The 72,089-nt window shown below is 43.2% G+C and overlaps 1 protein-coding gene across 3 annotated transcripts; it reads left to right on the top strand.

Moving 5' to 3' along the window:
* The first annotated feature begins 37,234 nt into the window (after window positions 1-37,234).
* Window positions 37,235-52,805, top strand: CUNH8orf58 (chromosome unknown C8orf58 homolog). 3 transcript variants are annotated; one of them, XM_073588910.1, is made up of 7 exons: window positions 37,235-37,364; window positions 48,014-48,675; window positions 48,948-49,094; window positions 49,335-49,503; window positions 50,202-50,299; window positions 50,975-51,078; window positions 51,171-52,805. In XM_073588910.1, the coding sequence occupies exons 1-7, from the start codon at window positions 37,316-37,318 to the stop codon at window positions 51,268-51,270; spliced, it is 1,329 nt and encodes a 442-aa protein (XP_073445011.1). In that variant the 5' UTR covers window positions 37,235-37,315; the 3' UTR covers window positions 51,271-52,805. The 3 variants fall into 3 exon arrangements, with proteins under 3 accessions (XP_073445011.1, XP_073445009.1, XP_073445012.1); XM_073588908.1 differs by having other exon boundaries at window positions 48,014-48,684; XM_073588911.1 differs by lacking the exon at window positions 37,235-37,364 and adding an exon at window positions 45,985-46,171 and having other exon boundaries at window positions 48,014-48,684.
* Window positions 52,806-72,089: the final 19,284 nt, after the last annotated feature.

Raw genomic sequence — 72,089 nt, 5'->3', positions numbered from 1 at the left:
AAGTTACGCAAGGGATGGATATTTCAGCAAGACAATGATCTAAAACATCGCTCCAAATCTACTCAGGCATTCATGCAGAGGAACAATTACAATGTTCTGGAATGGCCATCCCAGTCCCCAGACCTGAATATCATTGAACATCTGTGGGATGATTTGAAGCGGGCTGTCCATGCTCGGCGACCATCAAACTTAACTGAACTGGAATTGTTTTGTAAACAGGAATGGTCACAAATACCTTCATCCAGGATCCAGGAACTCATTAATAGCTACAAAAAGTGACTAGAGGCTGTTATTTTTGCAAAAGGAGGATCTACGAAATATTAATGTCACTTTTATGCTGAGGTGCCCATACTTTTGCACCGGTCAAATTTTGTTTAAATGCAGATTGCACATTTTCTGTTAGTACAATAAACCTCATTTGAATCCAGAAATATAACTGAGTCCATCAGTTATTAGATATATGAAACTGAAATAGCTGTTGCAAAAACCAAAATTGTTATAAAGAAAAAAGGTTAACATTAATAGGGGTTCCCAAACTTTAACATATGACTGTAGGAAATGGCTTTTATATAGAACAGGAATGAGAGATTTGAATAAAGAAATGGAAATGTAATTGGTGAACCAGGTATCACAGGTGTCACTTAGAAGAAAGTAGAAAATGTGTACTAGAGAAGGAAAGATGACTAGTACTGAAGTGATAGAGTCACAGTAGCCATTCAAATACAGTTGTGTCAACTTCTGTGAATGTTATAGTCAAAAAAAGAAAAACCTGGCCTAAAAAGAGGCACTTCCTATTAATCAAAAATCCTACAAACCATAGAAGCCAACGCCTAATTTTTAATGCAATAATCCATCTTTATTCAAACAAAGTTTTCATTTAAAAAATTGACAATGGAGATACATGTGCAAAATCAAACTGTTTAACACAGGTCATAAAAATACAGCATATCTCTATTCATGGTGTTTGTAAAACTCTTGCAGGGATGAAGACTGTTCACAGGTCAGGTACAGCTCTTCTGGTGCTACTTTTCCACTAGAATCTCCATTATTTTTCAAGTTGCTGGGCATGTTTTGCATTTTGCACATACAAATGCTATTCTTTGCACATTGATGAATAGTTCATTATATTTTTTTCTCTATATTTAGGCTAAGTGCACACGTACCGGAACTCTCGCGGAAATTACCGCGAGAATTCCGGAATTCCATTCCGCGGGAAAATCGCATTTTAAATTCCCGCGATTTTCCCGTGGAAAAACTTGCATTTTGCAAGCGTATTTAGCTTGCAAAATGCTAGCGTTTTCCAAGCGATCTGTACCATTGCTTGGAGAACTGATTGACAGGTTGGTCACACTCGTCAAACATAGTGTTTGACAAGTGTGACCAACTTTTTACTACTGAGGCCGCCTATGCGGCATCAGTAGTAAAAGATAGAATGTAAAAAAAAAAAAATGGTGTTATTCTTACCTTCCGACGTCCCGCGCAGCCGTTCCCAGTAGTCCTTTGCGAAAATGCCTGCGATGACGTCCGTTCTCGCGGGATCGCAAAGTCTCGCGGTCATTCGCGATGACGTCGCGCGAATGACCGCGAGACTTCGCGATCCCGCAAGAACGGACGCCATCGCGGGCATTTTCGCAAAGGACTACTGGGAACGGGAGCGTGGAGAGAGGCAGGAAGACTGCGCTGGACATCGGAGGGTGAGAATAACAATATTTTTTATTTTAAATTCTATTTTTTACAGGGATATGGCACCCAAAGCCCGGAGGACAGTCTCCTCTCCTCCGGACCGTGGGTACCATCCGCAAATGTTCTGCTTACTTTCCGCATGGTGTGCACAGCCACATGCGGGAAGTAAGAGGAACAATGCATTCCTATGGGTGCGGGATCGCCGCGATTCTGCAAAATTAATGAGCATGCTGCGGTTTTTACCGCCAAGCGATTCCGCCGCGGTAAAAACCGCAGCATTAGCACAGCATTGCGGAATCCCATAGGAATGCATGGGATGCTTATTTTTCGCGTTTTCGCGGCAAAATTGCGCGGAAAATACCGCCGCGGAAACGCGAAAAAAACGCCACGTGGGAACTCAGCCTTAGTCTTACACTATTGCTCTTTAATAGATTAATGAGAAAATTATTGCCATTGAAATTTATATTGAAATAAGTGCACTTTATAAAATAATTTAGCATATGGCAATTGGAAAAAACCTTCTCAGCTGCTAGGCATATTTTGCACCTTGTAAATCCATTTTTTATAGTGTGTTATCTTTTAGCAAATTATTGCTGTATTAATAGCGAAATAATTTTTGAGTGGACACCTGTGTGTTTGTGTTCAATAGGGATTAGTCCATATTTGTTGTAGGAATGTGATTTTTTTGTTCCACATTAAAATAGTGTTTCATCCCTGCGAGAGTTTTACAAACACCATGAATAGAGATATGCTGTATTTTTATGACCTTTGTTAAACAGTTTCTTTTTGCACATGTATCTCCATTGTCAATTTTTTAAATGAAAACTTTGTTTGAATAAAGATGGATTATTGTATTAAAAATTAGGCGTTGGCTTTTATGGTTTGTAGGATTTCTGTGAATGTTATCAGGTCAAAATCACCTTTTGATCAGGGTCATTTGGATGTTTTGAGTTGTCATTTTGATTTAAAAAGAGAAAACATAGTAGTTTGATAATAAATGGCTTCACCCAACCAATAACCATGAGTCGGGAAAAAGTTTTGATGCTATCATTCATATTCTCTGAAAAAAAAAGGCCAAGAAAGCAAAAATTCTGCCGGGGTGTGTAAACTTTTGAGCACAACTGTAAGTAACCGCTCCCTTTTTCCCCAGTTACTGTTTGTCAGCCATCTTTCTAGGTTCATCTCTGATTCAGAATTACCTTTTTACCTACTGCAGCTGTTACTATTGTGTATAATACAAGAATTCAGCCTGATAATAAACCTTTTCTGTAATCTTTACACGTCTCTGCAGTCGAGCCAAGCTATCTGTCAAAATTCCTGGTTTGAGTACTGGTACAATACAGACATACAGAAACGCTGTCTCAAGAACCGCAAACTTGCAGCAACTTTATGGGGTCAGAATATGGCCAACCCCTTTAACATTTCCCTGTTGATTTACAGCTAACATCAGCCTAACAAAAGCTGTGAAAAACATAATAAAAAAAACTTTTGGATACCATAATAATAAAAGGTATAATACTACTACTAATAATAATAATAGTAGTATAATAAAAAGTTCAGCAACCTCTTCTGGGACACAGCTGATGATAAAGCCAAATTCAGACGTCTGTATCTAGAGTGGCCGCGGGTCTCCGGACCCAAACGCGAAGCCGTCATAGGTAGAGTTGAGCGAAACGGGTCGAAAAAATTCAAAAGTCGCCGACTTTTGGCAAAGTCGGGTTTCATGAAACGAAACCCGACCCTAGGATGAGGTCGGCCACGAGGTCAGCGACTTACGCGCCAAAGTCGCGTTTCAAAAGTTTGTTTTGCGCTCTTTTTCAGCCAATCAGGATCCACGGACACTGTGGGCAACATGATGACCTAGGCACGGGTCACCACCATCTTTCAGAAGGGCATGCAAGTGATTGGCTTGCTTTGGTGGGCGTCACAGGGGGTATAAAAGGGCGTGCACGCCGACCGCCATCTTACTTCTGCCGATCTTAGTATAGGGAGAGGTTGCTGCTGATTCTGTAGGGAGAGCGTTAGGCAGGGAAGAAGACAAAAAAACTGCTTCTGCTGCTAGCGATTTGGCCTGCACAACACACAAGTCACTGTGTGTGCAGTGCAAGGGGAGGCTATATAGTGGTGTATCAGTGGTGTTGGTTGTTGGGCTGCCTTCTAAGGCTTCCTGACACGCTGGCATTGCTGTTTACCCACTGCTCCGCAAACTGCTTTTTTAAAAGCAATCCAATCTCCCTTATCCTCTAGTCACTTTTGTCACAGCTGTGCCATCGAGCCTGTCACATAGCGCTCAGATATCAGTGGGCCTCACACAATCCACAAGTGTCCAGTGTCCAAAAGTGTGCGCAGAGATTCAAAATCTCCATTATCCTCTCGTCACTTTTGTCACAGGCAGCTGTGCCATCGAGCCTGTCACATAGCGCTCAGATATCAGTGGGCCTCACACAATCCACAAGTGTCCAGTGTCCAAAAGTGTGCGCAGAGATTCAAAATCTCCAATATCCTCTCGTCACTTTTGTCACAGGCAGCTGTGCCATCGAGCCTGTCACATAGCGCTCAGATATCAGTGGGCCTCACACAATCCACAAGTGTCCAGTGTCCAAAAGTGTGCGCAGAGATTCAAAATCTCCATTATCCTCTCGTCACTTTTGTCACAGGCAGCTGTGCCATCGAGCCTGTCACATAGCGCTCAGATATCAGTGGGCCTCACACAATCCACAAGTGTCCAGTGTCCAAAAGTGTGCGCAGAGATTCAAAATCTCCCTTATCCTCTCGTCACTTTGGTCACAGCTGTGCCATCGAGCCTGTCACATAGCGCTCAGATATCAGTGGGCCTCACACAATCCAAAAGTGTCCACTGTCCACAAGTGTGTGCAGAAATTCTAAATCTCCCCTGTCCTATAGACACCTTGTACCTTGTTTTACATTACTATATAGTTTGTTGGATTTTGTCTACATTTCTACCAAAAATGAGGAAGGCTGGTGGAAGAGGCCGTGGAATTGGGCAGGGGTTGGCAGCTGGTAATGATGGTGTTGGTGGTGGATCTGATGGTAGTGGCAAGAGCAAAATAGGACCGAATGCAGGAGGTGCTGACCCTGCGTCATCGTCTGGCTACATAAGGCCTCGAACGCTTAGTTTTCTAGGAGTTGGCAAACCGCTTTTAAAGCCAGAGCATCAGGAAAAAGTTTTGTCTTACATTGCTGACTCATCCTCCAGCTCTATCGCCTCCTCTTCTTCAGTTGTAAAAAGTAAAAGCACTGAGTCGTCATTGGAGGCTCATGTTCATGAACCACACCTTTCCTTGTGTCCTTCACCCCAACCAAGATTGAAGGATGACGCAGGCCATACTACTGATTACTCCATGGAGCTGTTTTCACATACCATGCCTGGATTATCAAGTGAAATGGTGAATTACCCAGGCCAAGATGAATCTGACATGGAGTGCACTGATGCACAGCCGCTGATGGATGATTCTGCTGGTACATTCACTCAGAGCACTACATTGTCCTCGCAGTGTACAGAGCCAGATTCTGACCCTGATGAGACTCAGGTGCCCCTTCCCGCACACTATACCACCATACACAGTGACACAGAGGAAGGTGCACATGACATTGAAGAGGAGGTGATGGATGACCCAGTTGTTGACCCAGATTGGCATCCATTGGGGGAAGAGTGTGCTGCTTCCAATAGCTCAGATGAGGAGCATCCACAGCAGACATCGACATCGCAACAGCTGTTATCTGGCAGGCCCGGAGCACTCCAAAGACAGGTTCCAAACATCAAAAGAGTTGCTGGACAGCTTGTCCAGAGGGTCAAAAGATCACAGCGTGCTAGGCCGCAAAATGTCTGCCAAAGTAGGAAGAGTGCAGAGTGGCACTTTTTTGAACAAAATCCTCATGATCAGGCCAAGGTTATCTGTAAGAAGTGCGCAAAGACCTTTAGCCGAGGGAAAAATCTGAAAAATTTGAATACCAGTTGCATGCTTAGACATTTAACCAGCATGCACTTGCAAGCGTGGACACAACACCAAACCTCAAGTGCCACATGTGCAACTTATCACAACGAAGGTAGTCAGCAACGCTACATTGTTCCCCCCCACTGTAAGCCCACCGGTTAGCACAGCAGCAAATGTTGAGGTGTCGTTGCAAGACCACAGCAGTCAGGGAATCCCACTGTTATATCAACGAAAGACTGATTCTAGGCCATCAGAAAGAACACCAACTCCATCACCATCATCAACCCTCTCTCAGTCCGCCCTGTCCACCGCTACTTCCACCATATGCAGCTCTCAAGTCCAGCTCACCCTCCCAGACACTATGAGTAGGTCAAGAAAGTACTCAGTCTCTCATCCGCGTACACTGGGTTTGAACGCCCACATTGCCAAACTAATCTCGTTTGAGATGATGCCCTTTCGGTTGGTGGAAAGCACAGCTTTCCGCGAACTCATGGCCTATGCAGTACCACGCTATGACCTACCCAGTCGCCACTTCTTCTCTCGCAAAGCCATCCCAGCCCTCCACCATCATGTGAAAGACCGCATTGTCCATGCACTCAAGCAGTCAGTGAGCGGAAAGGTGCACCTCACAACTGATGCATGGTCCAGTCGGCATGGCCAGGGCCGTTACGTGTCCATCACTGCGCACTGGGTTAATGTGGTGGATGCAGGGTCCACAGGGGACAGCGGTGGTGGGACAGTGCTGCCTAGCCCACGGTATAGGAAACAGTTGGCTGTAGGCGTTCGACCCTCCTCCTCCTCCTCCAGAAGCGAAAGCTCGTCCACAGAGCGCAGTCGTACGAGCACTCCATCTGCAGCTGCCACTGTTGCACACGATGTGTCCCCCTATCGAGCAGCTAGTGGAAAGCGTCAGCAGGCTGTGTTGCAGATGATGTGTTTGGGCGACAGACACACCGCCGAGGTGCTGGCCGAGTACTTGAAGCGACAAACTGAGTCATGGCTGGGCAGTGTACATCTTGAGGCAGGCAAGGTAGTTAGTGATAACGGCCGTAATTTTGTGGCAGCCATAGCCCTTTCAAAACTCAGCCACATACCTTGCTTGGCTCACACCTTGAACCTGGTGGTGCAGTGCTTCCTCAAAAATTATCCGGAGTTAACAGCCCTGCTCCAGAAGGTGCGAAGACTGTGCGCGCACATCCGCCGGTCGCCTGTACACTCCGTTCGTATGCAGAAGCTGCAGCGATTGCTCCACCTTCCCAACCACCGCCTCATTATCAACATTGCAACAAGGTGGAACTCCACCCTGCACATGGTGGAGCGGCTGTGCGAGCAGAGGCAGGCCATAATGCATTTGTGGGAGGATACACGGCCAGGCACTTTGAGAGCAGACATGGAGTTGACAGGCGTGCAGTGGTCGAAGCTGAAAGACCTTTGTAAAGTCCTTCAGTGTTTTGAGGAATGCACACGGCAGGTAAGCGCAGACGACGCCATCCTAAGCATGAGCATCCCACTTATGCGTCTGCTCATGCAAACTTTGACGCACCTTAAGGAGCAGGCGTCTGCAGCCAATGTTGATGAGGAGGAAGAGGAGGAGGGAATCCTTGATGACATTCAGCCATTGTCTGCTCAGGGACCTCTCCTGGACGAGGTGGAGGAAGAAGAGGAGGAGGAGGAGGATGATTACTTAGGGGAGGAGGATGCATCTCGTGGGGCAAGTGAAAATGTTGGCGTGGCAAGGTCTGGTACAGGGTTTGTGCGTGACTGGAGGGATGTGGATTTGCCAGAAAGTGCTCCTCCACCCAGCACTCGCAGTGCATCATTGACACCGGGAACATTGGCCCACATGTCAGATTATGCCTTGCGGATCCTAAAAAGGGACCCCCGCATTGCCAAAATGATGAACGATGACGACTACTGGTTGGCCAGCATCCTGGATCCACGCTATAAAGGCAAATTACAAAACATCATGCCACAGGAGAACCTTGACCTAATATTGGCTAATAAACAAGCAACTCTGGTAAATCGGTTGCTTGAGGCATTCCCAGCACACAGCAGCGGTGATGGTTCTCACACGAGCCGTACGGGCCGGGGCAGCTTGGCAGAGGTGTTCGTGGTGCACACAGCAGAAGTGGCGTTGGAGACATGGGTTTCATGACAATGTTGTGGACTGATTTTTCAAATACCGCTCACACAACTGGTAATACTGCATCGATGGAAAGTGACAGGAGACAGCAGTTGTCAACTATGGTTACAAACTACTTTTCCTCCCATATCGATGTTCTCCCACACAGGTCATTCCCCTTTGACTATTGGGCCGCTAAACTGGACACCTGGCCTGAATTGGCCCAATATGCCTTACAGGAGCTCGCTTGCCCAGCTGCAAGTGTGCTATCGGAAAGAGTCTTCAGTGCAGCTGGATCAATCCTGACAGAAAAAAGGACCCGTCTGTCAACCCAAAATGTGGATGATCTAACCTTCATTAAAATGAACCACGCATGGGTTTCCAAGGATTTTGTCCCACCTTCCCCTGATGACACATAGGGTGACAGAAAAATGGCTTGCTTTGGTCCACCTCTTCCTGGTACTTCACTTATTTCGCCTTTTGCATCAGCTGAATGTCCAACATCAACATATGCCACTTTCTAAAACTCCCTAACTGTGCTGCCTCCCCCCCCATGGCCGGGGTCAACACCTAGCGCACGACACCGTGCGAGTGCCGTTGCCCTGGACAGGTGGGTAGGCCGACTCTTGGGCGCGGGCACTGGCACAGGGTCCCTCATAGTGCAATCAAGTGTCTCTGACGGTGGTGGTGCACACCCGCCGTCAGACACACCGCTGTACTATGAGGGGCCCAGTGCCAGTACCGATGCCCACGAGTGGGCCCCCCTTGCTTGGGCAGGGCCCCAGCATTTGCAATCTTTACCTCTCCCTGCTCCTCCGCTGTGTAATCTGGGCCGTCAAATCCATACTGGGCCTAACACCGTCTGAGCCTGCCTCCTGAGACATATATTTTGAATGTGTACGCTATCCATACATGTTATCCAGGGATACGGTACCCTTTCTAACCTTTGTGCAATCACGTGCAATCCATACTGGGCCTAACACCGTCTGAGCCTGCCTCCTGAGACATATATTTTGAATGTGTACGCTATCCATACATGTTATCCAGGGATACGGTACCCTTTCTAACCTTTGTGCAATCACGTGCAATCCATACTGGGCCTAACACCGTCTGAGCCTGCCTCATGCTGTATAGACATATATTTTGAATGTGTACGCTATCCATACATGTTATCCAGGGATACGGTACCCTTTCTAACCTTTGTGCAATCACGTGCAATCCATACTGGGCGTGAGAACGGCTGGCGAGCTGTTAAGCAAGCTACAGCACCTGTCCAGACAAGTACAGGGATTCCCTAGCGAGGAGACTTATTTGATTGTTTTCAATGTTGGGACAGCAATTTTTGGGGAGCACTATACTCTGGAGAATGATAGATGGGGCCCACCATACACTGGAACATTCCAAAGGTGGACATCAGACACTGGAGCAGCATTTACAGGGCCCATTATACACTAGAGCATTAGAAATGGGGCCCATTATGTTTGGAGCATTATTTGGGCCCATAAGACAGTGGAGCTTCATCCATGGGGACCAACATATACTGTAGCATTATGTGGAGCTCATCATATACTGTTTCAAACATTATATGGGACCAATGATTCTGTATGGAGAAATAGATGGGCCTCGTCATGATGAGATGTAAAAAGTGAGGTATTTTTCATTGTACTATACCGCTATTTCTCTGCCGTATCGGAGCATGATGAGTTGTGGTATGTGTTAAAGGGGCGCTCTTTCGCCCAGGGCACATGAAAACCTGCAGCCAGCCCTCCCCCCCCCCCACAACTTTAGCCAAATAACCCCCATTTTTAAGTGCGTAACTTGTATTATGAAGTTAATTAAGGTTGACAAGCTTAAGTAAGAAGAATTGATGCTTTTGGCATTCAAATGGGCACTGTAGGTGTTTCCTGTCCTCCTCTCACTGCCGACTTTTATTCCCCATTGACTTACATTGGGTTTCGTGTTTCGGGACGACCCCGACTTTTCCCTATAATCGGACGATCTTGCTCGACCCGACTTTTGGAAAAGTCGGGTTTCACGAAACGAAACGCGACCCTAAAAAACCAAAAGTCGCTCAACTCTAGTCATAGGCATATATGTGGTTGTCGAGTTCAGATGCCTAAATTTGGCCCGAGTCAGGGAACATCGCGTGACCTAGACCAATTTTCCGCCTCTAGATCCAAGCCAGAATATAAGGTGCAAGCAGAGATTGTGAAAGTAAGGAATATAGAAATTATATTAGAAAATTCCCGAAAAAATTCATTATATCATGAATTTAGGAAAGGCTTTGTACAAAAATAAATGGCGTAGAAAGCTGACCCACTCTTGTGACTGAGGCGCACTGCGGTAAATTGCTTGGTTTCCCTGCCATGCGCCTTGTGTGGTCCTTTGTCACTGTTTCATTGACATCTGTGAACTGATCCACTTTCTATACTATCCATTCTACTCTAGAAATAATTGCCTATTCTGGCTTTTTCCCAAATTCTCACCCCTATTCATTCCCCGTCGGCCCTGTAAGGGCGCCAGCCACACTGTTAGTAAACGTGCATTCATGCCAGCCATTGTTACATGAGGGCACACACATAGCCCCCTGTGAACCCTTGGGCTTGTACGTGCCGTGACACCTCTCACATATCCTGCTGGTCCTTCCCAGAATATCCAGATTATCTGGTTGCTGCAGACAACAAATACTGAACTTTCATCGGAGCATTAAGTCATACAAAATCCACAAAGATGTCCAACACAACTATGCCATGTATGTCAGGCATGTCTCGAAGACAACGGAAAGGCTTAAGGGCGCCAGCGGACCTGGAAGTCAACGTGTCACCTACAACTTAACAGATAAGATGTCGCTTGGTTTACAGCTGGCCATACACATTAGATAGATGGCTGCGGAACGCTCTTTTGGCAGATAGTAATTCCTCCCGACAGCCCCATCCGCATAGTCACTTGGCTTGCCTGAGCTTATATGTGTTTTCAATCGGAAAAGAAGAATATTTAGAATTGAGAGTCCTCAGTGGTTGATACCTTTTAATGGCTAACTGAAAAGATGGTTCTTTTCAGTTAGCCATTAAAAGGTATCAACCACTGAGGACTCTCAATTCTAAATATTCTTCTATCTACTGGCTAACACGGTACAAAGATATACATCTTTCCTGTATCAATCGGAAAAGGGGATTAAAGAGGTTGTCCACTACTTTATCAATGATGACCCATCCTCAAGAAAGGTCATCAATGTCTCATTGGTCAGGGTCCAACACCCAGGAACCCCGCCATTCAGGTATTTTTGGTGTTGGCGGCAGCAGCTGTCGACAGGAGATGCTTAATTGCAGAACTGCTCCGACTTATGATATTGGTCGCTGCCGGGTACTGTACATTCGCTTCCTATCCAAATCAATAGGAGATGGATGTGCAGTACCCAGGCACGGCCATTATCAGAAGATGGAGAATCTCCACAATTGGGCACCAAGAGCAGCTGATGGGCAGGGGTACCGGAACCCAACCGATCAGACAATGATGATCTAGCCTAAAGAAAGGTCATCAATGATAAAATAGTAGAAGACCTCTTTAGACACCTTTGGTGGCTTGCCTTCATTGTAAACAAAGTAGTGGACATGTTAAAATCCAACCTGCCCAATCCTCCCCTTGCCTGACCTCTGCCTTCAGATGAAGTCAGGACACAGTTAAAAAGCCAGCAGGTGCTGGTGAAATTGAATGATGTAAATCTATTGTCTATAGTGAGATTTTAAGCAGATAAGTAGATGTCAAAGACAATAGAACATATCCTGTGTACAAGTTGAGTATTTGCCACAGATTTTTCTGCAGCAAAAACCAATGTGTTGACAGGAAAAAAGCTGTGTAAAATATGTGTGGTTTTTTTTACTACTTTTTTTGTGTACATTTTTGATGCATTTTACATGCATTTTTTTTTTACAATTTATTTGAATGGGTGAAAAATGCTGCGAACGGGCTGAAAGAATTGACATCGACCCACTTTGCTGGTTCTGTAAAATGCCGGGTTTTTTTTCAGTGGCAAAAATTCATGTAAAAAGCACTCCATGTGAACAAGCTCTATTGGAGATTAATTGATGGTTACTTTTTTTTTTTATTAAAGTCAGTCATTTATAATCAGTGTAAGGGCTCCTTCACATATTCAGGTTTTCATGGATACCTATCATAGTCTATGGGCTAGTTCACATGTCTGTGATTTCTTCCTCTGACGGAGTGATCCGCATAAAATCAGAGACCTGTCCAATATTGATCTTTGCGTCAGATCAAAGTCGCTAATGCAAGTTTATAGATCTGTGAAAAAAAATCAGACAGCACTCGGATGCCATCCATCTGCTATCCATTTTTCATTGACTGACTGATGAAAAGCATTAAATGAAGGTTTTTCAAGATTCTTCTATCAAAGGAAAACTGACCAAACTCTGATGGTGAAAACTGATACACTGACCAGGCTCTGATGACTAACACACTGATTAAACTCACATCAATCATTGACAAATAATGAAGCCCTAAGGAGTTGTCCTCAATCCGTAAAATAAAATTTATTCAATTGAAAAACAGTGTCATCCTTGTCTACAGATTGATTGCGGTACTGCAACTATGCCCTAATTTTTTCAATGACGTTGAGGTCCAATATCTGACACAACACATGGGCAGGAGAACTGCAGTTTTGAAAAAAAAAAAAGGACTGTATTTTATCGAGTTTTAGAAAACCGTCGGCTGAAAGATGTTTAGATAAATTAACCAGGATTAGACAATTTTCTAATTAGTCTTACTTAAACTAACATTTTGTACCATTTTGCTACTGTAGAGCCTGTGTAACTGCTCCACATAGCTGGCTGTGTTGTTGAAGCTAATAAAATAAATCAGACTCTCACTTCTCCAGGCTGCTGTACTTACTCTGCTCTTGCCTTTGTTTCCAACAAATATGTTAGAGGAAGGAAAGCATCCAAGTCTTCATGGAGGGCAAATCATTAATTCTCACTGTTTGGAACTATTTTGGAATTTCCTCCAGATTCCAAAAACAGTGGTAAGTCAACTGGTGATGGATCTTAGTAAGTCTTTAGATATATTATATAATAATAACCAAGTAATGAGTAGCCAAGGAAGAGGGACTTATCGGTGCTTCATTTGGCATTCATTTCATAAAAACTCTCTCTTAACTATACCCATGGTAAATTTCGGAAAAAGCTTCACACAGCCTCATTTTCACGCAATTAGTGAATGAGGCCCAAACCATTGCCAGTCATGGAGTTCTTATTTATAAGAAAGCTGCCTGTACATGGCCGATGTTCTACCACCCAGACAGTTAGGATCTGCACTCCTGAACGTACGGTAAACACTTCTTGCACCACCGGCAACAAGAGATCCGCCCATCAAGTAGACTAGTTCACGCAAGTCCCAATTATGGTCCCAATTCTCAAATCGTATAATGTACGGCCCCCCAACCCCACCATTCATCAGACTTCTCATAAAAGTACAAAGTTCTAAGAGAAGAGCTAATTGTTTGTTCTCACTAAACAATAGTAAAAATCGTTGGCGCGTGAAAAAAATTCTGAGCCATGGGGTACTTATTGTAAAAATGTCGAAAAGATCAGATGTTGAGGAATGCATCAAGAGAATACAAGTCATACGTATCTAACCTAAAAAAGCTTTGCGGTTTGTTCTTAAAGGGGTTGAATGAAGATTCTGTGAAGTTTTGGGACGCTGCGTCACCGTGCACTTAGAATAATGTAGTGACAGGCAATGTCATAGGAATGTAATGGGTGTTAGGGCAATGTCACAAGGAAATAGGTTGAATGAATGGCTTTTTCAACAAATACTTTAGGTGAACGACCTAATGCCCCTTTCCCAGGCCAAAATATTTTTTTTACTCCTGTGGTTATTACTTTATCATGCACACAACAGATTTTCTCGGACAAGTGCTATCCGTGGTTTTCATGGAAGGCACAGACACGAGTACCCACGATATTCTATGGAGCTAGGGACATGTTTGATTTTTTTCTCAGACCGAGAGGTCCATGGAACAAATTTGCAAACATTACTGATTTTGATCCAATTGTCTATGGGTCCTTGGAAAAAAAAAATCGGACTGCCCTTGGATGACATCTGAGTGAGGTCCGATTTTCACGGACAGACAGAATGGAGAAACTTTTTTTTCTTCTCAAGGTTCGAAAAAAACTGATACCACTCTGATCAACCTCTGATCACAGTCTGCAGAGAATAATTGGACCATTTTTCTCAGATGTGGAGTGACCCTGCCTCGAGGCACTATAAAGATTATTCCAATTTATCCAGTAAGTGTATACACCCCTTTAGGGATGAAACATTTCTATTAGCAAATTATCCAGAGGGTAAATAAGCCTTTAATAAAAGATGCATTAAAACTTGACTTTTATCGTTTATTTTTTTTTAAAGTGGTGAATCAAATGAAAATTACACCAGTGTGCCACTGTCCTTTCTATAACAATTATAATCTCTTTGGACCTATATGATTCGCTGATCAGTCTGATTTACATTGCTAAAGCTATGCTGTCTCCACCATGGCTGCAATTCATGGATTGGAAACGGCTTAATCAGAGGCCACCCCAAGTTTCGCCATGACTGGCTTCCTCAGGGGGCTTAGGCTATAATACAAGTTTGTATGTTATCTGTGTGTTTGAGTGGGTTTCCTCCAGGTTCTCCACTTTCCTCCCACACTCAAAAAACATACTGATAGGGAATTTAGATTGTGAGCCCCAATGGGGACAGTGATGATAATGTATGTAAAACAGTGCAGAGTAAGATTGCACTATATAAACAAAGCATAATAGATAATTATTATTATAGCCCCAGTCCCCTGAGGAAGAAAGTTATGGCAAAACTTGTTGGGGTGGCTATATGATTATTTTAGTCAGGGCTAGTGGAAGCTGTGTATATCCTGGTGAATAGATTGATACCCACCATTATAACAAATGTACGTTTACCAATCGTTTAATGCAAAGCTGATTATGACCATCCTCCCCCTAAAAATGGTAAGACCTGCAGTACTGATTGTAAAGCTCAGAAATAGCTTTACACTTGGTATACACTGGAGGGTTGTGTGCAAGGAAGCCTTCAATAAAGAGGTACAAAAGGTGTATATATGTGCAGTGAACCTTGTAATGGGGGCACGGGAAAGACCCTGCTCCGGAAACAGCAAAGTGAGCAGGACTATAGCTTCCATTATAACCTGGCAAATCCACACACAGCCTAAAAATTAGCTTGGCTGAATAGTAGTGTAGAGGCAGTGTTATTTGTATGCTCATCTTTTACACCACGCTTGTAGATAAACTGCATAAAATAAAGGTGAATTCATTACTGTACATATCTAGTTTTGGGATTTCATCCCTATATTACACTTTTATCCGGCACGGATTTACTATTTTATAGACTTCTTACAGAGCGCACATCTCCCATCACCTCCTGCTGGTTAAGTGGATGCACAGTTTACTTTGGCATTATTCAATGTATAGAACTTAGTCTTTGTTCACACAATGATAAGTCTGCATTCCCAAACAGGAGCTAAAAAAAAACAACACAACAAAATTGGAGTGGCGGGTCCTTCACTTTGACGGACTCTTACATATGCCCAACGGATCCCACTGTCTCATCCTGGAGTCCGTAGGGTTTCTTTGTGGTGTCAATCATTTTGATAGGGAGAATAATTAAAAATTAAAAACTTCTGAGGCATTCTTCCCATCACACATGATGGAATCTGTGGCAGGAGCTCCTAACAAATGTGACCAGAATTCATCCCAACAACATTTTAGAGACTTCTGTTGAGTGGGAGATTGATAGTCAACACTTATACTAGGGTCTTCAGATGTTTGAAGGGTCTTTAGACCTCCTCAAGATGCTGCCTACTCTGCACCGATACAACGCCTCTGTCCCGTAGCTAAGATAGGGCTTCTTTTTCTCCTGTAGTGATGTCTTTCAAAGCAGAAGAAATTTGGCTCTCAAGTACCACCTATTTTGTAATACTCTAGAAGTCTATGTCTGACCCCTTGCCAGTTGCAGAGGACTATTCGGCCAAAACCTCCACTGTGTTGAGACGAAACCATAAATGATAACTTTAGTTGATTTGCATCAAGGAGAGGAACTGTTGAAATGTTTCTATGTAGTCATTCCCTCTCTAGAAGCCCCTTCCACGCCCATTCTTTGCCCCCGAGGAGCCCAGGCTTAGGCTATTTGTCCAAAACCCCCATTGTGTTGAGAGGAAACCATAAAAGATAACTTTAGTTGATTTTGCATCAAGGAGCAGAACTTTTGAAACTTTTGTATGTAGCCATACCCTCTCTAGAAGCCTCTTCCACACCCATTCTTTGCCCTCGAGGAGCCCAGGCACAAGTAGCGTTCTAGAATTGATGATTTCCTGGAGGTTTCAGGGATTTGGTGATTCTGCTGAGAGAGCTTCTTTTTTAGATGTTCAGGGAAGGTATGACTTAACGTAACTCAGACACACAAGTACAGACATAGTGAAGCCAGACCTAGTTGCTTTGTAAACATTGTGTTCTTACTGCTCAATATGTGGTGCGTTTTCGAACAGACATGATTCTTTATCAAGCATTATAAAGAAACACGTCGGCCCGAAATGCGTCGATATTGAGCGTTAAGAACTCGACTGCCTGTATTTATTTTTTAATGGATTTGTTTTTAGCAATAAAGCACATGGAATTTTAATGTCGCTGTACTCGTACTTAGAGGGGTTGTCCCAAACTTGTCACTAGGATAGGTCATCAATATCAGATCGGTGGACATCCGACATCCGGCAACCCCACCGTTCAGCTGTTCTAGATGTTACCAGTTGCGGAGCAGAAAAGCAAATCTCTGTCCACTGTATAGTGCTTGCGGCGGCGGGGTACTGCTCATTGTTTTGGGTAGGGATGGATGTGCAGTTCAATAATAGTGTAAAATGCAGCTACAATGAAGAACAGAATGTGCAAAAACCACAGAGTAGTAAGTGAACACATGGTCCTGGAGCTCACGAGTCAGATAGAAATCTATGTGTGATGAGCCTTGATGTTAAAATGAAAATCCCCGGAAAGAACAATAAAGACTTGTCTCATGTATAATGGAAGACATTATCCTTCCCGCACCTTCAGGCATTGGAAAATTAAAATACAAGTCATTTTATTTATAGCTGGAAGACGAGTGAGAAGGAACCGGCTGATCCAGGTACAGTTCACGTGCGAATAAACCACGAGAGGAAAGTCCCTACATTTTCAGAAACGTGGCAGAAATGAAAACATAAAGTGTTACACCGTGCGTGGGAAACAGATTGCGGAAATATGCGAATGTACGGCTAGATGCCGCAGCAGTAGGGGTGCACAACATGTTCTGTCCGTGGGTCACCGAAGAGACATAATCATTCCGAGGAACCCTAGGAGTCGCATTAAAGCGTAAAAGAATTAGAAAATTACATATTGTTTAAAGCAGATTTTAATTTTAAATGTTTGTCTTTTTTTTTTTTTTTAATGTTGTTAACGTTTCTTCAATCTTCCATTTCAGTATCTACCGTATATCTAAGCAAATTACGAAATCTTGAAATTTTCACATTGGCCACCAGCGCTAATACTGCCCGCTCTGTACTGGTCTTTTCAGCAGTCTCACTATTATCACATGCAGATTACAGGGACTGATAACACCCCTATATACACAGGATCCATCATTCACAATAGGTGAGGTCACAGCTCCCCTCCTCCCCCTCCTGAACAATGACTATTAACACCTCTATATACAGTATACACCACAGGATCCTCCATTCACAATAGGTGATGTCACAGCTCACCTCCTCCTCCTCTACAATGACTAACACCTCTATACTCAGTATATAAAGTAGGATCCACCATTCCCAATAGGTGAAGTCACAGTTCACCTCCTCTGCCTCTTGTAAAATGACTGATAACACCTCTATATACTGAAGATAACACAGGATCCACCATTCAGAATAGGTGATGTTACAGCTCACCTCCTCTTTATTCTGTTCAATGACTGATAACACCTCTAAATACAGTAGATAATGTAGAAGCCACCATTTCCAATAGGTGATGTCAAATCTCACCTCCTCCTCCTATACAATGATTGATAACACCTCTATATACAGTAGATAGCACAGGATCCACCATTCACAATAGGTGATGTCACAGCTCACCTTCATTTCATCCTGTACAATGATTGATAACACCTCTATGTGCAGTAGATAACATAAGAGCCACCATTTCCAATAGGTGATGTCAAATCTCACCTCATTCTCCTCCTGTACATTGACTGATAACACCTTTATATACAGTAGATAACAAGATCCACCATTCATAATAAGTGATGTCACAACTCACGTCCTCCACCTCCTGCACAATGACTGATAACACCTCTGTATATAGTAGATAACACAGGATCCACCATTCACAATAGGTGATGTCACAGCTCACCTTCTTTTTCTGTTGAATGACTGAGTGATGACACCTTTATATACAGTAAATAGCACAGGATCCATCATTCAAAATAGGAGATGTCACAGCTCACCTCCTCTTCCTCCTGTACAATGATTGATAACATCTCTATATACAGTAGATAACATAGGATCCACCATTCTCAAAAGGTGAGGTCACAGCTCACCTCCTCTTCCTCCTGTGCAATGATTGATAACATCTCTGTATACAGTAGATAACGTAGGATCCACCATTCTCAATAGGTGATGTCACAGCTCATCTCACCCCTACTGTGCGGTGACTTATAACACCTTTGTATAGAGTAGGTAAAACAGGATCCACCATTCACAGTAGGTGATGTCACAGCTCACCTCCTCCCCCTGTAAAATCACTAATAATACCTAATAATACAGCAGATAACACAGGATCCAACATCAGACTCCCATGTTCATCTCATTGCATGACATAAGTGTTTTTGTTTTCTATGCAATAAAAAAATGGAATACTGACGTATATTTGGCTGATTTTGTCCTCCGTTGGGCCTGTATGGATACGGCCAATGAGGCTTCAGCATTCCACTATTTGGCAGGTTAGCCCCTCCCACCAGGCGACAAGTCTGATCATACTCTGTGGATGGACATAGTAGGGTGAAGCTACAAGGAGCTCCCCGCCTTCACTTCTGCCATTAGTTGAGAGAGACAGAAATTAATGCAATGAATCATATATAAAACTAGGCCTCCTGCAGGTTACAGTAACCTGTACACTGTGAGGACCGTAACATGACGCCTCAGTGCAGTTATATGTGACAGTGCTCTGGTAATACTGATATGGGGGACCCACTATTAATACTGATACCAGGGGGCCCACTAGTAATACTGATACCGGGGGACCCACTATTAATACTGATACCAGGGGGCCCACTAGTAATACTGGAACTGAGGGCGCACTAGAAATACTGATACCGGGGACCCACTATTAATACTGATACGGGGGGGGGCCCACTGGTAATACTGATACCAGGGGACCCACTATTAATACTGATACCGGGGGGCGCACTAGAAATACTGATACCGGGGACCCACTATTAATACTGATACCGGGGGGGGCCCACTGGTAATACTGATACCAGGGGACCCACTATTAATACTGATACCGGGGGACCCACTATTAATACTGATACCAGGGGGCCCACTAGTAATACTGGAACTGAGGGCGCACTAGAAATACTGATACCGGGGACCCACTATTAATACTGATACCGGGGGGGGCCCACTGGTAATACTGATACCGGGGGGCCCACTAGTAATACTGGAACTGAGGGCGCACTAGAAATACTGATACCGGGGACCCACTATTAATACTGATACCGGGGGGGGCCCACTGGTAATACTGATACCGGGGGGCCCACTAGTAATACTGGAACTGAGGGCGCACTAGAAATACTGATACCGGGGACCCACTATTAATACTGATACCGGGGGGCGCACTAGAAATACTGATACCGGGGACCCACTATTAATACTGATACCGGGGGGGGCCCACTGGTAATACTGATACCAGGGGACCCACTATTAATACTGATACCGGGGGGCCCACTAGTAATACTGGAACTGAGGGCGCACTAGAAATACTGATACCGGGGCCCACTATTAATACTGATACCGGGGGACCCACTATTAATACTGATACCGGGGGGCCCACTGGTAATACTGATACCGGGGGGCCCACTAGTAATACTGGAACTGAGGGCGCACTAGAAATACTGATACCGGGGACCCACTATTAATACTGATACCGGGGGGCCCACTGGTAATACTGATACCGGGGGACCCACTATTAATACTGATACCGGGGGGCCCACTAGTAATACTGGAACTGAGGGCGCACTAGAAATACTGATACCGGGGGCCCACTGGTAATACTGATACCGGGGGATCCACTATTAATACTGATACCTGGGGGCCCACTACTAATACTGGAACTGAGGGCGCACTAGAAATACTGATACCAGGGGCCCACTGGTAATACTGATACCGGGGGGTCCACTATTAATACTGATACCGGGGGCCCACTGGTAATACTGATACCGGGGGGTCCACTATTAATACTGATACCTGGGGGCCCACTAATAATACTGGAACTGAGGGTGCACTAGAAATACTGATACCGGGGGCCCACTGGTAATACTGATACCGGGGGGTCCACTATTAATACTGATACCGGGGGCCCACTGGTAATACTGATACCGGGGGGTCCACTATTAATACTGATACCTGGGGGCCCACTAATAATACTGGAACTGAGGGCGCACTAGAAATACTGATACCGGGGGCCCACTGGTAATACTGATACCGGGGGGTCCACTATTAATACTGATACCTGGGGGCCCACTACTAATACTGGAACTGAGGGCGCACTAGAAATACTGATACCGGGGCCCACTGGTAATACTGATACTGGGGGGCCCACTAGTAATACTGGAACTGAGGGCACACTAGAAATACTGATTCTGGGGGCCCACTGGTAATACTGATACCGGGGGGCCCACTAGTAATACTGATACCGGGGGGCCCACTAGTAATACTGGAACTGAGGGCGCACTAGAAATACTGATACCGGGGGCCCACTGGTAATACTGATACCGGGGGGCCCACTAGTAATACTGGAACTGAGGGCGCACTAGAAATACTGATACCGGGGGCCCACTGGTAATACTGATACCGGGGGGCCCACTGGTAATACTGATACCGGGGGGCCCACTAGTAATACTGGAACTGAGGGCACACTAGAAATACTGATTCTGGGGGCCCACTGGTAATACTGATACCGGGGGGCCCACTGGTAATACTGATACCGGGGGGCCCACTAGTAATACTGATACCGGGGGCCCCACTAGTAATACTGGATCTGAGGGCGCACTAGAAATACTGATACCGAGGGCTCACTAGTAATACTGATACCAGGGGACCCACTAGTAATACTGATACCGGGGGTCGCACTAGTAATATTGGATCTGAGGGAGCACTAGAAATACTGATTCTGGGGGCCCACTGGTAATACTGATACTGGGGGACCACAAGTAATACTGTAACTGGGGCCCACTAGTAATACTGAGACTGGGGGCCAAGTAGTAATACTGATACTGGGGTTCCACTAGTAACACTGGTACTGGGGGTCCACTAGTAACACCAATACTGTGGGCTGACTAGTAACACTGGTACTGGGGGTCCACTAGTAACACCAATACTGTGGGCTGACTAGTAACACTGGTACTGGGGGTCCACTAGTAACACCAATACTGTGGGCTGACTAGTAACACTGGTATTGGGGGTCCACTAGTAACACCAATACTGTGGGCTGACTAGTAACACTGGTACTGGGGGTCTACTAGTAACACCAATACTGTGGGCTGACTAGTAACACTGGTACTGGGGGTCTACTAGTAACACCAATACTGTGGGCTGACTAGTAACACTGGTACTGGGGGTCTACTAGTAACACCGATGCTGTGGGCTGACTAGTAACACTGTTATTGGGGGCCCACTAGTAACCAATAATACCCTTTAGTTGGACAGGACTGATCCATGTTGATACTGGATAATGAGGCTATTCTTATTGGGATACTTTTAGGAAACCCTCCAGGATTTTACCCAGAGCTGAGGTTACACTTACCGGCCTATAATTTCCAGGCTCACATTTTGTCTCCTTCTTGAATACTGGCACCACATTTGCCATGTGCCAGTCCTGTAGCGCAGACCTTGTTATCATGGAGTCCTTATATATTAGAAATAATGTTCTGTCTATCACAGTACCTAATTCCTGCAGTACTCGGGGGTGAGTGCCACCCGGACCCGGTGATTGGCCTACTTTAGTAATTTTGAGGCAGTACTGTACTTCCTACTGGGAGACATTTAATGGATAATTTCTAGTATCCCTGATCATGTCGTCTGTGATCTGTCATGGGATTTTCTTCCATAAATCCTGCAGAGAAAAAGGAGTTTAGCAGATTGGCCTTTCCCCCATGCTCTTCCACCATTTCACCCAAACTATTTTTTGAGGGAGACTAATTTTTGTCCGGCTAAAAATATTGTGCAGACGATGTTTTCTGATTCAGCTGAAAAACGGATAGCAGAAAGCAAGGAGGCAAACGGAAGATATGTAGTGACCCTTCCGTTCCCATTGACATAAATTAATCCGGCGCGCCAACATTTTATTTCCCAAAATTAAGAGCTATAACGCAGTGTGACTGATGGCTGATTGCAGGATGAAACCATCTTCCGCCTGCCCTCTGTCCGTACTCCTGCCACACCTGGAGAGAGGGGAGAAATCCCAAAGAGGTGCCAAATCTATCATGTGTAGCCTAAACTTTCCAGGAAACCATCGTTTCCTGTGTCTAAGGGCTCCTTCAGAGATGTCCATTTTTCGCTTACGAGTTCCATCCGTATTTCTCATGGATACAACTCATACTTAGTAGAGTCTACGTAGCTTGTTCACACGGCCAATTTATTTTTTTGCAGACCGAGCGGTGAGCGCACCTTCATGGAGACTTATCCGTTATTTGAGAGTCGGGTCAAAATCGGCAACAAGAGTGTGAAAAAAAACGATAAAACGCGGGAATGCCATCCGAGGGCTGGAAAGGGTAGAGAAACTTTTATTTTTCTCATCAGAGAAAAACTGATAAAACGCAATCGCTGATGAAATCGGACCGATTTTCCAAAAGTGAAAAAGACGACCACTTGTACGAGTCCTTACTCTAGGATGCTTTGTCATTTGTTAGAGACCTGGTGTTTAATCATCATACCTCCGGATGGGGAGGGCAGCAGAAAAAACTTTAGTCATTGAACTTCACGTGTCACACTCGTGCTCCTCTTCAAAAAAAAAAATTGGCTTTGAAAATTGGAAAGTATGCCTCTCTCTGTGGGCATGCATGGATATTAAAGGTGGTGTCCACTAAGGCTGTGTGCACACGCTGCGGATTTTGCTGCGGTTCCGCAGCGGTTTTGGCCGCTGCGGACCCGCAGCAGTTTCTGCTGCGGTGTACAGTACAATGATTCCCTATGGGAATCAAAAACCGCAGTGCAGACGGTGCGGAATTTTCCGCGCGGATTATCTGCGGTTTTCAATCCGCAGAAAGAATTGACATGTCAATTCTTTCTGCGGATTCTCCTGCGGTTTGCCATCTCCTCCATTGAGGAGATGAAAAACCGCAGGGCAAAACCGCAGAGCAATCCGCAGGTAAAACCGCAGGTCTTTTGACCTGCGGTTTCACCTGCGGATTGTACAAAATCCGCGCGGATGAATCCGCACCTTTTCCGCAGCGTGTGCACACAGCCTAATCTTTCACCGATGACAACCTTTCCTTAGGATACAACTCCTGGCACTTTTACCGATCAGCTGTAATCGGTATCGAAGGAGAGGACATATCTCGATTTTTGGGTCGACCATCGCTTGAATGTTCAACATTTTGAACATTTCCTTTGCAGCAACCTTCAGGAAAAAAAACACAATTTTAGCTGGAGGTTCTTACAACTAGTCAAGAGATGATTGACCCATCATGGGGCACAGAAGGTATATTAACGACACAACTAGCGATGAGGGAACATGCTCGGGTGCTAACCAAGTGTCTTCGGTGTGCTCGAAAAATATGGTGGAGTCTCCACACCGGCATGTCTCGCGGCTGTTCGACACCTTATCTGAGCACTTTCACCCATCACTGGACAACCCTTTTTGAGGTCTCAGCCCCATATTCTACCTATGTGCATTGGTTTTGATGTAAATGTACTCATCCATCCAGATTGTCCCACCATCAGCTGCTCAATAGAAATGTCTGTGGACATTAGGGCTTAGAGTGGGATTAGGATAATGCTATATGGGGGGTATAGGGATCTGGAGAACATGACTAGCTGCACATCCTCAAGTTTGGAGAGCATCAGGAGGAGGAGCGGTTGGCTCTTGGCCATTGTACTGGCCCTATCTCATGATAATGGCTCTCTTCCTAAGACCTCCCTCTAAATTGATATTTCATTGTATAAGAGGAAGGGATCTCAAGCGCCCTGGGATAAGGGAAGAATAAGATCAGCTTTCACTGGGTGTCTTATACCCTCCACATTGTGGCCCGTACACATCGAACAATATAGGGGCACGCTGAATAATAAAGCTGAGCGTAGGCTTGTGTACAGAGCTGGCTGGAGGACAATACAATGCCTTGAAAAAGTATTCATACCCCTATGAAATTTTCCACATTTTTTTCAATTTACACCCACAAACTTATATATATATATATATATATATATATATATATATATATATATATATATATATATATATAATATATATTTTAATGGGATTTTGTGTACTATACCAACACTAAGTAGCCAGTATTTATGAAGCGATACCTTGGGTTTTCTATTTATTTTAAAGGTATTATATGAAAATTGTGATGTGCATTTGTATTCAGCCCCCTGTAGTCTGATACCCCTAAATAAAAACCTGAGTAACCAATTGTCTCCAGACGTCACAATTAAAAATTGATTGATTCCACCTATGTGTAGTTTATTCTCAGTATAACTTCAGCTGTTCTGTGCCAATTTTGCAGAACCAGATGTCCATCTTTGTGACCATGGGTTATTTCCTTTGCGTAGCCCCCTTTTGAGAACATGTGCGCCTCCATTCTGCATCTTTAGTATTGGACCATATTTCTTTACAAATTGCTATGTAATCGGAACCCCCATCAATCAATAATGGAAGCAAAGTATTTACATTTCCCGCAGCGCCCCCACAGGGGAAATGGAGCATTACATAATTCTCATTTATTGGGTCCTCCAAAGAGAGACAGACACTTTTTCCTGTTGTTTCAGCCTATTCATATGCCTGTCTATCCACCTATTAACTCTGACAGGTCTACAGTTGTGGCCAAAAGTATTGACACCCCTGCAATTCTGTCAGATAATACTCAGTTTCTTCCTGAAAATGATTGCAGTCACAAATTCTTTGGTATTATTATCTTCATTTAATTTGTCTTAAATGAAAAAACACAAAAGAGAATGAAGCAAAAAGCAAAACATTGATCATTTCACACAAAACTCCAAAAATGGGCCAGACAAAAGTATTGGCACCCTCAGCCTAATACTTGGTTGCACAACCTTTAGCCAAAATAATTGCAACCAACCGCTTCCGGTAACCATCAATGAGTTTCTGACAATGCTCTGCTGGAATTTTAGACCATTCTTCTTTGGCAAACTGCTCCAGGCCACTATTTGAAGGGTGCCTTCTCCAAACTGCCATTTTTAGATCTCTCCACAGGTGTTCTATGGGATTCAGGTCTGGACTCATTGCAGGCCACCTTAGAAGTCTCCAGTGCTTTCTCTCAAACCATTTTCTAGTGCTTTTTGAAGTGTGTTTTGGGTCATTGTCCTGCTGGAAGACCCATGACCTCTGAGGGAGACCCAGCTTTCTCACACTGGGCCCTACATTATGCTGCAAAATTTGTTGGTAGTCTTCTGACTTCATAATGCCATGCACACGGTCAAGCAGTCCAGTGCCAGAGGCAGCAAAGCAACCCCAAAACATCAGGGAACCTCTGCCATGTTTGACTGTAGGGACTGTGTTCTTTTCTTTGAATGCCTCTTTTTTTCTCCTGTAAACTCTATGTTGATGCCTTTGCCCAAAAAGCTCTACTTTTGTCTCATCTGACCAGAGAACATTCTTCCAAAACGTTTTATGCTTTTTCAGGTAAGTTTTAGCAAACTCCAGTCTGGCTTTTTTATGTCTTGGGGTAAGAAGTGGGGTCTTCCTGGGTCTCCTACCATACAGTCCCTTTTCATTCAGACGCCGACGGATAGTACGGGTTGACACTGTTGTACCCTCGGACTGCAGGGCAGCTTGAACTTGTTTGGATGTTAGTCAAGGTTCTTTATCCAACATCCGCACAATCTTACGTTGAAATCTCTTGTCAATTTTTCTTTTCCGTCCACATCTAGGGAGGTTAGCCACAGTGCCATGGGCTTTAAACTTCTTGATGACACTGCGCACGGTAGACACAGGAACATTCAGGTCTTTGGAGATGGACTTGTAGCCTTGAGATTGCTCATGCTTCCTCACAATTTGGTTTCTCAAGTCCTCAGACAGTTCTTTGGTCTTCTTTCTTTTCTCCATGCTCAATGTGGTACACACAAGGACACAGGACAGAGGTTGAGTCAACTTTAATCCATGTCAACTGGCTGCAAGTGTGATTTAGTTATTGCCAACACCTGTTAGGGGCCACAGGTAAGTTACAGGTGCTGTTAATTACACAAATTAGAGAAGCATCACATGATTTTTCGAACAGTGCCAATACTTTTGTCCACCCTCTTTTTTATGTTTGGTGTGGAATTATATCCAATTTGGCTTTAGGACAATTCTTTTTGTGTTTTTTCATTTAAGACAAATTAAATGAAGATAATAATACCAAAGAATTTGTGTTTGCAATCATTTTCAGGAAGAAATTGAGTATTATCTGACAGAATTGCAGGGGTGTCAATACTTTTGGCCACAACTGTAATTGGATTTTCTACAATTAATTTTGCAATCCAATCTTTATGTCGTTCTTGCTTCACAGTGACAACTTGGCCGACACGTTATCTATATAATTTCTTAGAATGAGTTGTGTCCTGATTAAAACAAGTGTCAAGAAAAACAAGTCACTTACAGTTACAGATACAAGCCATGCAGGGGCGCCAAGACACTGTTCCGAAAAGTACCCCCTGTGGCCTGCGGACAATCACCTGGTTAAGGGACACTAAGATCATTAGGAGGTGACATGCACCCTGATGAGAGGCACACATTGGAATTGACAAAGGGTAAAGCTAATAATAGTCAGACATAGTGAGCGAGAAATGGAGGAAAGGTAAATGGATCTAGATTACAGGCATCAAGATCTCAAGAGTATAGGCCCCGTCACACTAAGCGAGATCGCTAGCGATATTGCTGTGTCTGATACTTACCTCCGACCGGCTCCCCCGCTGGTTATCGCTGATCGCGCGAGAACATCCTGGGCCGTTTCTCGTCGGCCGCTTCCTGCTGGCGCCGACGAGCCAGTACATGGGGTACATAGGAAGTTTTGACGGCTTTTATATTGCATTTTTTTAGGACGGTCTGTAAAAAGAATGTCAATTTTGGCATTTTGATTTTTTTTCCTTCTGCCATTTACTGCATTGCTTAAATAACGTTATACTTTCATAGATCAGACTTTTACAGGAGTGATGGTCTCAATTTAAATTTCTTTACTTTTGGATATGGAAAAAGGATTTGAACTTTTAGATTTTGTTATTTAGCTTTTAAAACATTTTTTTTTAGTACATTTAATTTATTTTTTTTTATTTAGGGAACTTGAACTTGGGATTATTTGATTGCTTGTAGTACATGCTAGAGGGGGCTTTATAGCCAAAATGGTGACAATGTGGGTCTTGGCCCCTGGCTGCCATGGTAAGACATAGGCAGCTCGCGAAGCTGCGCAGCCAATTAGCAGCCATATATATGCCACCATCGGTGTTTGCCAGTGGCATCTAAATTGTTAATCGGAGGTAATCCCACCATGGACAACATCTGCTAGGAGTTTGTATGTTCTCCCCGTGTTTGCCTGAGTTTCCTCTGGGGTCTCCAGTTTCCTCCCACACTCCTAAGACATACTGATAGGGAATGTAGATTGTGAGCCTCAATGGGGACAGGGAGGATGTATCTAAAGCACTGTGGGATATGATGGTGCTATGTAAGCAGAGCATAATAAATAATAATGATGCCCGAACGCCACACCATTCATTCTCTGTGAGGCTGTCACAAAAGCCAAATGCAGAGCTCGACCTTCCATGGGGAATATATAAAGCATATCTGCGCCGGTCTAATAGTTATAAAAGCTTTGCCGATCTGTGCTGGCCCCAGCGGTCAGACACCCACTGATCAACAATTATCACCTATCTTGTGGAGAAGAGAGAGAAAGTCGTCACTCATCCTAAGTGCAAGATGAGGTGAGTATGAACCCAATTGGAGTGTCGGAGAGTATATTACTGTGCTAAGGGCGTAATTATTATTGTATGGGGGCAAAGAGGACATAAACATTGTATTAGGTTGGAAAGTGAGACATAATGATAGTGTGAAGCCACCAAGGGGGACATAATTAGTGTATGGGACACAAAGGGGGATATAAATATTGTACAGGGCTAGTAAGGGGGACATAAATGTTATATGGGGCCACAAAGGTGGATATAAATATTGTATGAGGCCACTAAGGGGGACATACAGTTGTGGCCAAAAGTATTGACACCCCTGCAATTTTGTCAGATAATACTCAGTTTCTTCCTGAAAATGATTGCAAACACAAATTCTTTGGTATTATTATCTTCATTTAATTTGTCTTAAATGAAAAAACACAAAAGAGAATGAAGCAAAAAGCAAAACATTGATCATTTCACACAAAACTCCAAAAATGGGCCAGAAAAAAAGTATTGGCACCCTCAGCCTAATACTTGGTTGCACAACCTTTAGCCAAAATAACTGCGACCAACCGCTTCCGGTAACCATCAATGAGTTTCTGACAATGCTCTGCTGGAATTTTAGACCATTCTTCTTTGGCAAACTGCTCCAGGTCCCTGATATTTGAAGGGTGCCTTCTCCAAACTGCCATTTTTAGATCTCTCCACAGGTGTTCTATGGGATTCAGGTCTGGACTCATTGCTGGCCACCTTAGAAGTCTCCAGTGCTTTCTCTCAAACCATTTTCTAGTGCTTTTTGAAGTGTGTTTTGGGTCATTGTCCTGCTGGAAGACCCATGACCTCTGAGGGAGACCCAGCTTTCTCACACTGGGCCCTACATTATGCTGCAAAATTTGTTGGTAGTCTTCAGACTTCATAATGCCATGCACACGGTCAAGCAGTCCAGTGCCAGAGGCAGCAAGCAACCCCAAAACATCAGGGAACCTCCGCCATGTTTGACTGTGGGACCGTGTTTTTTTCTTTGAATGCCTCTTTTTTTCTCCTGTAAACTCTATGTTGATGCCTTTGCCCAAAAAGCTCTAATTTTGTCTCATCTGACCAGAGAACATTCTTCCAAAACATTTTAGGCTTTTTCAGGTAAGTTTTGGCAAACTCCAGCCTGGCTTTTTTATGTCTCGAGGTAAGAAGTGGTGTCTTCCTGGGTCTCCTACCATACAGTCCCTTTTCATTCAGACGCCGACGGATAGTACGGGTTGACACTGTTGTACCCTCGGACTGCAGGGCAGCTTGAACTTGTTTGGATGTTATAAATTAGTTTAAGATTAACACACTGGCGCCAATCCACTTGGACAGAGAAGGAAGGTCCACTATTCCCAGATGCAGCTGGTGAATAACAGGCTCTGTGCTGATGCCTGTTTAAAAGAGCTAAAGCTGATAAGAAAAGAAATACACCGCGCTATACTGGGAAATGAAAAAATAATAGAACTGAGTACTCACTTGCTGGTGTGTGAAAAAATCACGTGGTGGTGGATGTATAGCAGTATCCTGAGACTATTCACCTTGTCATAGATGTATATTGCCTTGCATTTGGATGCTAAAACTGCTAAGTAGATAATATAGGGTTAAATGGGGGTGAGCCCGTTAGTGTGTTTCAGAGGAAAAAAAAAAATATCAACTAATCTTGATTTACTCACTTAAGTAAATCAGAACCATATAAAATACATGCTGTAAATGTAGCCATTGCTAGGTATTAAGATTGGAATGTTGCAGCCTGTTTCTGATGTAAAAAAATATAATAGTTGAAAAATAAAATGAAACATCAAAAAAAAAAAAAAGAAGGGGATAAATAGATGTTTGGGATGATAACTGAATGCTGACCTTACTGCATGCCAGTTTCAACAGGTGAGGTCAGAATGATTAATCCTGTGCAAAACAAATGATGGCACAGTTCCTGCAAAGTGAATGAGCGTTAGTGACAGCTTGTGCCCACTAGTGGAACGGGGTGCTTGATTCTGGTGCACTTACTTGCAGGGCCAGTGCTCAGTGAGGCAGGCTTGGGTGCTCAGCGTGGGGGCTGGGGCTGCTGCTGCTAATCCGTATGGAAGTGGAGACCGCCGCTACCTTGCGCGCTCCGGCCGAGAGCAACGCTGAGGGACTCGGCGTGTGATGGGGGCAGGGCTAGCGTGACGTCACACTGGGGGTAAGACGGTGGCTCAAAGGCAGCACAATACCGACATGTTTCGAGAGATAGCTACTCTCTTCATCAGGGTTGACCCTGATGAAGAGAGTAGCTATCTCTCGAAACATGCTATACATCCACCACCATGTGATTTTTTCACACACCAGCAAGTGAGTACTCAGTTATATTATTTTTTCATTTCCCAGTATAGCGTGGTGTATTTCTTTTCTTGTTTGGATGTTAGTCGAGGTTCTTTATCCAACATCCGCACAATCTTGCGCTGAAATCTCTTGTCAATTTTTCTTTTCTGACCACATCTAGGGAGGTTAGCCACAGTGTCATGGGCTTTAAACTTCTTGATGACACTGCGCACGGTAGGCACAGGAACATTCAGGTCTTTGGAGATGGACTTGTAGCCTTGAGATTGCTCATGCTTCCTCACAATTTGGTTTCTCAAGTCCTCAGACAGTTCTTTGGTCTTCTTTCTTTTCTCCATGCTCAATGTGGTACACACAAGGACACAGGACAGAGGTTGAGTCAACTTTAATCCATGTCAACTGGCTGCAAGTGTGATTTAGTTATTGCCAACACCTGTTAGGTGCCACAGGTAAGTTACAGGTGCTGTTAATTACACAAATTAGAGAAGCATCACATGATTTTTCGAACAGTGCCAATACTTTTGTCCACCCTCTTTTTTATGTTTGGTGTGGAATTATATCCAATTTGGCTTTAGGACAATTCTTTTTGTGTTTTTTCATTTAAGACAAATTAAATGAAGATAATAATACTAAAGAATTTGTGTTTGCAATAATTTTCAGGAAGAAACTGAGTATTATCTGACAAAATTGCAGGGGTGTCAATACTTTTGGCCACAACTGTAAATATTGTATGAGACAACAAATGGAGGCATAATTATTGTATAGGGCCACGATAGGGGATATAAATATTGTATGAGGCAACTAATGGGGACATAATGCATGATGCCACAAAGGGAGACATAAATATTGTATCGGGCTGTAAGCAGAAGGACCGGGCTGGGGGTACTTTTGTGGCGCTGGGTCCGGAACTGTCGGGACTGTCTCCTCTGTTGCCCAGGGAACGCTAAAACAACCGGATCGACTTCTGCACCTAGCAGCAGGGGTCGTGGTTAGCTCGGGAAGAGCAGCGGAGCGTGTGCAGAAGTGGGCAGACTTGGCGGGAAGAGACAGCGCACGACACGGCAGGGGGATGTAAGTGATCTGTCCCCGCAGCACCAGAGCAGCGCAGGCCCTAGCTTGAGAATACCCTCGGCCAACCGCCGGGATTGTGGACAGAGACTTGGAGTGCCTCCGTGGCTCTCCCATACCAGGGTGCCCGAACACTTTGATCCTGCTTGTGCCGCGCTTGTACTGCTTCAGAGGAATGCCAGGTACGTGACCATGAACTGTGCCCTGACTGCCCAGTCCACATCTGCTGAGCCACGGTGGGTCTGAACTGTGTTGCGGCCCACACTTTACCCGCGACCACAAGCCCCGAATTCAGACCCCCACATAGGGTACCAGAGACGAACTGCTGCCGTACAGACTCCAATGGATGCTCATTTCCCTCAGCACTCCACCGACACAAGCCTTCGCTGACAGCTGTCGGCGTCACCGCTCCACATCGTTGAATCCAGCACCTGGAAGTCCACTAACTGGATACGTTTATAAGATCTTGCTTCTACCTCATCACCAGTGTTGCTCTGTGCACCCTATTTCCTTGTTGTTTCCCCCCCATTACTGCAGTAATCGTTCAAAACTTACTAACTCCCTGCGTGGATTATATCCCAGTATTAGTAAATACGTTATCCCTTGATCTGTCTCCTGTCTGTCACTGCATCCCGCAACCTGCTCACAGGGACACGAAAGGAGATATAAATATTGTATGGGTCCACTAAGGGGATATAAATATTGTATGGGTCCACTAAGGGGATATAAATATTGTATGGGTCCACTAAGGGGACATAAATATTGTATGGGTCCACTAAGGGGATTTAAATATTGTATGGGTCCACTAAGGGGACATAAATATTGTGTGGGGACACAAAGGGGACACACATATTGTATGAGACAACTAATGGGGACAAAAATATTGTATAGAGCCACGAAGGGGGACATAAATATTGTATGGGTCCACCAAGGGGATATAAATATTGTATGAGACAACTAACGGGGACATAAATATTGTGTAAGGCCACTAAGGCAGACATAAATATTGTGTGGGGACACAAAGGGGACACACATATTGTATGAAACAACTAACGGGGACATAAATATTGTATAGGGCCATGAAGGGGATATAAATATTGTATGAGACAACTAATGGGGACATAAATATTGTATGGGTCCACCAAGAGGATATAAATATTGTATGAGACAACTAATGGGGACATAAATATTGTATGGGTCCAATAAGGGGGACATAAATATTTTATGAGTCCACAAAGGGGGATATAATTATTGCGTGGAGCACAAAGGGGGACATAAATATTGTATGGGGTCATAATGGTGGACATAATTATTATATGTAGGTGCAAAAGCAAGACATATATATTATATGGGGCACAAAGTGGGACATTGGAAAGGGGACATGCCTTTTGTATGGGGGCACAAAAAAGCATCAGCACTGTGTGGCGGCATAGAGAGCACTATAACTATGGTGTTAGTTGTAGGGCGACACAAAACTGGGGACTTGCAATGGGGGATGAAATTATTACTGAGCAGTTCGCCATTTTGTTTATTAAAGGTGGTTAGAAGCGATGAGTCAAACTTTTCTGTGTGATACGTACTGCAGAAACAAGGTGCGGATAGAAGGAATTGTCATGGTGGTTTGTGACGGATGGAGAAGAGCAGGGAAAATAAATGACTTGTATCCAGTAACTCCCAGGTGATGTCCACTGCGATAGATCTGTGTATAACGTATGGTATACAGTGCGATATACAACTGCTGTCTACCACTATATGGTAACTGTATGGTGGTAATAGGTCGTAGGACAGTGGCTTTGTATGGTGGGTATTATTATGATAGTGATATGTGGTCACTGTGTGGCGGAATTATTTGTTCCACCTATAGCGGTATTTTTGGTAGTATTGGTTTTCGTATCGTAGGTTGTGTTCAGTATCAGTGTGGTGGTATCGGTGTTGCTTATATATCCGTATTTGTTTTGTATTTCTTTGAGTGGGCAAAACAGATTTCTTTAGAAGATTAACAGAGGCCCATAATTCAAAGCAAAGACCTGATGGTTTTGGGGTGGGGTATCAGGTCCAAAACTTGCCCCGGGGCACAAAGAACTCTAGCAAAGTCCCTGCTGTAGAGAATAAAGCGCATGTACATATCTACAGAAGCGATAGCTGAGCTACTGTTCTCACTGATTCAGCAGGTGAATGCGTCATTTGCACACACACAATGGCCTGCTGGCAATTCTTTTCATAGATAGGACCTGTTCTGCGGAGCGGATATTTTCATATGAAAAGGAGGATGCAGCAAAGTGTTGGCTCCCTGTCACAGTATCTGCCATGCTTCCTGCAACTTGGAGCCCAGGTCAAAGGGGGTGAAAATGTCATTAGTCAGAATGGATTTGTTTGTAGATAATCAAAACCTTTATGATGGTTTAAAATCTATCATTTGTTGAGCTGCTATTAAAAGTGATAATGAATTAAAAAAAACAATAAAAGTGATAAAAACCATGTCCAATTATTTTTACATATAAATGCATATCTATCGAACCACAAGACTCACTAATCATTGTTTTCAGAAATTTAGTTCCGCATTTAACTGAACTGATAGACTCATAAAGTACATAAAAATCACCTTAAATCCTTGGAAAGACTCTTTCAATTCATTTTATTGTACAACCACTTTGAATGTTCTGGGCATTTTTTATCTCTGTTTCAGATTTTGACAAACACCTGGTGGGAAACGTGCATTTCACTTCTTCGAAGTATCTCCAGACTTCAGGAAAGATATATACCAGGATGGGACCAGGATGGGGAACATGTATACCAGGAAGGAGGTCATATATACCAGGATGGGGGACATATATACCAGGATGGGGGACATATGTACCAGGATGAAGGACATATATACCAGGATGAAGGACATATATACCAGGATGGGGGACATATGTACCAGGATGAAGGACATATATACCAGGATGAAGGACATATATACCAGGATGGGGGACATATATACCAGGATGAAGGACATATGTACCAGGATGAAGGACATATATACCAGGATGAAGGACATATATACCAGGATGGGGGACATATATACCAGGATGGGGGACATATGTACCAGGATGAAGGACATATATACCAGGATGGGGAACATGTATACCAGGACGGAGGTCATATATACCAGGATGAAGGACATATATACCAGGATGGGGGACATATATACCAGGATGAAGGACATATATACCAGGATGGGGAACATGTATACCAGGACGGAGGTCATATATACCCGGATGGGGGACATATATACCAGGATGGGACCAGGATGGGGAACATGTATACCAGGACGGAGGTCATATATACCCGGATGGGGGACATATATACCAGGATGGGGGACATATGTACCAGGATGAAGGACATATATACCAGGATGGGGGACATATATACCAGGATGAAGGACATATATACCAGGATGGGGAACATGTATACCAGGACGGAGGTCATATATACCCGGATGGGGGACATATATACCAGGATGGGGGACATATGTACCAGGATGAAGGACATATATACCAGGATGAAGGACATATATACCAGGATGGGGGACATATATACCCGGATGGGGGACATATATACCCGGATGAAGGACAGATATACCAGGATGAAGGACATATATACCAGGATGGGGGACATATGTACCAGGATGAAGGACATATATACCAGGATGAAGGACATATATACCAGGATGGGGAACATGTATACCAGGACGGAGGTCATATATACCCGGATGGGGGACATATATACCAGGATGGGGGACATATGTACCAGGATGAAGGACATATATACCAGGATGAAGGACATATATACCAGGATGGGGGACATATATACCCGGATGAAGGACATATATACCAGGATGAAGGACATATATACCAGGATGAAGGACATATATACCAGGATGAGGGAAATATATACCAGGATGGGGGACATATATACCAGGATGGGGGACATATATACCAGGATGGGGGACATATATACCAGGATGAAGGACATATATACCAGGATGGGGGACATATATACCAGGATGAAGGACATATATATCTGGATGGGGGACATAAGTACCAGGATGAAGGACATATATACCAGGATGAAGGACATATATACCAGGATGGGGGACATATATACCCGGATGGGGGACATATGTACCAGGATGAAGGACATATATACCATGATGGGGGACATATATACCAGGATGGGGGACATATATACCAGGATGAAGGCCATATATACCCGGATGGGGGGCATATATACCAGGATGAAGGACATATATACCAGGATAAAGGACATATATATCAGGTTGGGGACAGGATGAGGGTCATATATACCAGGATGTACTCAGGATGGGGAACATATATACCAGAAAGGAGACCAGGATTGGGGACATTTCTACATAATATGAGGGGGGCAACTCGTATGTCCTTATAGAATTTAGAAGGCTACAAGGGTTCATACATTTTGGCCAACATGGGGGCAAGTGAGGGTGTGTAGTGAGGGGACCCAGGTCCAAATTTTGCATTGGGGCACATTAGACTCTAGTTATACCACTGACAACAGTCATCTGTTGGGGGAACCGATACACAATCCGCCGAACCCATCTATACGGGCGGATTTGGCCAGTTTTAGTTTAATGGGTATGAGGGCCTTAATCCCTTACATGGGCCAATAATTGGCCTAACAAGTATCCATAAGAAGACTATTTCTGACCATCGTGCAAGCAAGCCGTCGATCAGTCGACGAACAAGCAAAGCAGTTGTTTATAGGCTGATTGGCTCGTTTATGCAGACTCTAAAATAATTATTGTGGGCAGCCCATCTCCCTGTGTCATCAGACAATGTAATGCCGACAATATGTGAACTGTAATAACGATCGTTTAGTCACCCAAAGTGTTTGCCTCGGCCCATAAAAAAGCATTCATTATGGGCAGAAAATCTGTCCGTGGAAACCCCACGTAAGGCTGGTGTCACACATCTGAGTTTCATAGTCCAGGTACGGACGGCCATGTGTGGACTGGCCATGGGGGCCTCTCTACCCTCATAGAAGCTTATAAGGCTTCTGTATTTGACTCCGGAAACCTGTGGCCACTCCGGACATCATGGTCCATATCGGACAGTGAAAGTCAGATATGTGATACCGGCCTTAGCCCCCCATACACGATAACTGTGGGACAAACGATCTGCCTGACAAATCACTGTCAGATGAATGATCTGTTGGTGGAGCGTCAGGAGGCCCAAACACACAGGACCCAGTCTGCCGAGCCCACCAATATCAGAAGGATCAGCCAACGTCAGCCTAATGTGTATGGGGGTCTTTAGTCTTCTGCATCTAATCTCTGTGACTTTCTGCAGACAGATATGTTGATCTTCTGACTTAATGTTGTGTGCCTGTAGAGGGTCAGTTTTGTAGGCGGAGTGTGTGAGAACGGTAGCAGAGTATTTAATAGCTCCCATACAGTAAGTCCTGGCAGTTTTAGTCTTTTCTTGAGTGTGAAAAGAAGAACAAAAGACTTTTCTCAAAGAAAAACAGAACTCATTAACTGCTTAACACCCCCATAGCTGCCATGTTCAGCCAGCTGACAGGACAGACCCCTCCCATGGACGCACACAGAGGGGCTTTTATCTGAGTCTCCCACACTCTGTCCCACATTATTGGAATAGTCTGGAGGCACACAAGCAGTCTCCAGCTAGCTGAGCGATCCTACGCCGCAAGATGCTGGGCCGCCATAGGAAGCTGACCTTTGGGACACTATGCAATGAAGGTAAGAGCATGTGCAAGCTTCTCACACATGGGAACACATTGAATTCATATTTTTCATATATATATATATATATATATTTTTTTTTTTTTTTTTTGCTGCTTGATCGTCGTCACATCCTACTGGTCGCGGTTCAGCTGCATTGTGCTGTGATGTAATAGTGGCACAGGGCAATCTTTGGGCAAGCGTTCTGTGCCCTGCCCTTAGGATATGTTCAGTATTTTACATCAGTATCTGTAAGCCAAAATAAGGAGTGGAGCAATCAGAGGAGAAGTATAATAGAAACCCGTCACCACTTATGCATTTTTCACCATCATTATTTGCCTCTGAGAATCGGATGGCACTCCCCCATTCATGTCTATCGATTCGTAGAAAAAAATTGGGACTGCACTCGGATATCATCCAAGCGTAGTCCGGTTTCCACGGACTAATATAATAGAGACACTGGAGAAACTTTTTTTTTCTCCACCGCTGAGAAAATCAGAATACCACTCTGATCATAGTCTGATTAGAGCAATCAGATCGATTTTCTCAGGTGGAGAAAAAAAAATGGTGGCCTGGACTGCACCAGCCCTGACAATCGCTATTCAACCAATTCTTGTTTTGTATAAACACTTTTCTGTTGTCCTTTGCTCGTCATTGTTCATCATTTAAACGCTCATCTGCTGGCGTAAACGAACCTTTAGTTTTGCATAGGACTGCAGGCAAGCACAACAGATTAGCCTAACAGCTTAATGACAAATTCAGCTCTGCTGTATCTATACAGTAATAATTCTAGTTTATATGATAATGATGATCTAACAATCCGCATTATAGAATATAATAGACATACTGTAAATGGTGGATGGAGGAATGACATCTGTATATCTAATATATAAAGCTCAAGTGTGTGTGTGTGTGTGTATGTCCGGGATAGGCATCCGCACCGTCGCAGCTACAGCCACAAAATTTGGCACAGTCACACGTCTGGACCCCGAGAGCGTCCTATGTTGTGAGGTGAAATTTTAACCCCGCGCGTTCCAGTTAACCAATTTTGCCCCTATCTACATAATGGGGAAAAAGTGTGTGTATCAAGCCCCACCCCTCATTATGATGTCACAATGGTTGCCATGGCGACGCTGATGTCATCATAGGTTGCAAGCCCCGCCGCTCATTATGATGTCATAATGGTTGACTATGGGATGGAGGATGTGTGATGGGTATATGGGCACTGGACTATGGGATGGAGGATATGTATGATGGGTATATGGGCACTGGACTATGGGATGGAGGATATATATGATGGGTATATGGGCACGGGACTATGGGATGGAGGATATGTATGATGGGTATATGGGCACGGGACTATGGGATGGCGGATATGTATGATTGGTATATGGGCACTGGACTATGGGATGGAGGATATGTATGATTGGTATATGGGCACTGGACTATGGGATGGAGGATATATATGATGGGTATATGGGCACGGGACTATGGGATGGAGGATGTGTGATGGGTATATGAGCACGGGACTATGGGATGGAGGATATGTATGATGGGTATATGGGCACGGGACTATGGGATGGAGGATGTGTGATGGGTATATGGGCACGGGACTATGGGATGGAGGATATGTATGATTGGTATATGGGCACGGGACTATGGGATGGAGGATATGTATGATTGGTATATGGGCACTGGACTATGGGATGGAGGATATATATGATGGGTATATGGGCACGGGACTATGGGATGGAGGATGTGTGATGGGTATATGGGCACGGGACTATGGGATGGAGGATGTGTGATGGGTATATGGGCACGGGACTATGGGATGGAGGATGTGTGATGGGTATATGGGCACGGGACTATGGGATGGAGGATATGTATGATGGGTATATGGGCACGGGACTATGGGATGGAGGATATGTATGATTGGTATATGGGCACGGGACTATGGGATGGAGGATATGTATGATTGGTATATGGGCACTGGACTATGGGATGGAGGATATATATGATGGGTATATGGGCACGGGACTATGGGATGGAGGATGTGTGATGGGTATATGGGCACGGGACTATGGGATGGAGGATGTGTGATGGGTATATGGGCACGGGACTATGGGATGGAGGATGTGTGATGGGTATATGGGCACGGGACTATGGGATGGAGGATATGTATGATGGGTATATGGGCATGGGACTATGGGATGGAGGATGTGTGATGGGTATATGGGCACGGGACTATGGGATGGAGGATATGTATGATGGGTATATGGGCACGGGACTATGGGATGGTGGATATGTATGATGGGTATATGGGCACGGGACTATGGGATGGAGGATGTGTGATGGGTATATGGGCACGGGACTATGGGATGGTGGATATGTATGATGGGTATATGGGCACGGGCCTTTGGGATGGAGGATGTGTGATGGGTATATGGGCACGGGACTATGGGATGGTGGATATGTATGATGGGTATATGGGCACGGGACTATGGGATGGTGGATATGTATGATGGGTATATGGGCACGGGACTATGGGATGGAGGATAATTATAATTTGCTATAACTAACCACAGTTAGTTACTATGCCCGGGCAGCGCCGGGCTCTACAGCTAGTTATATATATTTATTTATGCCCAAACCCCAGAGTGTCCTTGTGACGGTGAGATTGTGGCCCTTTATACAATGGTAAGAGGATTTGAGTACAAACAGGGATTGTCCCTGACAGATAACGCGATACAGTAAAATATCATTATATGCTAAGCTGCCGGGTGGGTGGGAAAATCACAACTAAAGCCAAGTCTCATTGTGAATGTCATAGCTGCCATTGTTTAAACATCCCAAAATGAGTTTTAAAAAAAAAAAAAATTTTTCGGGGGGGACTAAAATATATATAAAATAAAAATATAATGAATTAAAAATTAAATTTATCCAAATTAAAGTAATCATTTAAATTAAATGAATTTCTAATTTGATCTTATTATTAATTATTATTATTAATCTTATTTAGATACCATCCCGCCACATTAGTGCAATCAATAGAGCCGCCATTACGACTCCCATAGGGATTTTTTTTTTTCAGACTGTCATGATACGTTTCCTGATTCGGTTTAGGATTTGATTGATGAGCGCCATTGTTAAAGGGAACCTTTCATCAGGAGAATGCAGTCCAATCTGCCAGCACCATGTTATAGAGCAGGGGGAGCGGAGCGAATTGATGTATAATTTTCTGAGAAAAGATTTAGTATAACCCGTGTTTAAATCACTTTACCTCAGCTCTTTCTGGGCCAGTGGGCGGTCCTATCAGTGACTGACAGCTTTTATTTATAAGAGTGCATAGGAAGATGGCTGTCAGTCAGTGATAGGACCGCCCACAGGACCACAAAGAGCAGAGCTTAAAATGATTAAAACACGGGTTATATTGAATCTTTTCTCACAAAACTAAATATTAATCTACTCAGCTTCCCCGGCTCTATGACATGGTGCTTGCAGATTACACCACATTTTCATGGTGACAGGTTCCCTTTAAGAAGTCTTGAAAAGCTTGGTGATTTCTTTTGGAATAACAGAGACAAATTAGCATTATTCTATGTATTATTTGTCCTCATTTGGCCCAGATTTAGATTTTTTTTTTTCAGAAACAGCACCACCCTGGCTCACAGGTTGTCTTTGGTATTACAGTTTAGCCAGACAAGAGTCACACTGTGTCTGGAGAAAATTTAGCATATCCTTCTAATCTTGGACAAGTCTTAGGTTTATGGGCAAAAAAAAAGGGTGAAGACATGTGGAAACCGCTTATTTTTTTTCACCAGCAAAAAAAAATAAAATAAAATGCGAGGTGTAAATTTATCGTTTTTCCATGATCTGATGAGACTTCACGCATTCTTGTGCTACAGGAACGGACATGTTTGGACAGTATACATACACCGATACACACAGCGATGCAGAACATTACCCCTATATAGGACATTCTCAGTTGATTTTTATCACTCGCTGCGGATGACACGATAATGATCACTTGTCAGGAAAACATTTTAAGCATGTTTTGTGTTGGTGGAGGATGCAATATATATTTAGAACTGTTTCCACTGCTAGAATATCATCAAACAAGCATAATTTCTCAGTGTAAATGCACCTTAAAGGGGTTTTATCAAGTTTATATGTTATCTCCTGATTGCTGGGGCTCTGACCGCTAGGACTCCCATCAATCCAGTGCTTTGATCCAGGCGCACTGGTTTTCCATTCATTTCTAATGGGGCTTTTGGAGAAAGCCTAGTGTTGCGCTCGGCTGGTCTTCGGCACTCCATAACAATGAATGAAACAGTGGAGAAGCAGTGTGCATGATCATCCACCGCTTCGTTCATGCGGGGGCTCAACAGTCCATCCCAATGGTCAGATTCCAGCGATCAGGAAATGATCACCTATCCCATAGATGGAGAATAACTTGTAAACTTGACAATACCGCTTTAACGTTACCAGTTACTTCTCCTTATCTACCTTGGAAACAAAGGTACTGGACATTAAAATTCATAAAGTCTACTCCTTTTTATTGATGAGGTGAAGTAGTCCTGTGCCCTTAGCAGAGAAACACCCCCAAAATATAATGTTTCCACCTCCATGCTTCACAGTGGGGATGGTGTTCTTTGGGTCATAGGCAGCATTTCTCTTTCTCCAAACACGGCGAGTTGCGTTAATGCCAAAGACCTCATTTTTTTGTCTCCTCTGACCACAGCTCCCAATCACAGACAGAATCATCCAGATGTTCATTGGTAAACTTCAGACGGGCCTGCACATGTGCCTTCTTGAGCAGGGGGACCTTGTGGACACTGCAGGATTTTAAACCTTTACGGCATAATGTGTTACCAATGGTTTTCTTGGTGACTGTGGTCCCAGCTGCCTTGAGATCACTAACAAGTTCCCCCTGTGTAGTTTTAAGGTTCCGTTACACATAGCGATATCGCTAGCAATATCGCTGTAACGTCACCTATTTTTGTGACGCAGCAGCGATGTCGCTACATGTGACACTTACGTCTGACCGGCTCCCCTGCTGGTTATCGCTGATTGCGCGAGAAGGTCCTGAACCATTTTTCGTCGGGCGCTTCCTGCTGGGCTTCCTCTGGCACTGACGAGCGACGTGTGGACGCGGGAGGGAAGACGTCAGGATCGCCGCGTCTGACAAGTAGCGACCCCCGACCGCTGCTATGTCGCTGATGAGATCTGCCTGTGTGGCAGCTCACTAGCGACCACTTAGCGATGCATCAGCGATCCATATCGTTGTCGGGATCGCTGGTGCATCGCTAAGTGTAACGGTACCCTTAGGCTGATCTCTCACCTTCCTCATGATCAAGGATACCCCACGAGGTGAGAGTTTGCATGGTGCCCCAGCTCGATGTCGACTGACAGTCATTTTGTAATTCTTCCATTTTCTTACTATTGCACCAACAGTTGTCTCCTTCTCACCCAGCGTCTTACTTATGGTTTTGTAGCCCATTCCAGCTTTGTGCAGGTCTATGATCTTGTCCCTGACATCCTTATAAAGCTCTTTGGTCTTGCCCATGTTGTAGAGGTTAGAGTCTGACTGATTAATTGAGTCTGTGGACAGGAGTCTTTTATAAAGGTGACTATGTAAGACAGCGGTCTTTAATGCAGGTAACGAGTTGATTAGGAGCGTCTAACTGGTCTGTAGGAGCCAGAACTCAATGTTTTGTAGGGGCTCAAATACTTATTTCTCACTGCAAAATGCAAATAAATTTATATAATTTATACAATGTGATTTTCTGGATTTTATTTTTGATATTCTATCTCTCAATGTTAAAATTAACCTACCCCTAAAATTATAGACTGTTCATGTCTTTGTCAGCGGGCAAACGTACAAAATCAGCAAGGGATCAAATACTTATTTCCTTCACTGTATATGGGACCCAGGAGGAATAGCTATCGAAAGTGTACAACTATATTTAGACCACCAGAAAAATTTGGAAATAACTCTCTAAATAGTTCCGATCACAAGGAATTTTGAAATGAATAGAAATTATGGAGTGAAATCCTTTTGATCTCTTTACACAATATACGACTTTCCGTTCTCTTCCCTCTGGTGGAATGAAACTCTCATGCCGACCAGATGTAAAGCCCTATCTGTAAAAAAAAAGGCGAGACTATCTTGATGGAAAATCTTTGCAAAGCTTGTAGGTACGGCCAGCCATCAGATCAAACTTGCCTTTTATGACCGGCAGCACAACCCCTTTGGTTGTCCATAACTGGAATCTCCAGACTGACCTTGAAATAAGAGGCAGACACATGTCTGTAGACTGCTGGAGAGACCACTGCGGCCTGCTAGAGACGGGTGTGCTAGAGGGACAGTCAGTGACAATAGTTGAGTAGTAGAAGACCTGAGACTGGTTAGAGATATGAGGATAACTGGCCCTGGATGGCAGACTGCCTTAATCCTACATGTCAATTAGACGAAACTGTCCTATAGATGATCAATCTCTCAATCTCAAGAGTCTCCATCCAGATACCTGTACTTATTTCAGACGTCTCACAGGGGCGTGTTGATCAAATTTGTAGGCATCTGGTACTTACCACTAATCGTGTACCTTTTTAGGTGCGCATATAGTTGTACTTATGCCACCAGAAGAGTTCTTGAATGATCGGTTCCAACCAACGCACCTGGTTCCCACAACAACCAAGAAAGGGTTCGTAAGACACTGGAGGAGTTTTTCAAGGCGAAACGCTTTAGGAAAATTCTGGCGATCATTTTCCTGAAACGTCTTGCTGGATGACTTTTGAGTCGTTTTTACGGCGGCCCCACCACCGGTATCTTTTACTCTGTACTTTCAAACCTCCCAAAGAATGAACATGTTACTTTTTTTTCACCGTTTTAGGGTTTCCGAACCCTGAAGTGCTGACATTGCTGTGTATTCTGCTCACTTTTTGCAGCACTTTTTTTTCCTCCTGGATGACGTCGCACTCTTTGTACTTGGATTGAAGCATTTACTGATCAGAACCACTTTCCATCACCTAACCATTTGTAGATATTTTGCAATGATCAGCCCAACTGGGTGCCAATAGACCCGTGTGCAACCTGTACGGGGCACTTTAGGCTTAACGGGCACTTGCTTTGTTCTCTCTTCCTAAATTGAAAATGTTTGTCCTTGTAATAGAAGCATTTGGAGAAATGTGAACAATCTCCAAGTATTAGTTAGGACAGTAAGTTTCACATTTACCTTAATTTGTTTGCCAATCTCATCTATTACTAGTAGCTCTTTTATCTAAACTGACTGCTATTTACTGGTCCTTTAAGATCAATATTTCAGCAACCCTTGTCCCCGGACGATATAGATCCATCTCTCAGATCCCAGGCGCACAATCTGAAATACTTCTGTCCCCATTTGAGCAAATATCTGTCTCACATCCGGTTAGGGGAGTCATGCTTGTGGAATGTGGCTTCCCGGAATCTGATCAATTCCATACAAGAACGTCTTGGTAGATGGAGCAGAACATTTTGTGGGTGTCTGATAAAGGGGGCAGAAAAAAAGGGCATTGTGTGACGGTTATAATATGCCATAGAGTGTTGTGTAGCGCCGTCCATTTTTTTTTTATTTCCAGGGGTAATGGAGATGGAGCGGACGGTTATGACCCCAGCTGAAATGCAAATTTTGGACATAGGGGTCTCTTATAAAATCTAGGCTTTGGATTCGTTACCGTACAAAGTCGTCTTCATACATGACCTTGGAAATTTTCTTTGGTCTGTGAAAATGGGGTAAATTTTAAAGAACAGGCAATGTATTCCCCAACAATTTATAGGACGTCAGATGTTCAGAGATGTGAACGTTTTCTGGCCTTAATAAATTATTCATACGTACGTCTATTGCGCCAAATGTCATATTTATGACTCCCCACCACTATACCAATGTCACCGTACTGAGATACGATGCCCGGGGTAAAGGAACTTAAGGGGGTCGTACAGCATTTAATTAAAAAAAAATGATGACACTCAGGTCCTGAAGTTGAGTCTGATATTACAATTCAACCTTTGAGCTGCAATACCAGACACAACCCTTGGACAAGAGTGGCGCTGTTTCGAGACCTTGGTCGAGCCCTTTATTAATACATCTGGTTTAATGTGTGATGCATAATAAATTGCAATATAATTGTAATTTCACATCTATAGTGTTAATGAGTCAATTGGTGGCAGAGCAAAAAAAAAAAAAAAAAAAAAATGGATCCCAGACACTAATTTTCATTGACCTTTTATTTTGCTAGCAATTAATTATTTTTTTTATGATTGATCTGTCAGAAGATGTAAAAGAATAAGGGGAAACTTTGATTATATATATTATAATGCGCTGACAGTTCAATGACCGGTTCAGCTCTGCTACATCTGCATACCGGTAACGCAATGCGATGTGACGACAGACGCCTATATAGTCCTGGGCATTCAGGAGAGCAGTATTCATCTACATGTTGCCCGGCATGTGCTCCATTGTCTGAATTTTGCAATTTTCTCCGGTTCCTATCAGATGAAAAATTGGAATGTAGCAGTGCCAGTTGTGCTACATTCCCACATCCCAGAGCGGCGGCTGTGGATAGTGTCAGTGTGTGTGTGCTATGGCAAGAATCTGACTGGTCATAAGCGGCCATGTAAGGTGCGGAGGAAGCGGGGAGGAGCGAGCCCAGGTGAGATAGGGCAGGTATGACACGGATTCAGCTGGGACGGCTCAGTTTCTGTTGGGCACATCCAGGGGTGTAGAGGAAGGTGTCTAATACCTGGATAGACCTGTCCTAACGCTCAGACTGCACTCGTCCACTGCCAGGTAGGTGACGGTCTCCGCAGTGTGCGCTGCAGGGGATTATATTCTAGAAGGCTACCAAATTGATCGGGTTTTTCTACCACTTTGTACTTTTTTTTATTTGCACGTCAACTATTGTACATTCCGGCTATAGGGTTTTGTTGGAAGTGACGAGAAACTTTCGGACTCTGCGGAACCCATGGATAGGACTCCAGTACCATGCACACTGGCAGTGGTGGAACGTGAAGCTTGAGGACCCCAATGTAAAATCTCCAGAACCCCCAAATATCACGGGTCTTGTCATATGGTTCAAACAGAGCTTAGGGCAACGGCAGTCGATGCCCCCAATATAGTTACGCCACCTAGCAATACGTCGACCATATTTCCAGTCCACGTACTATCCAGACCAATATTATTCAATAGGGCAGTGCAGATGAGGGTTTTTTTTTTTTTTCATTGACTGAAAAAAATTTAAAAAAAATAGCAGCATGCACGATTTTTATCCGAAAATTTGATGAAACTCGCTCATTTAAGTCTATGGATCTGAAAAAAAAAGTCACATGCAGACGGAGCCATGGTAGAACATCCGATGGATACACTCATCAAAGCCATCGGCAACACGCACGTTGGGTCCCGGATCTGGGTACTGGGTTTGCGCCCACTTGGATTTTTTTAATATACAGCATGTATTATCCCAGATAAGCTGCATATTTACTTACTCGTTTATTCACATGATAGATTGCGGAGTCTGTACACACTTGTGACTGTACTGCAGATTTGCTATTCTTTACACTTTTTATTAAAATATTGTGGCATAATGTGACTATTACAGATACTTTCCATGTATATTTACTAGTGATGAGTGAGCATACTGGGATAAGGTGTTATCTGAGCATGCTCGGGTGCTAAGTGAGTGACTTCGGCGTGCTTGAATAATATGTTCGAGTCCCCGCAGCTGCATGTCTCGTGGATGTTGGACATCCGCAACACATGTAGGGATAGCCTAGCAAACAGCCAATCCCTTCATGTGTTGCTGCGGTCGAACAGCCGCAAGACAGTCAGTTAGCACCTGAGCATGCTCAGATTACACTTTATCCCAGCACGTTCATTCATTGCTAATATTTACCTACAAGGCATAAGTCACTTTCTTGAATTATCACACATGGTTCTCATCTTGACCAATTAGTCATATTTTTTTACCTGGATTTTTTTTCTATCTAATTTACTTGTTTTATTACACATTTATGTGATCATATTGCAGATTTACAGTGTTTGTTTTGTTCTTTACCCAGGTCTGTACACCCATTTTCCTGCATATTCTACAATATCTAGATATATTTTAACCTGAATAATACTTTTTACATGCAGTCAGATGTCACTTTCGCTGTAATTATTATCCTGACCCATTCAGTCACAATCAAAAATATACTAATATTTCTAGACAGTAATTCTATGTATATTTAACAACTATGCAGCTATGGACACCCCACCGATCCTTTACATTGTGCTTTTTAACACATTTTGTAGTCTTATTTGTTCTGAACATATAACTTTACTGTTATTTTTTCTTATTGATATACACTGCACCTCTGTAACGTAGGAAACTAAATGGTCCTGTAAATAATTAACAGCTGTTGAGTAATAAAAACGGATTGCATACAGATGACAAGTGAGAAAAAAAATTGTTCCACTTTTCTGGATGTAAATCAGACAGAATTTTTTATAAAGTTGCTTGAGCTTAGCCTAATCTGTAATATATATATATATATACACACACACACACATATATATGCGGTATATTATATATATATATATATTTACAACTACCTGTACAATATATCTCATACATGTTTTGTAAACTTGCAGGTCGCACAGAGGGCTGTATACTTCTGGGACAAACTGCTGTATATCGGCGCCTCATGGATCCTACCTCACTTTGTTCCGGTCCCACAGTTTCTCCTTATGCTCAATTAACGAATAATCATGGAGGAAGTATTGGATGTACAGTTGTACATAAACGCTTTGAGAAGTCAGAGTCAGAGGACTCTGGTGTGGAGTTACCACCACCATCTCCTTTTGGATCTGAGAGTAGCTACAATCCTGATGAATCAGAAAGTCTGGAAAGCTCCACCCCTGAGTATTCTGAAAGTGTGGATGACCCCACCCCCGAGGTTCCTGAAAGTCCAAAAAGCACAAATATTGAAAGCCAAGGCAGCTTAGCAAAATCTGAGGAGATTGTCATATTGGATCATCAGTCTGTTAAGACCACAGGGAGCTTTAATATACATCCAGACAAGGATATAGACACGATGGAATGTTTTTTCACCAAGCAACGGGAACGAGACCTGTCAGGTGTGCCCCAAAAGCTGGAACAGGCCATCCTCCGAAGCAGGAGACGGAGCACTAGTAGAGAGTCCATTCAGAACAAAACATCAAGGTATCACCGTCAGTATGTGGGATCATTAAAGGAGCAACGCAGAGGGAAAACCATCAACCATCAAACTAAAAGTCCCACACGTCAAAGCCAGGTAAATAAGGTAAGTCCCATCAGGGAGCTTTAGATAACACATATGCTCCCAACTTACAGGGAAGTTTTATGAAAACTATAGAAAGGCTAAAAAAAAAAATCACAGTATCTCAGGACCAGAATAAATGCACAATCTATTATCCATAACATATGTGTGTGTTGGGGATGGTAGAGATGGAAGAAATTCATGCAAACAAGGAAGGAACCTAAGAACACAAGTGTCTTAGAATTCATGTGTAACATTGCTTATTGCTCTTCCTTTATCTTTGCTAGGACCAGGACCCCCTGCTTCTCCCAGGAGATGGTCTTCGCTACCTGGAAAGCTTATGTCAAATGTTAGAGCAAATTGCAGAGCTGCAAGAGAAGAATCAAAGACTTCAGCAAGAGAAAAAAGAAGCTGAAGGAAAGCTGCAACTACCGGTATGAGGATATACTGAAGTGAATACTGAATTTCCCCCAATTATTTACATTAACTCTAAGGACAAGGAAAAGTTTTTCACATCTACTTAAATAACCCTCCCTCCGGGGTAATGTGACTGAGTAGCTGTCATTTAGAAAAGTTAAAAATAGATAACTTCTCCAAATGTCATCTTAACCCTCCTCTTCAATACTCAAGTTGATTTATGGTGGTGCTCATTCGTGACCTGTTTTCTTTTACAGGTGCTCTTTCTGGATTCTTGTGTATGTGGCGCCTCTCGGGACTCAGATAATGACCTAACAGATAACCCTCATCCAATAAAGAAGATCTGGGAACCAAAGCACTATAGAAAGAGATCAAGCTCCCATGCTGGGGTGCTTCTCAGCGTAGCCAGACCCACCATGGCTAAAGGTACAGTCTTTTCAGGAATGGATCTCATAATTTGTAGAACTTTAAAGATGCCCTGTCACTTACTCAATAAAAAATTTTGTTACCTCTCCCGATTCTTCAGCTTTTCTTAATTTTGCGCTGCGTTGCTCCATTGCGGAGATATTCACAGTTGTTGATTTTGGAGGGCAGTTTGTGAAATCTCTGCTTGTAGTATAGCTGGGTATTTCTCCAAGCTGGTCTAGCAGTCTCAGACATTGCCGAGTTGTGATTGGCAGCATCTGGGAGTGAGTGAAAAAAGCATATGCTCCCAAGAAAAGACTCTGAAGAAAGGTCCAGCTGCACTACAAGCAGAGATTTCACATACTGCATTCCAAAAAGCAGCAAAAGTGAATCTCTCCATAATGGAAGGACGCAGAGAAAAATGGAAAAGAGTAGTATATTCAGTGGAGGGTGGTGATTTTTTTACAAGGTATTGATCTCCAGTTTTTGGAGCAAGTGACAGGTCTTCAAGTCCCATATTCACTTTAGATTGTCTGTTCATTTGGCGGTTATCTTGTCTGACTCTCCGGGACACGGTAGCTATTGTATCTGTCAGGGGAGAGTTTGGGCCGCCACTATCATTAAACAAATGATATTGTCTGGTTTGTCCAATATAAGTCTAGGTTAATGGATGGCCTTTACTCTATGATGGAAATTCTAAATCTCTGCTTCCTTTACAGATAATGGATTGAAACAGACAGATAAAATGGACCCCCAATATGTGAGTGTACCCAACCTGCAAGAAAGGGAGAAACCAAGACCACACCGAAACTGCAAAGTAAGTAGTCAACCTGTCCAGGGGTTCTAAGACACTGAAAGGCAAAGATATTTACATAATGATTGTACTAGGGACGAAACTCCTATAAATGAGCCTTGCAGAACAATTATATATACATTAAATAGGGTTTCACAGACTTTTCATTGGTGGTGACCCTAAATGGCATCTGCATTTTCCTACTGTTTAGATACTGATAGGAATGACCACTTTTGCTGTTGTGGTTTTGCAACCAGTTTCTTTCTAATGATTATAAAGTTACAACTCCCTACAAGTTCTTACAACCTAGATCTGTTTGAGAGCATGCTGGGAGTTGTAGTTTTACAACAGTTGAAGAGTCACCGTTTGGAGATCGCCACATATGATCTGTAATACTCGAGGTTTCAGAAGAACGGTATATCTACAACTGGGGGTTTAAACTTGTAAAAGAGGAGTCATCCTCAGTATAAAGGAAAATGGCATGAGTTGGATGAGACATAATAGGGGGTCTTCGATTACGGTTCTTGCAGGACTTGAAACAATCCATGTGGTCTTTCCTAAATTTGTAGCCAGTGGGGACGATAGATGCTTTTACTTGGGTGCAATGAATATTTTTCCAGTAAGTCCTCTTGTCACGAACAAGAAAAACTTCGATATACAGATATGTATCGTAACACTGAACTTTCTTGTTCTCCGCAGAGCGAATCTTCGCAGTGGTATAAAGTAAAAGATATGCTTTCTAAGTTAGCAAAGAAAGGTGCAGGATCAGTTCATGGGAGCAGCAAGACCGTAGAAGCACACAGGTACAGCAATGGACCATCCACATGAAAAAGTGCTCAATATAAGCACCGGATGGCACTAATTTTTCGATATCTAATAGTCTCTTCTTCCGTAGGACACAGACGACGTTAGAAGGAAATCCACAACATCCAAGAAGATTGTTCCTGCCTGGATTGGTCATCAGGCCCCGCAACCATGGCCGACAGTTTCACTGAGTTTTCTGCCTTTCTGGGGGAAGAGACTGATCGACTCGTTTGCGCTGTAGAAGAATGAGAAGAATGATTCACTATCAGTGTCTTGCTGAGAAGAATCTGGAAGAAACGCACCAGTATCTGGGAAGAATTAAAAAAAAATTGGCACTAAGTGTCAGCAAAGGGAGAAATCCTTGCCCCCATGGTCAAACCATGCTTTGTACAACTCATCAATAATACCTGGCGCCAGATATATCCTGCCGAGGACATCACTACCTAGAAATCCTTGTCCCCATGGTCATACCATGCTTTGTAAAAGTCATCAATAACGCCTGGCGTCACATATATCCCGCCGAGGATATCACTACCTAGAAATCCTAGCCTCCATGGTCATACCATGCTTTGTAAAAGTCATCGATAAAACCTGGCGTCACATATATCCCGCCGAGGACATCACTACCTAGAAATCCTAGCCTCCATGGTCATACCATGCTTTGTAAAAGTCATCGATAAAACCTGGCGTCACATATATCCTGCCGAGGATATCACTACCTAGAAATCCTAGCCTCCATGGTCATACCATGCTTTGTAAAAGTCATCGATAAAACCTGGTGTCACATATATCCCGCCGAGGACATCACTACCTAGAAATCCTAGCCTCCATGGTCATACCATGCTTTGTAAAAGTCATCGATAATACCTGGCGTCATATATATCCTGCCAAAGACATCACTACCTAGAAATCATAGTCTCCATGGTCATACCATGCTTTGTAAAAGTCATCGATAATACCTGGCGTCACATATATCCTGCCGAGGATATCACTACCTAGAAATCCATGCCACCATGGTCATACCATGGTAAAAGTCATCGATAATGCCTGGCGTCACATATATGCTGCCGAGGACATTACTACCTAACCATTGAGGATGTGTAGACATGATTATCGTGCGGAGAGGCGCAGAAGATGTATTTATACTGTATGTATATATTGAAAGATAAATTATAGATACATGAAATATCGAAAGGAAAACATTGAGGATATTTTTATGGACATTGCTTTCATGTGTAAATAAAACAATGATATTTTACTTGTGTAACGCACAGGTATTCATTGTGGAGGATTGTGCCAGATTACATATCCGGTGCCAATTACAAAGGTTCAACTTGGCACCTGCTGCCTGTTATAAGTTCCCAGCTCTGGTACCAGTACAAGTCAGCACAGGTAGAAAACATGGGTGTAGCAAGGTGGCGTCTGCTGGCGTATATGCCATAGGGGGGAGACGTGCCAACAGGCTGTGATTTGGCCATGGTGATTGAATACAGGGCAAGGGTGGCAAACTCAAGGAAAGCCCAGCTATGATTTGTATCACTAATCTCATTACTACCTGTATAACATTTCATGTAAGGAGCTCCCCCTTGTGGTGGTGACAGCCAAAAAAATATTGAATTATTTAAAAGTATTATTCCCACAATCACATTTCTTTTTTCAGAAGAACAGTAAATGCATATTTAATGTTACTATACAGAGTGAGCCCAATATAAAGATTATTTTTGCACCTTTGTGTCTTTTTTTTCATCTCTATCTGCCTCTCTCGGCGCCCAGCTTCATATAGATGAATGGGTAGTCTTCTTCTTATCGCTAAAACTACATTTCCCAGTAGCAACTGCTTCCCCTCATTGTTGCAGTGTTCCTGACTCGTCTCAACTCTCTGAATTATAATCAAGCTAAGTGTAGAATTCACCTTATGCTTCTACTCCTGTACAGTACCCTGAACGTCAAATTTTATCCTCTGCCATCTATATCATTATAACTGTGATTTTACATAATTGTTAGCTTTCTAGCAGAGCTCAATCCTGTTGCACTCATCCACAATGGAGCTTTTAATAGCTAGTCAGTGCAGAGTTGTATTTGCTGCATGCTGATGATAGATCAGTGCTGTAAAACTACAAATGCATCTTTATTGATGCATATGGAAAAAGATTATCTTTTGTCATATGCATCAACAGAGCAACAGTTGCAGTTTGACATCGATCATCTGCCAGCAGCAAGCAACAAACATAGCCCAGCTCTGTACGGCCTAGTAATTACAATCTCTTATGTGAAAGAATGCAAGAGAGGAGCTCTGCTAAAAAAACAAAAAAAAAACAGTTAACAATGATGTAAAACCACACAGACAGCTATAATGATGCAGATGGCAGAAGGGAAAATCAGGTTGGCAGAGTACTGTACAGGAGCAGAGAGTGTAGATCAGTGGTTCCCAAACTCCAGTCCTCGTGGACCCCAACAGGTCATGTTTTCAGGATTTCCTTAGTATTTCACAGGTGATGGAAGTATCATCAAGGCATCAGGAATTCTCTCACTATAACACTATGGAAATCCTGAAAACATGACCTGTTGGGGTCCACGAGGACTGAAGTTTGGGAACCACTGGTGTAGAGGAACATAGATTGTATTCTAAAGTTAAAATACAGAGGTGGAGGCAAAGCAGAATACAGGTAGCAAGAAGCCAGACGAGAGACTGCACTGAGCATGATCGACCAGAAGCACTGGGACAACTACAGGCAACTGGAGAATAGCTAGAGCCTGAAAGGGCATCTTTTGGAGGGTGAAATGTGCAAAATGGGGAAGATTTGGAAGATTTAAAATGAGTTATATTGGCACAGATGACTAAATATATGTGTACATTATTATAGGGCCATATTGTGATTTTGGGAATAACCCTTTACATGTGTGGCTTCTTGCACTATAGGCTGTTTTCACACATCAGAGTATGGACCACAATGCATGGACCACGATGCATGGACCATCTGTGGGTCTCCTATGAAGCTGTGGCGTTCGGGTCAGGATAACTACACCCCAGTCCGTTCATTGTGTTCTGTACTTGCAAACCTAGATTTGTGAAAGCAGCCTAAACGCTACCTTCACTTCTACATCTAAACTATTGTTTCATGTCCATTAAGGCTTGTAACATTCTTTCTGTCCTATTTTCAAGTTAAGGTAAAAAAAAAATTGCCCTGGAGGTCATTGACTTCTACAGGTAGCACATTGCTGTTACCGGATGTCCAGGGTGTATTATCACTCAACATATCAGTACGAGAGCAGATCAGGAAGCAAAAGTTTTATGGTCAATTGAGTAGCCATGTCCCAACAATAAAACACAGCAGTGATAGAAATCGCCTGCCCTACACTCAGCCGTAGGGTGTGACCATTTATGCAATTCCCCAATATGAGAAGATCATAGAATAATGAGGCGTCATTTATAAAGCAGAGCAGGTGGAAGTGTCATTACTGACATACAAGAACATCCTCAGGGACCGAAAAGTCCATGGGAAAAATGTCAACACCTGAAACTGTTCCTAGAAATTAATTAAATTACAGGGTACAGGTCACTATAATTGAGGCATGAATCACAGATATGACGGCCTCATAGCAGGAGGATGCATTGTCAGGAATGTGCCTCATGCCTCAGTCATCTCACTGCTTTTCAATGTATGGAGAAGTACATTGTTAAAAGCCAGCTCATAGACGAGCAGTGTGCAATGTGCTGCGCTATGAGTGCACGTACACTCTGCAGCATAAAATAGAAGGCGCGCTCACTATCCCATGTCCGTATCATCAGTGTCTTACCGGGTGTGAATGAGACCAGAGATACCGTATATAATAAATGAGTAAATAAATGTATAAAAAACTTAGATATAAATGAACATTAGTGTACACCAACATTCAGCCAGGGGTGCTGCCTACATATTGGAGGTCACATTCACACTCGAGGGAATAGATGACAAAACTGGACGTACAGATTAATAATTATGTTTTATTGGAGACTTCAGTGGTCACTTTGCCAGTGACTGTGGTGATGTGATGCTTGATATTCATACATTTACGACAGTTACAGTTTTCTATAGAATTCTATGAGCACCAACTGTCATATCTAAGTAATGGGAAAATGTATTCACTGAGGTCACAATTTACTTGTGAATTGAAGATTTAGTGAGTATTGAGTTGATTTCTTCCCTGACATCTAGATCTAAAAACTCCATACTTTTTTCCGAGTTAGAGTTTGTGAACTCGAGAACCCGATCACTATTGTTAAAATATTTTACGAAATCAACAGTCTCCTATTACGTACCTTTCCATATCAGAATTAGGTCATCGATAAAGCGTTTATATAACACAATATTATCAGACCATGCGTGTGCTGACAAATTGTTTGCCTTTTCAAAGGCAAAAGATTAGCAAAGGAGGGAGTAAAATGTGTTCCCATGGCGGTGCCTTTTGTCTGTGGGGTCAGACTTCTCTTCAATCTCCAAGGTTTTGTGCCTTAAAGTTCATATTATCAAAAATTTATTTTTTATAACTGGAAATAGTTTGTCCCTCTGGAAAAATCTTGCTATGGATGCTATTCTGCTGTATATTGTTGTATATGCGGTGACAACTAAAGTCACCTTTCGAAAGGATGGATGCCAATATGTATGTACGCAAGATAGTAATCAGAATTGTGGTAGTGCACAGCATAGGATAGAGATATACATTAGGATCTAGAACAAAAGATACGAACAATAGTCTTAGTACATACTGTTGAGATATTATACTTATATTGCTTATCCTATAGTTACTATGTTTAGTGTATCATGTCTGGGGAAGCTCTGTCAGCTACATATTGTAGGGACAGACATAGATAAAGGTTGGGACTAGCCCATAGTGGGAGGCACAAGACCCAATAAAAAGGGACTGTTTCCGGGCAGAGACTCCGATAATGAAGTACAGTAACCAAGGTCAAGTTCAAGTGCAGTGGGTTGCTAAGAGTCTGCAAATTCCCGGGGCTGAGAGAGCTAGTGAACGCTGGGAATAGTCCAGGAGAAACAAATAGCGATGCTGAGGGCATGGAATGGGAAGAAAGAAAAACCATCCCTGTTTGTTTGTGCATAGAAATTGGATATACCACCCGGATACACCATGTAAAAGTGCAGCACAGCAGGGGTTGAATTTATGTTTTTATTGCACCGTTTGGATATTGGATATTGGTGTGCTTTTTCTTTCACGTCTATATGTCAGGTTTAGTCTATTGTTTTAGTGTTGTTTTTTTTTTTGCTTCCAGGTTTAATATTTTAGATGACCTAATAAAGGTTATGTTTTAATATCCCCACACATTGCTTTTTACACATAGTCTATGTGACTGCGGACTTGTCAATCCTTGCATTGAGCGAGGTGGTGCCTATCTAGTCAAAATGTAGTCGAGAACATGTATATCACATGGGTGCGGTCACATGACCACCGTTCCTGCCGCAGACCCCGGAGAATCCTCACAACGCGCGATGTGTTGATTCACAAGTCTACAGACACAGAGTGACTGCAGACTTGTAGTGCAAGAATTGACAACCCCTTTAAAATATTTAAAGAGAATTTATTGGCTGTATCCCCCCCCCCAAAAAAAAAAATGAAACTATTTATTTGTGCATGTAGCTCTGTCACTCCAGCTCTATTCTGCCTACTTGATTGACAGCTCCTTTGCCTAAAGACATACAACATAGAGGCCGTCAGTCAAGCTGGGCTAGAGGTGGTGGTGCTGGGTGGGGAACAGAGCTGGAGTGACAGAGGCATCAGATCTACAAATAGCTCTTCAGCCACATTTATTGATTTTTCAGTAACGGAGGACCGGACTGGCCATGTAAAGATATTGGTGGATTTGTCTTTGAAAGAACCATATGCATATTTATAGTTTTGGGGGGTGAAATCCTGCTGACAGATTCTGTTTCATGTAGCTGGGTGTTGGATCACTGAGTGGCATGGAATAGGAAAAACCTCTTGTAGGTAGGTAATCTTGGATAGCTACTACTCTTCCTTTGTCTGCAGTGTGAATGACAATGTTAGTGATACTAGAAAGTTAAAAAAAAAAAGGCAGTGTGACGCGAGTCAATATAGTAAAATATTAGTTCCAGAAGTGGAGAAAAAGACTACAATAGCAGACAATAAAAATATATACTACTTACAGTATAAGTAAAGGGAGGTCAAACAATCCGATGTCAGGTCCAGGAAAAGGCAGAGTACAACAAAGGGGAAGTCAGAGACAAAATCCAATTCACGAGCAGAGGTCAGGAAAGCCAGAGAGACAAAACAGTTTACAGGGAGCAGGCACAAGAGAAGTCAGGTCACAAGCAAAGGGTCAGAGTCCAGGAAGAGAATAAAGTCAAGCTGGGTCAGGCACGGGGCACAGGCACGGGGCACAGAGGGATCAATGTTACACAGGCAACAGCAAGTGTACGATTGACACTGGGTGGAGGAGCTAGTCTGCTTAAGTAGAAGACTAATCAAGGAAAGTGAACACAGATGATTGCAGCACAGACCCAGCACAACCAATACAAAAAGTAACATATCAGACAGGATCAGAGTGGAGATTGTGACAAAAGTGAGGTTTTGTCTTTCTTGGGAGAATATCTGTGTGTGCAGAATTATTGGGCAACTATTAGTGTATGAGATTATTATGCAACTACATGAGAACATTTAAATTTTCCATCTCAATTGTTTATTTTCATCTGTTACAGTGAGAATAATCACTAACAACTCAAAATGTACAAAAATACATTTTTGACATTTCAAAGAAACATCAGTGACCAATATAGTCCCTCTTCTTATCAATAACAGTCATAAACTCCATCCATGGGGTCTGTCAGTTTCTTATTCTGGCGACGATCAACTTTTTTGGGCGACACCAACCACATCTTCCCAGACACTAATCAGAGGTGACGGTTTTCCTTCACCGTAAATCTGTCGTATAAGAAGGTCCGTAAGTTCTCAATAGGGTTTAGATCCGGTGAGGAAGGGACCGTGTCATTATTCTTTCATCTGTAAGGCCATTACTGACAGCCGAGCAGCGGAGACTTCAATGCTGTGATGGAGCAACGTCCTGTAGAAAAATCATGGTTTTCTTGAAGGATGCAGACTTTTTCCTGTATCACTGCTTGAAGAAAGGTGTCTTCTAAATACTGGCAGTGGGTTTTGGAGTTGATTTTGTGTCCATCTTCAACTTGAAATATCCAGCTCACTTAACTTTAATAATATCGGCCCATAACAGAATCCCACCTATTGTCGAAGGCAAGGTCTGTGCCCGTTACTGATCCAGCCTCGGGCCCATCCATCTGGTCCGTCAAGAGTCACTCTCATCTCATCAGTCCATAAAACATTTGAAAAATCTGTCTTCTGATACTTCTTGGCCCAGTCTTGAGGTTTTCACTTCTGTATCTTGTTCAGTGGTGGTCGGGTTTCAGACTCCTCATCTCGGCCGTGTCTCTGAGCACTGAACACCCTATAATGTATTTCTGTGCCTTCCGGGAGGCTGCAGTTCTGGAATATGACAGCATTGGAGGATAATGGATTCCTGGTCGCTTCACATTTGATTCTTCTCAAATCCTTGGCAGATAATGTGCATCTCTTTTTATTTTCACTGCAACAAAACTTTTGATGGTTCGGTGATCGCTCCACAATATCTCAGCAATTTCAAGAGTGCCGCAGCTCTCCGTAAGACTTGCAACAATTTTTGACTTTTCGGAGTCTATTAAATCTCTTTTTTAGTCGATTTTGTCTGAGGTAAACAAGCTGCCTAATCATTCTGCACACCTTGATAAAGGGCATTGCATCCTCAGACCTCACCATTACACAAATACACCTCATCTGACTGGCTTCATCCAATCAGCATTCAGGTGTATATAGCACAGAGTTGGAAAATCGGCATGAAAATGAAGATATGGTCAAAATATTCACTGCCTAATAATTCTGCAAACAGCGTATTATACTAGCGATCTAATAATTGCAGGTTCAAGTCCTCTACTGAGACTAAAGAAAAAAAAAAGTAATAAGTTTAACCCCTTTCCTACATTAGGCGTACTGTTCTGTCCATGTGACCTGGGACTTAAGTCCCATGGACAGAATAGTATGTCATAAGTGATCAGCAGCGCTCCCGGTGGGAGTGCCGCTGATTGCAGCCGGATGTCAGCTGATTATCACAGCTGACACCTGACACTAGCACACTGCGATCAAACATCGGGGCATAGGGAAGAATCGCGCAGGGAGAGGGCTCCCTTGTTAGGCGTCGGGTTCCTGTCGCTGCACAGCGGGAATCCCGAGTCTTGCTTCCGGCGTCCCCCATTCCTCTCCAGCCGCAGAGGAGGCTGCTCAGCAGACTCGTCTGTCCCGGCGCTCTGCCCAGACTAGCTCCGTGGGTTTGGTTGCTGTTGCCACCTCTAGTCCAGCTATAGCAACGCATGCTGGTCAGCAGCGAGCTCCTCCAGGGACTAAGTCCTCCTTTCTGTCCACTGAGCATGCCCGCGGGATGATCTCTCATTGGAGATCGGAGGTCACATGCTCAGGTCTTTCTCCAGCTCGGATTGGACCATCAGAAAGGTCCCGGAAGGACGCGGCTATAAAAGGTTTGCATGGCTGCTCGGCCATGCGCTAGTATAGACTGCATTACCAGACTATGAGGAGTGAGTGTTGCATGCAAGTATGAATGTCTCTGGTGACTGACTCATTTGAAACCCCTACCCTTGGTACACATGTGTTGTGCAGCCTAGCCTGTTAAGCGCCCAGGCTTAGGTGTAGGTAGAGGCAGAGTCTGAGACTGACATCAGTGTCCACCGGTGGCTCTGTACGCCACGGTGCACGTGCTCGACACTCCACCATAGTCAGCATCTATAGTGGTGTCCGCAGGTGCAACGCCGCACGCTCAGTAGGTCTAGAGGGACTCAGACCTCGTGTCCTTGGGGCTGAGTTCTGTGACCGCATACTGTGCGCTCTCTTGCCGAGTGCTGTGATTTTAACAGGCTCCGGCATTTATGTTCAGCGGTGGCGCAGCTCTGTGTCGTAACAGAGTTCGCTTCTGTTCACAATGGGTGACGTTAACCCACGTGTGACCTCTTGTATACCGCTTTATACTTCCATGCAAATAAAGTCCGTGGAGCCTCATTTAAGAGTCTCAAACACGGGACTAGCCAGATCTTCCTCCAGGGAAGGACCCAGCCAAGGGGTGGCTCCTTTCGGAAACCACCATTACCACCATATTAAGTGGCCCTTTAAGTCAATATCCAGCTCTTTACGAGTTTACAGATATGACAAGGGAAATACCAAGGCCAGGTATCCATCCACAGACAGCTGTTTTGGGGTGTTGCCCCTCATCAGTGTGGAGTAGGATTCTGACTTTATACTTCTGCCATTACTAAGCAGCAGTTTACCACCCCTGCACGGTGGACCCAGGGCTGCGAACGCACCTTACTATTATCTTATTATTTGGTGCGTTCTGCCAGCCCTAACATCCCTGCGCACTTCCCTAAGACCTTCAGAGCAGCGCAATGTTCTCGCACTGCTCCAAGGGTCTCCTCCCTGCAAGCCCCTGGATCCATAATGGCCACGGGGGCCTTTGGGGTCCTGCAGGGATGCAGCTTCCTCAGTATGTAAAAATAGTTTATAAAAAATTCCTAAATAAGTTAAAAAAAATCCCTAATTCTTTTTTTTGTAAATAAATTAAAAAAAACAATAAAAATACACATATTTAGTATCGCCGCATCCGTAATGACCCGCCCTACAAAACTGTCCCACTAGTTAACCCCTTAAAAAAGCAACAAAAAGACAAGGCAAAAAACAATGCTTTATCATCATATCGCCGAACAAAAAGTGCAATAACACACAATCAAAAAGACGGATATAAATAACCATGGTACCGCTGAAAACATCATCTTGTCCCGCAAAAAAAAACAGATGCCATACAGCGTCATCAGCAAAAAAATAAAAAAGGTATAGCTTGCAGAATAAAGCGATGCAAAAATAATTATTTTTTTATATAAAATTGTTTTTATTGTATAAAAGCACCAAAACATCAAAAAATTATATAAATGAGGCATTGCTGTTATCGTACTGACCTGAACAATAAAACCGCTTTATCAATTTTACCAGTCGTGGAACGGTGTAAACGCCCCCCCAAAAGAAATTCATAAAATGCTGGTTTTTGTTCATTCAGTGACCCAAAAATCAGAATAAAAAGCGATCAAAAAAATGTCACGTGCCTGAAAATGGTACCAATAAAAACGTCAACTCGTCCCGCAAAAAATAAGACCTCACATGACTTGGTGGGTCAAAATATGGAAAAATTATAGCTCTCAAAATGTGGTGATGCAAAAACTATTTTTACAATAAAAAGAGTCTTAGCGTGTGACAGCTGCCAAACATAAAAACCCGCCATAAATAGTAAATCAAACCCCCGTTATCACCCCCTTAGTTAGGGAAAAATAAAATTTTAGAAAATGTATTTATTTCCATTTTTCCATTAGGGTTAGGGCTATGGCTGAGATTAAGGTTAGGGGTGTGTTGGGGTTAGGGTTGGCGTTAGAATTGGGGGTTTCCACTGTTTAGGCACATCAGGGGCTCTCCAAACGCGATTCCAGCCGTTGGAAAAGTCAAGCGGTCCTCCTTTCCTTCCAAGCTCTGCCATGCGCCCAAACAGTAGTTTACCGCCACAAATGGGGTATCAGCCTACTCAGGACAAATTTTACAACAACTTTTGGGGTCCAATTTCTCCTGTTACCCTTGGGAAATTAAAAAAATTGGGGCAAAATATCATTTTTGTGGAAAAAAATATGATTTTTTTTATTTTTATGGCTCTATGTTATAAACTTCTGTGAAGCACTTGGGGGGGTTCAAAGTGCTCACCACACATCTAGATAAGTTCCTTGGGGCGGTCTAGATTCCAAAATGGGGTCACTTGTGGGGGGCTTCCACGGATTAGGCACATCAGGGGCCTCTCCAAATGCGACATGACACATGCAGACCATTCCAAAGTCTGCATTCCAAAACGTCACTACTTCCCTTCCGAGCCCCAACATGTGCCCATACAAAACCTACAAAAGCCAAAATGAAAAAACCCTGCTATAATTAAATAAGTAAAAAGCAAAAGTGCATTTAAATCATACAGAGTTCTTAGTAATACTGTATTTGATCAAACATAGCATAAAAGCCGTCCCACCATCGACAAGGTGTACCAACTCAAACCAAGCTCAACCAAGTGTTTTTTCTTTGTATTTTTGCATTCTGTGCAAGCTGGGGTGTGGCCTCCCTCTCCTGAGCTGGAAATTGTATTTAGAAGCTTCCCCTGACTGGTGTCCGGTGGTTGGTACCCGGTCCTTGTCTGCCCTTATTCACACAGACGTCAAATTTGACACATGATAAGGTTATTAATACTAGAAAGTGTATGACCGCCCTGACCACAGAGTCACCTTGTCGATGGTGGGATGGCTTTTATGCTATGTTTGATCAAATACAGTATTACTAAGAATCCTGTATGATTTAAATGCACTTTTGCTTTTTACTTATTTAATTTTAGCAGGGTTTTTTTCATTTTGTCTTTTGTAGGTTTTGTATGCTTTTTTGGCCATGTGAACATGCATTTATATGCTGCATGTTTACCTACTCAAACCAAGCTCAATTTTTGTGTTTTTTCTATGTGCCCATACAGTAGTTTTCTCCCACATATGGGGTATCAGCGTACTCAGGACAAATTGGACAACAACATTTGGAGTCCAATTTCTCCTGTTACCCTTGGGAAAATAAAAAAATTGGGGACTAAAAGATCATGTTTGTAGAAAAAAAAATGATTTTATTTTCCCGCCCTTGCATTATAAACTTCTGTGAAGCACTTGGGTGTTCAAAGTGCTCACCACATATCTAGGTAAGTTCCTTGAGGAGTCTAGTTTCCAAAATGGGGTCACTTGTGGGGAGTTTCCACAGTTTAGGCACATCAGGGGCTGTCCAAACGCGACATGGCATCCGATCTCAATTCCAGCCAATAAAGTCAAATGGCGTTACTTTACTTCCAAGCTCTGCCATGCGCCCAAATAGTGGTTTACCCCCACATATGGGTATTACCGTAATCAGGACAAATTGCATAATAGCTTTTGGGGTCCTGTTACCCTTGGGAAAATAAAAATTGGGGGTGAAAAGATCATTTTTGTGGAATATGATTTTTTAATAGTACAGCTGTACATCATAAACTTCTGTGAAGCCCTTGAGGGTTCAAAGTTCTCACCACATATCTAGATAAGTTCCTTGGGGGGGTCTAGTTTCCAAAATAGGGTCACTTGTGGAGGTTTCCACTGTTTAGGCACATCAGGGGCTCTCCAAATGCGACATGGCATCCGATCTCAGTTCCAGCCAATTTTGCGCTGAAAAACTCAAACGGCGCTCCTTCTCTTCTGAGCTCTGCCATGCGCCGAAACAGTGGTCCCCCCCCACATATTAGGTATCAGCATACTCAAGACAAATTGCACAATAAAGTTTGCAGTCCAATTTCTCCTGTTACCCTTGGTAAAATAAAAAAAAAATTGGACCTGAAGTAATTTTTTTGTGAAAAAAGTTAAATGTTCATTTTTTTTAAACATTCAAAAAATTCCTGTGAAACACCTGAAGGGTTAATAAACGTCTTGAATGTGGTTTTGAGCACCTTAAGGGGTGCAGTTTTTAGAATGGTGTCACTTTTGGGTATTTTCTATCATATAGACCCCTCAAAGTGGCTTCAAATGTGATGTGGTCCCTAAAAAAAATATGGTGTTGTAAAAATGAGAAATCGCTGGTCAACTTTTAACCCTTATAACTCCCCAATAAAAAAAATTTTGGTTCCAAAATTGTGCTGATGTAAAGTAAACATGTGGGAAATGTTAGTTATTAAGTTTTTTGTGTGCCGTATCTCTGTAATTTAAGGGCATAAAAATTCAAAGTAGGAAAATTGCAAAATTTACAAAATTTTCGCCAAATTTCTTTTTTTTTTTTCACAAATAAGCGCAAATTATATCAATGAAATTTTTCCACTAACATGAAGTACAATATGTCACGAGAAAACACTGTCAGAATCACCGGGATCCATGGAAGCGTTCCAGAGTTATAACCTCATAAATGGACAGTGGTCAGAATTGTAAAAATTGGCCCGGTCATTAATGTGCAAACCATCCTTGGGAGTAAAGGGGTTAAAAAATATAAAAAAGACCAAAAAACAGAAAAGGTAAAAATATTGCAGTGTCCATAACAGATTTGATAAAAAATCTGATATTATCTCACACATAATAAAAAATAAAAAGCAAATAAATAAAAATAGCCAGAATTGCTGTTTGTCTTTCTACAGATGCATATCGGAACCATTATTTTGTCCTACTTTCTGTCCTCTTTACACAGCACCATCCAATTGACATATATAATATAATGAAAAGGATTTGCAGACTCACAGTACATCAAAAGATAATAACATGTGGGGGTAACCACTATAGAGATAAATTAAGACCAATACCGCCACTTAACCCCTTTGCGACATGCGCCGTACTAGTACTAGGGCCGGAAATATGCGCACCACTGACCCTCGTCACATGATCGGGGGTCATCGGTGCATCAGCAAAACAACCAGAAGTCTGCATGAGACCTCTATGGTTGTTGATGCCGGATTGCTACGAGCGAAACCCTGTGGTCGGCGCTTATAGCAATGCAGTAGTTCAGCTGCAAAAAGGCGATCTGAGCATCGCCTCTATGGAGCAGTGCCGAACAGGCTATGGCATCTTCTAGCCTCCCATGGAGACTATTGAAGCATGCCAAAAGTTTAAAAAAAAAAAGTTTTTAAAAACATTAAAAAAATGCAAAAGTTCAATTCACCCCCCGTTATGCCCCGTTCAAAATAAAACAATAAAAAAATCAAACATATACATATTAGGTATCGCCACGTTCAGAATTGCCCAATCAATAAAAAAAAAGAATTAACCTGATCGCTAAACGGCGTAGTGAGAAAAAAATTCAAAATGCCAGAATTACAGTTTTTTGGTCGCCTCGACACTGCGTTAAACTGCAATGACGGACGATCAAAAGAACGTATCTGCACCAAAATGGTATTAATAAAAACATCAGCTCGGCGCGCAAAAGATAAGCCCCCACCCAACCCGAGAGCATGAAAAATGGTGATGCTACAGGTATTGGAAAATGGCGCAATTTTTTTTTTTTAACAAAGTTTTGAATTTTTTTTTTTACCACGTAGATAAAAATGAACCTAGTTATGTTTGGTGTCTATGAACTCGAAATGACCTGGAGAATCATAATGGCAGGTCAAGTTTTAGCATTTAGTGAACATGGTGAAAAAAAACAAAAAAACAAGTGTGGGATTGCCCTTTTTTTTGAAATTTCACCGCACTTGGAATTTTTTTCCCGCTTTTGAGTACATGATATGGTAAAAACCAATGGTGTTGTTCAAAAGTACAACTCATCCCGCAAAAAAACAAGCCCTCATATGTCCATATTGACAGAAAAATAAAGAAGTTATGGCTCTGGGAGAAAGGGAGCGAAAAACAAACGTAAAAATGAAAATGGGCTCCGGCGCGAAGGGGTTAAGGTATATCAAGTATAAATTGGAATGATATCACAATTAATCAAAAATAATCTTTATTACAGAAAAAAAAAAAATCACAGCAGAAAGAGAGGACAGTACAAACAAGCCCCTAAGAGAACCTTAATAATAATAATAATAATCTTTATTTTTATATAGCGCTACATATTCCGCAGCGCTTTACAGTTTGCACACATTTTCATCACTGTCCCCGATGGGGCTCACAATCTAAATTCCCTATCAGTATGTCTTTGGAATGTGGAAGGAAACCGGAGTACCCGGAGGAAACCCACGCAAACACGGGGAGAACATACAAACTCCTTGCAGATGTTGTCCTTGGTGGGATTCGAACCCAGGACTCCATCGCTGCAAGGCTGCCCCAACCTTAAAAACAGTTGGGACAGCGTGGTTTAAACAAAGTGCAACTGGCATGTACACATTAAAATTTACAATTTGTTACAGACAATACATCAAGTATACAAAAACCATGTGCCATTCTGGTTAGTAGAACCACACTGCCCAGCATCCCAACGCGCGTTTCGCGTGTAGCTTCATCAGGGGGCCAATGGCACATGGTCTGTATTATTGAGCTATGTATGCTACACCCAGTAGCATCTATTAGTTTTTGTTTTCTACACTGATTCCATTGTCTGGTATTTTTTAACATGGCTATGTACCGATATACTCGATGTTCTGTCCTCTATTTCTGCTGTGTGGATTTTTTTTGTAATAAAGATTATTGTTTGGTTAATTATTCCAATTTTATACTTGATACACCTTAAGTGGCGGTATTGGTCTGAATTTTTCAATTGACACATATACTCTAGTAAATCATTTACTTCTCAGTTTGAGGTTGAAAATTAATAATAATAATAATAATAATAATAATAATAATAAATTTTATTTTTATAGCGCCGACATATTCCGCAGCACTTTACATTTCAGAGGGGATTTGTACAGACAATAGACATTACAGCATAACAATAATCACATACAGTAGATTATAACAAATACCAAGAGGAGTGAGGGCCCTGCTCGCAAGCTTACAGTCTATGAGGAAAGAGGTAGACATGAAAGGTGGGTGGGAAAATTACACCAGATGTCAAATGATGTTTAACAAGAAGTGCTATCTAGATAAAAAGTGAGTGGATTTCACAAGGTGGAACAAACATCTGCTTCCATTTGGATGTGTGGACAGGTGGCTGGAAGAAGAAAGCCCATTGGTGTCCGCTATGAATGGCGTTTACCTGCTGCACAGAAGTGGTGGATGTGCTGTGTGACCAAGGCATAGGGAGCATTATTGTATGGTAATGGAATAAAGGCCACTCAATGACCCCTTGGGAGGATAAGCTGCTAATTAGCTCTTTAGTTTTATTTGCATTTCCAGTAGGTGTAAATTTCTCACTTCCCCTACAGAGAAAGAACAAAGCATTGTCTGCAGAGATTGCTGTGTATACTAATGTGCTGATCTCTACAGCCAATATCTTACTGGACAAAAGCAGAAATCCCATAGATAAACTACAAAGAAATCCCACTGCTGTGCATTGTAAGGACTGCACAAACCTGAACACAAAAATCTGATTCTTAGTTCTCGCTCTAGTCAAGTGAGCGCTGTCAATCAAGCTAAGGCCCCTTACACATGTCCTGGTGATTCCTGTACAGGAAAAACCAGTACCGATGTGATCCGTGGTCCGTGTGACATCCGTATGTCCGTGTGACAAACGTGTGATATCTGTGTCGTACATCAGTGTGCTGTCAGTGTGACACATATGGAATGAAATGCAGCATGGAAATTAAAGAGTGTTATTTAATAAAGATGTTCAAAGACAGAGATAGTAATAAGGAGCATGATATATGGATAGACAGACAGATAGATAGATAGATAGAAAGAAAGAAAAAGGTCAGTGTGCTATATAAGCATTGCTTTGTGTGTTTTTTTCTGCACTTGTTTTTTTTTTATTTTTAAATAAATAAAAAAAATGGAGTGGATTCTCAAGTAATTTTCATAACCAGCAAAGTGAAAGCCAACAGCTGGGGGCTGGTATTAATAATCTGGGAAAGGGGCTAGTAATATCAGCTCACAGCTGTTTTCTTAACCTTTACTAGTTAGTTTACAGGGGGACCCCAGAAAAATATGAGGAAGGGTTCCTCAAAAAATTCTAACCAGCAAAGGCTAAACAGACAGCTGCGGGCTGTTATTATTTAACACAGAAAAGAGTTGGAGCACTATACAGTTTATAAAAATATCAACATTTTATTTTATTTCATAAATACGCGATATAAGGAAATTATTTTGAATCAGTAATTGCAACAAGGACAAAAACCTAGTGCAAAAACCAAGGACCTGAGAATACAAAACAACCTATAGTAGTCCCAATGGACAGTAGTTCGTAGTAATCCCCAAGCTGATCCTAATAAAAAAAAAAAATCAAAATTATTTAATTTGCAAAACAAGGTATAAAAGAAATCACCAATTAGTAAAGTTTTACCCCCACCCCTCAAAAAATAGAAGGGAAAATGGTGAGTATATAATACAATGTCTAATATGCTTTAATGTGTATAATTAGAAACGATCCCACTGCCAAGGATATATGAGGCTTTTGGCTATGTGCACACGCTGCGGATTCTGCTGCGGATCCGCAGCGGTTTTGGTACTGCGGATCCGCTGCAGTTCCGCAGACAGTGTACATTGCCATGTAAGCCTATGGGTTTGCAAAGCCGCTGTACACACGCTGCGGGAAAAAACGTGCAGAAAAGCACCTTTTTTTTTCCCGCAGCATGTCAATTATTTTAGCGGTTCTGCAGCGGTTTTGCACCCATTGACTTGCATTGAGTCACTGTATTCCGCAGCAAAACCGCAGATGAAAAAAGATCTGCTGTTTTTTGCTGCGGTTTGGGGTGTCAAAACTGCTGTAGAAGGAAGTGATGTCAGCGGGAGGAAGAGGAAGTGTGTGGGCGGAGTGTAGTATAGGGAAGAAGATGTCGCCATGGAATACCGTCGCATGGACATTGATGTGGGGCGTCTGATAGATTTGGTATGTATGTTTGTATGTGTGTGTGTGCGTCTGTCTGTGTGTGTCTGTCTGTGTGTCAGTCTGTGTGCGTCCTGAGTGTCCATGCAACGGTAGGCCCCCTATTGTGCTCAATCGCCGCATGGGACTGCTGCTCCCATCCGCCTATAGGATGGGAGAGTAGTCCCTGGGGCGACGGAGCACAAAGTGTTAAAACATGTAACAAAACACAAACATGACATACAACATACAATACATGTATACATGACAGACATGACATACAACATAGAATACATACTCACCACATACAGCACATCTTGGTCCCCGAAGCCCTCAATCACCTAGGGAAAAAATAAAATAAAAAAGCACCAAAATACTCCCTGTCCGCAGAAATCCCAAAAACGAGTGTCCCGCGGCGATCTCTGCTGTCCTCGGGTGATGCACAAGCAGGAGCGGTGCTCCTGCAGTGTATCGCCGAGTTGCCCGGAGTTCTGTCGCTCTGGGAACTCGCTTTCCAGCTCTGAGCTGCGTGAGAAAATTCCCACGCAGCAATGCCGTAAAGCGAGAGTATCGGAGTCAATGAACTCCGGTAAACTCTGGCGCATGCACAGTACACACTGCAGGAGCTTAGGTCCTGTCAGTGTGTTTGTGCAGACATGGAGAATGGTCACATCTGCTGATGTGACTGTTCTCCATGTCAGATCGTCGTGGGACACTCGTTTAATGGACTGCGACAGAACGGTAGGTATATAATTGTTTCTTTTTTTTTCTCTAGGTGATCGAGGGCATCGAATTGGATTGAGAGTGCAATAAAATATTGTCAAAAACCTCCTGCTAGAGGGGGAGGATTTGTTACTGTGTGATGAGGGCTTCTTCATGTGGACGGGGAGGGCCTGTAGCTATGGAGGGTGGGGTTGTTGCTATAGACGGCATTTTTGGAGTAGAGTAGGAGGTTACAACTAGTTCTCATTTCAATGCCATAACACCCCCCCCCCCCGGAAGTTCTGTTCAGAATATCTAGAAAACCGTGCAAACTAGTGACAGAAAGTAAATTACTTATTGTCATAATTCTGCAGCCCAGATATGTACTGAGATTATGCGAAAAGCCCGGACAACCCCTTTAATATCCAGATCCCCTTTCCCAGGTGGTACATATCAGGACGCAGCTGTCTGCGTAGGCTTTCTGGCCCTAAAAAATGGGGGGACCCCCACGTCATTATTTTGTTTTTTGCGGCCCTTTTTTTAGAGCCAGATAAGGTACGGGAAAGGGGACCTGGATATTAACCCCTTCCCAGATTGTACATATCAGGCCGCAGATTTCTGCTTAGCTTATCTGGCTCTAAAAATAAGGGCCTCAAAAAACAAAATAATGACGTGGGGGTCCCCCCATATTTTAGGGCCAGAAAGCCTATGCAGACCGCTGCAGCATGATATGTACAACCTGGGCAAGGGGTTAATATCCATGTCCCCTTTCCCAGGCTATGGATATTATGCCGCAGCTTTCAGCATAGCCTTTCTGACCCTTAAATATGAGGGGAACTCACGTCAAAATAATTTTTTTTGGCCTACACTTTAACTTTATAAAGCTCAATGTGTGTGTGTATGTGTGTATGTCCGGGATTGCCTTCTGCACCGTCGCAGCTACAGCCACATAATTTAGCACAGTCACGTCTGGACCCTGAGAGCGTCATAGGCTATGCTATAAGCTCAAATTTAAACCCCTCAAGTTCAAATTCACCAACCAATTTGGCCATTGATAATCAAACTGGGCGCTTTCCTTTCTGACCTCTGCATTTCTCCCATATAGTGATTTATCCCACATATGAGGTATTCCTGTACTCCATGCAAATTACCCAAAAAATTGCTTGGCTAAATTGTCCCTTTTGTGTTTGTAATGTGTACGAACATCAGGTTTGCACAAACGCAAACCTATCACCTGCATAACATTGCATTAAAAAATGTCACTACTTCCCTCCTGAACCATGATGTGTGGCCATTAGGGTTACTTTAGGGTTATAAATGGCTGCATGGTTTATGGCTGTATTATGAGTAGGGGTTTAAGATAAGAAGATTTTGAAATAGGTTTAGGAACTTAATTGTGGGTTAGATATAGTTTGTAATAACATAATTCTATACATTGTAGGTCCGTGACTATCCCACAATATGGGACCAGGCCGAGGACAGTTTTAAAGATCGGTACTTTAAAGAAATCTGCTGGAACAAGATCTTTGTGGACCTGTACCCGGAATGGCATTCACTCCCAAGTTCCAAGCAGTTGCAAATCGGTAATTATAATGTTATTGTACACATTTGATTCCATTTGTTAAGAAAGGTGTGGCGCCCCTGAGGGTTCAGTTGCCACAGAGGTACTGCACCTCCTCCTGAGGTGTGGTGCCCCACCATCCAGGTAAGTTGGAGGCTCCTAACCACATTCCAACACCTGCACCCCACACCACAAAGTAGTGTAGCAAAGCCACATTGCGGCTCCCTGCTTGGAGTGTAGCAGAGCACCTTTGGTGGCTCCCTGCTTGGAACACGAAACGTGCTGGGAGGCGGGTGGAGTTAGATGACATAAAAGAGTGGGAAGGTATAGAGGTTCATTGAGTCAGTGAGTCAGTTTAGTGGAGAGAGTGAGCAGTGAAGATCCCTGGGAGAGGGATGGAGGAAGGAGGTGCTGCAGCAGATCTCAATGACCTGGGTCTGCTGGCACGGGAAAGGAAAGAAAGAGAAAGACATTGAACAGAAACCTGATCTTCCCTGGGACGGAAAGACTAGTACGGAACGTAGGAGTAAAAGGGAACAGAGGACATGGGTTAGAAGAGAACCCTGCCTAGAAGTTCTAAGCGCAAGGCCGAGGCCCGGTCCCCGAGGTTGTATGGATACTAAGGGTCCTACAGCAGACACCAGTGGAGTAGTGGGCTGTAAATGCACTACTCCCATCTAAGACTTGGGGGCACAACAGCAACTTGTACTCAGGAGTAAGGAGTCCCCGAAGCAGGCTACAGTTGTCTGCCATACAAGTATAGTTCTTGGGAACATCTGTCAGGAGGAACTCCAGTGCAACTCAGTACTAGGAGTACTTCACACCAAAGGCACTATAAGAGGAGACGTTCAGAAAGGCACATGTTGGTGGAGTGTCGGAAGGGAGCATTCCATCTGACCCGGAGGACACAGCACGGAGGCAGGCATCTGTATGTACTACAGACTGAGTAAAGCTTTGGAACTACAAGCCCTGGTGTCCTCCATTTATTCCTGTGCCAACACACCCTGCACCGCTACATCTTGGTACCCGCTTTTACACTGCCTGCACCTTGCCTTTACCCGTACATCTACACTGCCCTGGGACTACAGCTCCACCTGTGGAAAGCTTCACCATCTTGGCTGCAACACACCACCAGCCGCAGAGGATCTGCATGCAGCATCGGCTTAACAT

The sequence above is a fragment of the Dendrobates tinctorius genome, unplaced genomic scaffold (assembly GCF_039654945.1).
Source record: "Dendrobates tinctorius isolate UK_male_01 unplaced genomic scaffold, ASM3965494v1 ptg000104l, whole genome shotgun sequence".
NCBI classification, from domain to species: Eukaryota; Metazoa; Chordata; class Amphibia; order Anura; family Dendrobatidae; genus Dendrobates; species Dendrobates tinctorius.
This window is presented reverse-complemented; position numbering and strand designations above follow the sequence as displayed.

Bases quoted from the DNA above. Each gene is read 5' to 3' on its own strand.
- CUNH8orf58 (XM_073588908.1), top strand. From the start codon at position 37,316: ATGCTGGGCCGCCATAGGAAGCTGACCTTTGGGACACTATGCAATGAA. The intron at 37,365-48,013 runs GTAAGAGCATGT...GTAAACTTGCAG, and splicing joins TGGGACACTATGCAATGAAG to GTCGCACAGAGGGCTGTATA. The intron at 51,079-51,170 runs GTACAGCAATGG...CTTCTTCCGTAG, and splicing joins AAGACCGTAGAAGCACACAG to GACACAGACGACGTTAGAAG.